We start from the raw sequence: 72,089 nt of genomic DNA, 5'->3' as shown, positions 1-72,089 counted from the left end.
AGAATTATCCGATATGTTAGAAACACCATTGGTTATGGTTTATCATATACCTTTGATACTAGCACTGAACTTACTGCTTATTCTGATGCAAATTGGGCAGGATGTGTGAAAGAAAAAAAAAGTACATTAGGAGGATTCTTTATCTTGGGACTAAATCTTGTGGCTTGGCATACCAATAAACAAAACTCACAATCCTTGTTAACATGTGAAGCCGAATACATTACTACAGGTTCGTGTTATACTCAACTCTTGTAGATGAAACAAATGCTTACAGACTATGGAATAGATACTGGAACCATGAAAATCTTTTGTGATAACTCAAGTGCGATTCGAAATACAGAGAATGCCGTTGGGCATTCAAGAACAAAGAATATTGAAATAATATATCATTTTATAAGAGATTTATTTGAGAACTGTATTTTCAAAATTGAGTTTGTGACTCTGAATGACAATTGGATGACATCTTCACCAAATTTTTAGATACTTGAACGTTTCAAGAACTTTGGAGAGCTATTGGTATTGTTCTAGTTCATTAATCCAAGATGGCATCTTTTGCTATTGATTTTATTTATATGTTTTGGGAAACAATGCTTGTGTACCAGTAAATAAATTATTTTTCTTATCTTCATCATCTGAAATTGTGATCCATGATTATGTACTTCATTCTACCAGTGTTTCTATGAAACACGTAGTTATGATAATCTTCCTCCCAGTACACATGCTTAATAAACTAGTGTTTATTAAAGGATTATTTTGTGAGACTTGGTCTTTGCTATTGATAAGTTCATAATTCATATGATTTTAGTGTCCATTCCATACTTGTTTTAGCTATTATTCTTGCATATTTTCGTATATTACTCTTGTTTTCTCTTATTTGCCTCTATTAGGTGAATCATCCAAAAAGGAGCTACAGAGTGCTGAAAAGAGCTATGAAGAGAATTATTCCAAGTATCCAAGTGCCAAAGTCCAAGAGAAGTGGAAGAAGTACGACGAAAAGGAGCAAAACGCTCAAAATCAAGAGAAGGGACAAAAACTGATATTAACTCTTCAAATTAATGATTTCTCATCATAATCTTGAAGGGAATTGAAAGATAAAAAGAATTCAAAAAGAATTAGGTCATTCCGAGTTCGGATGAAGAAGTTGTGGCCAAAACAAGCTTTTACTGAATACCGAAGACAATAAAGTTCGCGGACGGTTTCATACTATAATTCCGAAAATATCTGCTGGAATTTGAAGTTTACGGACAGGGTTCGCGAACTTAGCTAGTGTAAAACGTGTAATAATACCTTGGAAAGCCTAAGGGCACGTTTGGATTCGTTATGTCGTATTTTCGAGTCGGGTTCTTAAACCAAACTAAATACGTAAAAACCAAGAAATGTAAACCTATAAAAATGTATTAGGTTATGTGAAATATAATCAGCTCATTAGGTCACGAAATTGTAAGCTTGGAGAGAAGAAACATCAAAAACTAGGGTTTCGGAGCGGTTCCTCAATCGTAACGACATCTCTAAACTTTTCTTATATGTATATCATGGATGCTTCTACATCCATGAGTAGCTAAACACCTATTGATTGAGGATGAATTCTAAGTTGTAAACTTGATTTGATTTAATATATGAATCTATTTTAATTTCTTCATATGATTATCGTTTGTGTTTACTATTAAAATACTTATGCTTGATTGATAGATTGTTTAGGTGGCCAACAAAATATATTTGTTAGTCTAACCTATTGCTAGTAAGGGTTAGGATATCTGTAATTGTTGAATAATTCCTTACACAAGTAGAGAACGCGAGACCTTGCAGAGGGATTCTGTAAAGCAATCGTGTGTAAACACAAACCTAACAAGTAGATCGAGCGTACCGAGTCTAACTACTAGGATCAAACCTAAATTCACAAAACCTAAAGCATTCGGTTGAGTTTTTCCTTGTAAGCGTACCTCAGGGCGGCTCAGTTGAATAGAATCTGGTAACTAAGCGTACATGTTATCCAGTTATTTAAGGAATTTTGGGAATAACTAAGCGTACCTTTTATTCTACGGTTGGTGATAATCTATGATTAATGACGAATAAATGAATATATTAACTCACTGACAGTTTATTAACAAAGAAGGATTCCTCGATCATATCGCTCTATTGATTATAATACAATTTGATTTGATTTGATTATTTATTTTTTTCACAATCTAAAACAACCCCCCCCCCCCTTTTGTGACACTTTGACAACTGAAACTCACTGCTCTTCGTCGGAACGATCCTTACTTCCATTATATTACCAGTTAATTGTGTGGAAATAAGATTATTAATTTGTTGAGCCTACGACACCCATCAAATTTTGGCGCCGCTGCCGGGGAGCAGTCAGTAGCTTTAGTTGTTATTTATTTTAGTTTTATTATTTATTTTAGATTTTTTTTTTAGTTTTTAATTTCATTTTCTAGATTTTTGTTTTCAGGTACTTAATATCTGGCACCGAAAGACTGGGAGTACAAGAGGTGCAATATTCAAACCCGTAAAGGAACAGTACTTCAAGCACGTCAGAAAACGCAACAAGAAGAACCTTCTACATCAACAATGGTGAACGACGGTGAAAATCCTCCACCACCCCCACCTTCGGAGAGGAAGACGTTGAGAGATCTAACATCACCATGTTTAGAATCTCAACCACTGTGTATTACTCTAACTAACACAGTGGAACTTAAATCAAGTCTTCTTCATTAGGTTCCAAATTTCAAGGGACTACCGGGTGAAGATCTTAATCGACACCTGCAGCAGTTTTAGAATACAGTAAGAAGTATGAAGAAGAGTGATGATGACGATGATACAACTTTTCTACAAGCTTTTCCATTCTCACTAGCGGACCAAGCAGAATCATGGTTATATAATCTTTCTTCTGGAAGTATTACCACATGGACCGGAATGAAAAAGCTATTTTTAGAGAAGTATTTCCCTGCTTCAAAATCTGCAACTATTCATAAGGAAATCAGTGGAATTGTGCAGATTACTGGAGAATCTTTGTACGAATACTGGGAGAGGTACAAGAGATTATTGGCGAGCTGTCCACACCATCAAATACCACCGCAACTCATTATCACACACTTTTATGAGGGTTTACTACCACATGAGAGACACTTGATTGAAGCAGCTAGTAGTGGTGCATTGGGTAATAAAACTATTGAGGAAGCTACTAGTTTGATTGAGAGTATGGCCGCAAACACTCAAAAATTTTACACTCGAGATTCCTCAACAATTAAAAGAGTTAGTGAGATAGGAGATTCTTCACACATGGAGCAAAGGATGAGTAATATGGAAAAATGGTCTAACGAATATCATCTGCAGTTGTTCCTTCATATGAAGAGGATGCCGAGGTAAATGCTATATTTCCTAATCAGAGGCTAAGGTATGATCCCTACTCTAATAATTATAATCCAGGTTGGAAAGATCATCCTAATTTCAGTTATGCTAACAAACAAGTAGCAGCTCCCAATCCTTATATGAGACAAAACGGGGTTCAACAACATTTTCAGCAAGATACACATCAACATTCCATCTATTGAGGCCATCAGAACCGTACCCAGGTATGCCAAGGTTTTGAAGGATTTGTGTACAAGGAAGGATAGGTTGATTGCTAATGAGATTACTCAGGTACGCGAAAGTGCTACGGCAATGTTACTGAAGAATATGCCTACAAAGTGTGAAGATCCTGGTGGTTTCACGGTACCCGTTACTATTGGTAACCGACGATTCGAGCATGCTTTGCTTGATTTGGGAGCATCCATAAATGTTATGTCAGCCGATGTTTATGATACTTTGAATCTTGGACCTTTGAAAGAAGCAATGATTATTATTCAATTGGCTAACAAGTCCAATATATATCCTAAGGGAGTCGTGGAGGACGTGTTAGTTCAAGTGAATCAGTTAATCTTTCCGGTTGATTTTTATATTGTGGATATGCACAATGGAGATAATAGTTCATCTACTTCGTTACTTCTTGAGAGACCGTTTATGAAAACTGCAAAGACGAAGATTGATGTTGATAGTGGTGCACTTACTATGGAATTTGATAAGGAGGTCATACGGTTCAATATTTTTGAAAACCATGCAATATCCTAGTGATGTTCACTCTGATTTCTCCATTGTTGTTACTGGTTCGTTAGCATAACAAATTTTTGAGCTAAATAATGAAGATGAACTTGGAGTTGTGCTATGGAATAACATTGATTTGGACGTTCATGGACAGCCGAACTTGGACGTTGAATTAGCCAAAGGACTGGTCGAGATGTGTGGTGCCTTAACATCACTACAAGAAGCTAAACCGGGTAATATTTCTTATATTTCTTTACCCAAAACTGATGAGGTTCCTTTACCTTCTATTGTGCAGGCACCGAAACTTGAATTGAAGCAGCTTCTAGACCACCTAAAGTACGCATACTTGGGTGATAAAGAAGAACTTCCGGTGATTATTGCAAAGAACCTCACCCCAATACAAGAAGAACGTCTTCTTAGGGTTCTGAAAGAGCACAAAACGGCTATTGGTTGGACAATTGCTGACATTAAAGGCATTAGTCCATCTATGTGCATGCATAGAATCCTAATGGAAGATGATTTTAAGCCATTACGTGATGCTCAGCGTAGGCTTAACCCCCCAATAATGGAGGTCGCGAAGAAAGAGATCCTCAAATTACTAAGTGTGGGGGTGATTTACCCAATTTCTGACAGCAAATGGATTAGTCCGGTACAGGTGGTACCTAAGAAAGAAGATGTCACTGTTGTTAGAAAATCAAGATGATGAACTCGTTCCTACAAGAGTTCAAATAGCACGGAGAGTGTGCATAGACTACAGAAAGCTTAATGCCGCAACCCGAAAGGATCACTTTCCTTTGCCTTTCATTGATCAGATGTTAGAGAGGTTAGCGGGACATTCACATTATTGATTTTTGGACGGTCATTCGGGCTACAATCAGATTGTTATTGCACCAGAGGATCAATAAAAGACTACCTTTACTTGTCCTTTTGGTACGTTTTCCTATAGACGGATGCCGTTTGGTCTTTGCAATGCGCCTGCCACTTTTCAGAGGTGTATGGTTAGTATATTTTCTGACTATGTGGAACGCATGATTGAGGTATTTATGGATAATTTTAGTGTTTATGGTGATTCATTTGATTTTTGTTTACAAAGTCTTGAACTTGTGCTTAAAAGATGCATATTTGTTCTTAATTGGGAGAAATGTCACTTTATGGTAAACCATGGAATAGTGCTGGTCATATTGTGCCCTCTCGAGGGATCGAAGTTGACAAAGCAAAGATAGACTTAATAAGGAACTTACAATATCCCACTTCGGTGAGGAAAATTCTTTATTTTCTTGGTCATGCAGGTTTTTACAGGCGATTTATCAAGGATTTCTCCAAAATATCAATGCCGATGTGAAAATTATTGCAAAAAGAGGTTATTTTTGACTTCATCAAGGAGTGCAAGGACGCCTTTGATAAATTGAAAGAATTTTTGACAACTGCGCCAATTATCAAGTCACCGGATTGGAGTTTGCCGTTTGAATTAATGTGTGATGCAAGTGACTATGCAGTTGGAGCCGTTTTGGGTTAAAGAGTAGACAAGCTGTCTCATGTGATTTATTATGCATCTAGGACCCTAAACGATGCACAAATTAACTATTCTACCATTGAGACAGAATTTTTGGCTATAGTGTTTGCACTAGAAAAATTTAGATCCTATTTAGTGGGTTCAAAAGTGGTTGTATATTCCGATCACGCAGCCCTTACGTACCTACCAAAGAAGAAAGAAGATAAGCCAAGACTTATACGGTGGATTCTACTGTTGCAAGAATTTCATTATGAAATAAAGGATAAAATAGGTGTTGAAAATACTGTTGCTTATCACCTTAGTAGACTTGTTGTTTCCGAAGAAGAACTTCCTTTACAAGATCGTTTTCCGGACGAGCAACTTTTCTCAATTGAATATTCAACACCTTGGTACGCGGATATAGTGAATTACTTGGTTACAAGACAAGTACCTAGTACAACGTCTAATTTTCAAAAGCTTAAGCTTAATAAAATAGCCAAGCAGTATGTGTGGGATGAGCCCTACTGGTAGAAATAAGGTTCTGATCAAATCATCCGCAGGTGCGTACCTAATTCTGAATTTCAGTCTATTCTTACTTTTTGTCAAACATATGCATGTGGTGGTCACTTTGGTTCAAAACGTACCGCTTTCAAAGTACTTGAAAGTGGATTTTATTGTCCTACCCTATTTGAGGATGCATATATTTTTTGCAAATCTTGTGATAGATGTCAAAGAACGGGAAATCTAGGTGCTCGAAATCAAATGCCACTCACACCAATTCTTGTTGTTGAAGTATTTGATGTGTGGGGAATTGATTTTATGGGTTTTTTTTATCAATTCTAATGGAAAATTTTATATACTTCTTGTTGTGGATTATGTGTCTAAATGGGTGGAAGCTAAAGCCACCCCTACTAATGATTCTCAAGTTGTTTGTGAGTTTGTGAAGGAATATATTTTTTCTATAAATGGTACACCAAGAGTGGTTATCAGTGATGGAGGTTCCCATTTTCAGAAATCCTTCCAGGCTCTACTCAAGAAGTACAACATAACACACAAGGTTGGTACGCCGTATCACCCACAAACTAGTGGGCAAGCCGAAATCTCGAACCGTGAGATTAAATCCATTCTTGAGAAAACCGTAATCACTACACGGAAAGATTGGAGTTATAGGCTTAATGATGCATTATGGGCATATAGAACGACGTATAAAACACCGATTGGTATGTCTCCATGTCGGTTGGTCTATGGAAAAGCTTGTCATCTTCCGTTTGAACTTGAACACAAGGCATATTGGGCGATAAAGATGTGCAACATGTATTATGACAATGCGGGGAAACAAAGGAAGTTACAACTTAATGAGATAGAGGAGATACGTAATGATGCTTACGAGAGTTCTCGTATTTACAAGGAAAAGCCAAAAAAAAATTCATGACAAGTTGATTTCTCGAAAGAATTTTGTTGTGGGTCAAAAAGTTCTTTTATTTAATACTCGTCTTCGATTATTTCCTGGGAAGCTAAGGTCCAGATGGATAGGACTGTATGTTGTTACTAATGTTTTTCCTAATGGTGCAGTTAAGATTACTAATACGAAAACTGGAACAACTTTCAAAGTCAATGGCCATAGATTGAAGCCTTATTATGAAAACTTCTCTAAGGATAATGTAGAAGTAATGAGACTTGAAGATTTACTCCCTCTGGAGGGGTAGCATCACTGGAATGCCAAGTCGGGCTGAGGACATTAAACTAAGCGCTAAATGGGAGAAAACCCGTCGGTTTTGTATCTTTATCCCTTTTGTTTTTAATTTTCTTAGTTTTGCGTATCATATCTTGCATTCCCATCTTATATTTTACAAGTCCTATATCTATAATGAAAGTTTTGACGAATTCTCGTCAGAAAATTCTGACTGCGCACTTGTCACAAAAATAGCTCTCGAGACTTCATATAGAGTCCGATTTGAGTGGTTGACCCCAAATTTTAAAGAGGACAGACATACCTTTCTTTTACAAAAAGAAAATCTGAATTCGGAGTCTGTTAAGTTGGATCTATAGGCCTGGACATTTGAGTTTCGGTATTTTTACAGAACTTTTTCATATTACATGTCAGTCAATCCGGAGGCCATAAAAGTCAGACCATTTATCGAAACAATGTTCCCTTTTGACACGTTATAGAAAAGACGTAGGTGAACAAATTTCGTTTAGGATGGTATTCCTAGTTCCCTACCAATTGGTACAATTTTCGAGTTTTTCAAGGCTGTTATGTCAGAAATCATAATTTTCGGTTTTGAACATTGAGGACAATGTTGAGTTTAAGTGTGTGGGAGCATTTAGTATCATACTATTTGCATATACACATAATAAATAATACTCTTTGATTTCTTTCATTCTTGAGACTTCATCTTTTGGAGTTAATTATGAGCTATTTAGGATGACACACTAAACCTTTTAAGGTTGAAACAGTTCTTACAACTATAGTTTGAGTTCCACTTAATAGTTCTAAAATCCTTAAATATATACGTTCATAATTGAATGCGAAACTCAGCTATGGTAGTCATTTGAAAGAGTCTTCCTCGTAATTAATTATTACTGAATCACTTTATTTTTATTTTTGCAGTTATATGTTTCTCTAAAGTGATTTGGTGGGATCCTGATACTGCCGTGGATGTTGTAGCAAGGTAATCATTGGTTGAATTTATATAAAAGCCCCATAAGACAATTGTATTACACTCATAAAGAGTGAGCCGAAAAGAAAAGAAAAATAATAATAATAGAAAATGAAAATAAAAGAAAAGAAAAGAAAAATGTTTATATATATATATATATATAAGGCTTCTCTTCATTTCTCGACACTTGGATAGCAATACGTGTGAAACGTTGTCCCTGTCTTCGTCGCCTAAGCAAGCGTGGAACGCAGGATCCAAGGAAACTATCACATATTTTCTAAAAAGGAACATGCTCTTAGAGCATCTAATCATGCAGCCGATGAAAATAAAAAACCTATCATCATTATATAGCAAGTCAAAAAGACTGTTTATGAGGTTCTTGACACTAGGGTGGCAGTATGCGTGAAAAGTTGTCCCTGTCTCCGTCGCCTAAGAAAGCGTGGAATGCAGGATCCAAGGCAACTATCGCATACTTGTTGAAAAGGAAACATGCGCTTAGATTATCTAATCATGTGGTCAAGTTAAATGGGTGCTTCTCTCAACTATTGCGCTATAAATAAGAGTCCTTTGACGACATTCATACAGGTATTGTGGGTAACATCTTTCACTTTAGTCAACATTTGCACACTTCACTCTTCTATTTCCATTTTCTTATCTATCCATGTGATATTAGTATGCGAGTGTTGTGACAAAACGTTGCAACAAGTACGATGACTATCTTAGTAGAGTTTTGCAATCAGGTTGAATGACATACGTAAGTCATTACTTATGTGTGATGATTGGAATGTATGTGGGATGTTTGAAGCTAAAGAACTTATGCAAGCTAATTATTTGGATTTTTACTTTGTGTCTATCCTTAGTAATTCTTCCAAGGCGAGAAATTGGAGTAGGTTTTGTGGGTATACCTCTTGTAAGCTCTCACGAGACTATAACTCGTCCACTAGGGACACCTAGGGGTTTAAAGGCTTGTTATACATGCTAAGTGTAACCATTTTCTCAATGAGATGGATTTTTTGTATTTAGTATTAGTTTTATTTAGTTTGCTCGAGGACTACCAAAATCTAAGTGTGGGAGAATTTGATAAGTGCATAATTCATATGAGTTTAGTGTCCATTCCATACTTGTTTTAGCTATTATTCTTGCATATTTTCGTATATTACTCTTGTTTTATCTTATTTGACTCTATTAGGTGAATCATCCGTAAAGGAGCTAAAAAGTGCTGAAAAGAGCTATGAAGAGAAGTATTCCAAGTATCCAAGTGCCAAAGTCCAAGAGAAGTGGAAGAAGTGCGACGAAAAGGAGCAAAACGCTCAAAATCAAGAGAAGGGACAAAAACCGATCTTAACTCTTCAAATTAAGGATTTCTCATCATAATATTGAAGGGAATTGAAAGATAAAAAGAATTCAAAAAGAATTAGGTCATTCCGAGTTCGGATGAAGAAGTTGTGGCCAAAACAAGCTTTTATTGAATACCGAAGACAATAAAGTTCGCGGACGGGTTTCATACTTTAATTCCGAAAATATCTGCTGGAATTTGAAGTTTACGGACAGGGTTCGCGAACTTAGCAAGTGGAAAACGTGTAATAATACCTTGGAAAGCCTAAGGGCACGTTTGGATTCGTTATGTCGTATTTTCGGGTCGGGTTCTTAAACCAAACTAAATACGTAAATACCAAGAAATGTAAACCTATAAAAAGGTATTAGGTTATGTGAAATATCATCAAATCATTAGGTCACGAAATTGTAAGCTTGGAGAGAAGAAACATCAAAAACTAGGGTTTCGGAGCGGTTCCTCAATCGTAACGATATCCCTAAACTTTTCTTATATGTATATCATGGATGTTTCTACATCCATGAGTAGCTAAACACCTATTGATTGAGGATGAATTCTAAGTTGTAAACTTGATTTGATTTAATATATGAATCTATTTTGATTTCTTCCATATGATTATCGTTTGTGTTTACTATTAAAATACTTATGATTGATTGATAGATTGTTTAGGTGGCCAACTAAATATATTTGTTAGTCTAATCTATTTCTAGTAAGGGTTAGGACATCCGTAATTGTTGAATAATTCCTTACACAAGTAGAGAACGCGAGACCTTGCAGAGGGATTCTGTAAAGCAATCGTGTGTAAACACAACCCTAGCAAGTAGACCGAGCGTACTGAGTCTAACTACTAGGATCAAACCTAAATTCACAAAACCTAAAGCATTCGGTTGAGTTATACCTTGTAAGCGTATGTCAGGTCGGCTCAGTTGAATAGAATCTGGTAACTAAGCGTACCTGTTATCCGGTGATTTAAGGAATTTCGGTAATAGCTAAGCGTACATGTTATTCTATGGTTGGGGATAATATATGATTAATGGCGAATAGATGAATATATTAACTCATTGACAGTTTATTAACGAAGAAGGATTTCTCGATCATATCTCTCTCTATTAATTACAATACAATTTTATTTGCTTTGATTATTTATTTTGTTCACAATCTAAAACAAAACCCCCCCTTTGTGACACTTTGACAACTAAAACTCACCGCTCTTCGTCGGAACGATCCTTACTTCCATTATATTACCAGTTAATTAAGTGGAAATAAGATTATTAATTTGTTGAGCCTACGACACCCATCAGCTATCATCTTTCTGGTCATTAGAACATATATCTAAAATTTTCTCATAGGTTAAGATGTTAACTCTTGAAAAAGAGGAATAAACTATTTTGAGAGTTACAATATTGATTTCTCCATGATCATACTTTTGTGAATATACTGCTACAGGATTTGTTAAGATGTTCTCTAGGAATCTATTTTCCTCCTTGATTGCATAACCGCTATTGAATAAGTGGTGAACTTTAATCTCTACATCCGCACATGCTAAAGGAATATATAATTCTTATGTTGAGTAATATCTTATTAATTGCTCTCTTTGTCCGTAACTGGCCTAGAGAATAGTTTTTGTCGATGATAATTTTTTGCATCTTAGTGTATCTAACTTAATATCGCTATTTTTAACTTCTTTGTTCTTAACTGGCGATCATAGAGAAAAATATCGGGGTACAAATCTACTTTGTTCATAACTGGCGAGTAAATTTGTTAATGTCCAAGAAAGTCCTTCTCTTGTTATTATAGTAAAGGTCGCTCATGTTTTTCTTCCGGGAATGACATCAAATGGGTGAGAGTTCTTTTGAAATTATGCTTAATCGTAATATCTTTGTGGGGTGAGAGGATGTGTAATTGTAGGAGATTCTTGTACCTATATATCTCCTTGATGAAAACACCGAGTTTTTTTTTGGGTGAAATTGTTTTAAATTAAAAGATGGTATGTGTTCTCTAGTCTTGACCTTTTTTTTTAATTCATTATGATCCCTGTTTTTCACCTTTGCCAATTATGTTGACAAAAAAAGGGAGAATTATTAAGTAGTATCTTACTACAACATATGGCTTCTTCGGAGCATTATATAAGGGGTAGTGGATTATGTTATATAGGTTTTTTTTACCTATTTTCTAAAATATGTAAGTATTGACTAAGGGGGAGACATACCACCGCAGTATTTCTTCGAAGTTGTAATGCAATTGAACTTTGAGGAATATAACAATATTATATTTATGTATAATAACTAGTAAGTAGAGTGATTTCTCATTCTATCAAAGTTATTCTTGAATATTCTCATAAGTTGTTATCGCTATGGATCTTCAACAATAAATGTGTTGAACAAACACATGTAAAACCATAGAAAAACTCGAAATACGTAGAATTAAAGACGTTATTTAAGAACCAAGGAAATCAAGCATAATGGATTTTGAGTTGAAAGTTATTTTATTTTGAATCCATATGTAATGAATTGTTTTTTCACCAAAATTGACAAAGAGGGAGATTGTTAGAGAAATGCTGGGTTGAACCCACAAGTTTTGCTATCTCAAGCTTGTTATCAATGTTAGTTAATCAAGCTATATCTTGATTTCTAATCTACTAAGTCAAGTCTCGGACTAGGTTGGAACTTGGTAGTTTAGTATCAGGCATCACCCTCTAAGAATGAAGATCGACGAAGACATTTGGATAACTTCATTAATCAGGCATGTGACGACTTAACCATTCTATTTTACTCAATATCTTACTATTCAATCATTTGAGAATATGCCGTATGACTTATAGTAGATTTATCTCTAAGAAGAAATTTAGAGTCAAGCTTGTCTTGTTAAACATATCGAAATATGATTCAAGCATAGATGTTCAAAGATCCTTAACTATATTAGTTCAAAACAATTTATTGTTCAAGGATTAATTTGTGGATCAATTAAAAATTGCCCATACAAATAATTTTATTATTTGGGAATGTTTTAAACATCATAAGAGTGAAATTCAGAACTTCTGATACTCAGGGTAGGTTGGCGAACCAGTTTGCAAACCATAGATATCTGAGTTTCAGAAATACAAGGAAGGTTGGCAAACCCAATTCTCAAACCTTAAGTTATGTTGGGGACAGTTCACGAACCGTGGTGAACCCAGTTCATGAACCGCAACCATATGAGTTCTCGAGCCAAGTAGGGTTGGCGAACCCAGTTCACAAACCATAGCACCCTAACTCGTGAACTATTGGCCTTGCGGTTCACGAACCGTTTCAATAAGGGTTCCAATAAAATTTAGCAGATGCTCAAAGATTTATTTAAAAAAAAAATATGTTTAGCATTTTCATGACTCTCATAAACACTTCTAAGAAATCATTGATCACTAAAATTACTATGTATGTGCATCATGATTAAATTCTTAAGTTTTTAAATGAACATCAAATTGTTTATAGTTTATAAGGCATATTTACCAAAGAATGATCGTTGTACACGGTTCCGTACCGGACCATTGTGTATATTCTTCTAATGTGATTTCAAGATAATTTCTCACATGCTTAATTAAAACACTAATTAGAGAAAGTGTTTGCTTGATTCTCAAGGTATCTTAGCTTGAATTAAGAAACTGGAAAATTCAATCCCTGACACTTTGTGTCCTAGTTGATTGCTAGAGTCGCCCTATATTGACCTAGGTTTCCTCTGAGAAAGATAATTAGATCTACGACTAAAAGAATTATCTTTGGGGATTCGTGAAGCCAGGTCCGATGGTAGGCTTAGAAACCTACAATAAATATACTGCAAGTGCACAATGTCTAACTAGTAGACAGAGGCAAGTACAGGTCGTTCCCATGAGGAGTGTGAAAATACCACTACTAATTAATACCAAAAACTAACCAATCAAATTCAATATTTCAGAAATTTAAGAATTGGTAAACAAGATTACGAAACTAAAAAAGTAAAATATTAAAAGATGTAACCAAGATGTGAGAGTCGGTAACCAGAGTTTCATGATATCCACTACTACTTCTATTCAATTACTGAAATGAAACATAATTATGAATATGTATTTATCTTTCGTTCTATTGACATCACCTATTATAAGGATAGTATCGCAAATGCCACTAGCATACTAAAAGCATAGCACATCAAAAGGTTAAACCCAACCATGCACTATCAAATTGTATTAGCGAGAAAACCATACGAAACTAATATATTGATTTACAAATTGTATCTGACTCTTATAAGTGTAACTCATCAACGGATTCAACCAAATCATGGACTATCAAATAACGAGACCAAAACTATTTGTAAAACTATCCAATTTCGCACAAAGGTTTATAAAACCGGTAACGCAACAACTCATACTTCAATTAATCGATAAACAATAATAAAAAATTAATCAATTCAAAATCATAATGGTTTATTGCTTCATAATTCAATTCAACTAAAAGTAGCCTAAAACCCCAAGTAGCTTCAATCACAAACCCTAGTTATTACAAATATCTAGTGAAACATGGTTTTCTCAAAAGCCACAAATAAATATATTAGAGATTCACTAGCTAATTGAAATGGAATTGGAAAAACGAAAGAACGCAAACTCGAACGCAAACCCTTGTATGTCTCTCCTCCATGGCTCTGTAGCCGCCTCCCTTCTGTTCGTCTCCCAAAACCGGCCTCCCTTCTTTCTGTTCTCTGTTCGGAAAATATATGACATGCTGCGAATAGTTCAACTGAGACCTAACAGAATTGCCAAGGCCCAGTCCATAGACAACCACCGCTATCCACTTAAGACCCATCTCCACTTTCTAAATCCAACCTCAGTGAGACAGAATCAACTCTGACCACCACCATCGACTTGAGCTCGCCCATTCACTAATCTTCCAGTAAACATCTTCTCTGATCTCGTCATCAGAAATTCCATTCGACCACTTGCTCAACTCACACACCAACTACAATCCGCTGCTGCTTTATGATTTTACCCCAGTTCAGACTACCCCATTCGTTGTTCATCTCGAACTTGGTCACTACAAAAACTTCATCTAAGAACCTTCCTCCACTGAATGCAGCACTGCCCATTACTGTCAACAGCTGATTGAAGCTATGTCTTCAAAATTTCTACCAACTCTTTGTGTTCAATCACATGACCAGCACCGCCAGTTCGATCCAGAGCTTCATTCCAAGTAACACCAACTGCCATCTCTTTGTCTTGCTGCGATGGCAGCAACAACATCTCTTTCGCCGACTGCAGATGCTTCTCGATCACGACTTAGCTGTCTGCAGTTTGCATCTAAATTCCATGCTTCCTCCCTGTATACACGGCCACCACAAACACCACCGTCGCCTGCAATTCAATGCATCAGCAATACTTCATTGATCTCGCACTATGATTCAAGTCTCAATTTCCGCCAAAATAGATGACTGTAAATCAACGGAAATAACAACATGTGCTTAGAGAAGTGAAATGCTCGAACTTCTTTCCCTATGGTCACCACCTCCGTTTGCAGACCAACTCAGCACACCCATCAACTCCTTCTCTTTCCGTTGTATTCCCATCGTCATTCCTATGTGAATTCAATCTCCCAACCATGAAGTAGAAGACGCAGCAGCTTGGACCCTTTCTGTGATGAGAACTCCACTTCTAAGAAATGAGATGAAAGTTTCATTTTGTTTTGATAAAAGATAGTGCCTGAATAATATAAACAATATGTGCTGGAAACCACGTCCATTAATAGTTTAGGTATCACATGCTTGATTAGACAAAGAAAATTCATTGTCTTCTCTTGACTTCTTGGCCATGATGTGGGTTTGGTGGTTCCACCAACTTAATCAGGTATCATGGCAAACCACCACTGATCATGCCATGTCTCTTCGGTACTTTCTCGCCATAGACGCCATTTTAGCTTCTTTAATCGTCAATTTCACCCGGAATGGAATTCACCTGTACTTTCTACAAAACCACTAAAACAGTGTTGTTAGCCAAAAATACGAGTCCTAGCTAATATAATTATGGGTATAAAATGTAGCACTTACGTGCTTATCATCCGACTATCTTTATCTTGATAGTTCATGTATCCCCATCTTCCTTTTCTGTTATCGAGGTTCACGTGATCTCTTTCAGGCAAGATAGATAGTAATCGCAAAGTTTTCTCCGTCTCAGAATTTATTGATCCCTTAAGATAGATATTTGAAGACTAATCTTAATTGATAAGTTGAAGATTGTTCTTGAAAGGTGGTAAAGAATCCAGGATTCTCATCTAAGTGAGTGTAAGTGTTCCGGTTGGCTAGCTTTGTCTATTCCAAACAGATTTTCAATCCTCGATCTTTGATCTAAAAGGAAATCAAATAGGCTTATCTGTTAGAGGCAACTCTTAGGCGTAAAGGACGTTATCTAAGAGAATCAATTGTGTAGATCCTTTCAAGGTTCAAGAGACGAAGGAGCCCGACTGCAACTTAATCTCTTGGAAGGTGGATTTAGTCTCAATTACATTCCGGTCCGAAGTCTTATAGTAGGCTAGTGTCTGTAGCGGCTTAATACAGTTTGGTGTTCAAATCTGGATGAGGTCCCGGGGTATTTCTACTCCCGCGGTTTCCTCGTTAACAAAACCTTTGGTGTCTTGTGTTTATCCTTTTCCTCATTATATTGTTTATATTTATAGTATGAGTTATACAAGTAGTACATAGTCAATCTTAGTAGATACGTCCATATAATTAACATTGTTAGAGCATTGCTCGGTCGAACTCGCATGCGTTTCTATCTCAAGCATATTTGTCAATGTTAGTGATCAAAATTATAAGTCTTGATTTCTGGTCTATTATAGCTAAGTCTCGAACTAGGAAAGAAAGTATAGTTGAGATCAAGGACTTCATGGCGATTCATCATACAAGAAGAAGAACTACTCAAGGAACCGGTGGAACTTCTCGACAAAAAGGTATGTGAAGACTTGAACTTATCTGTCACTCAAAAGTCTATCTACTCTATCTCCTACTCTTTGAGACAAGAAGTCGTATGCTATATACATAGACTTGGATTATACACATTTGGTATTTCCAGCCGAGTATACTCGCCTATCTATATCTCGAAATATGTGTTGATAAGCTTTTGGCTTCGATCAAGTTTATCTTTACCATGTGACGAAAGTCATGATATGTTTCAATCATCTTGAAAATTGCTTTGACGAGAAATGGTGTAACAACTATATAACGTCCTCTAAGAATGTTTCAATGATTGGAATGAGAGTTTAGATTACATAACCAATGGTGGACATAAGCATTATTGTGGAAACACATTTATGTATAAGTCCTATTCCTTGAAACAGAGTTTGCGAACTTTGTTGATCAAGAGAAACGGAAGAATGGCGTGAGACAAGTCCGCGAACTCGGTCTGCGAACTGCCGAAGTTCTCAACCCCGAGAATTTCTGCTGGAGTGGACAAACTACTTGCGTGAAGCTAATTCCGCGAACTCAGACTGCGAACCGGCGAAGTTCTCATACCCGAGAATTTCTGCTGGAGTTTGTAAACTCTGCCCGGTAACTTAAGTCCGCGAACCTAGTCTTCGAACTTGAGAAGGTTATATATCTGAAGATGATTTCTGAACTTAAACTTAAAAAGACTAAGGAATGCAGTTTGCAAACCGTGGCTATAAAAGTTCATGAACCGACTCAAGTGAATCAAATCATCTTTGCTTCAATTGTGTCTTGTGTAGTACATGAGATTTCCTTGCAATTGAACAACTCTCTAACTAGTTCATTTGAAGTCATTTGAACTAGTTATGGTGAAGAAGAACATGGTTGATATGAAATGCTCATATGGCTAACCATTTGATTAACTGTTGTTGAACCAACAAATGCATACGTTTGGGTACGATTAACAAACCTAGAAGCATGCATTGTCAAGTGTGTATAACAAGCTATGTTTTTGATCTAACGGTTGAGAAATATTAGCTTGAATCTAAATTAGGTTTTCATCTAACGGTGAATATTTAATGCTTTGTTACTAAGCTAACATTGATTGCAAACCCTGATTTGAAAGACTATATAAAGGAGACATTTAGTATTGTGCAAAACTAATCCCCACACCTTACGTGTGATACTAGTTTGCGTGCTAGAGTCGTTTCTCCTTTAACCTTTGGTTTTCTTCTTCTTCTAAAACCAGGTTAACGACTTAAAAACTTCATTGGGATTGTGAATCCAGACCGATACTACTTTATCATAGTTGTGTGATCTGATCTTGCATCTTCTATCGTACGAGTACAATCTGATTGATTGGCTTGAGAATTATATCTCTGATAGGAAAGATATAAAAAGTAATCACAAACATCTTCGTTTCATTTTTTGTGATTCCGCAACATCTTGTTTCGCTACCATACGATTAAGATTATTGTGAGGTGATTGATAACTCTAGGCTGTTCTTCGGAAATATAAGACCGGATTATCAATTGGTTCCTGTTCACCTTGATTATTATCAACACACGGAAAAAAACTTTTAGGGTTTATCTGTGAGAGACAGATTGATCCTTTGATAGACTTGTCTATGAAAGACATATTTGTTTATTGTCAAAGCATGCGATTTTGGGTCGTAGAAACTCTTAGTTGTGGGTGAGATCAGCTGAGGGAATCAAGTGCGCAGTATCCTACTGGGATCAAAGGCGTAGGGAGTACAACTGTACCTTGGATCAATGGGAGACTGATTGGGGTTCAACTACAGTCCAGTCTGAAGTTAGCTTGGAGTAGGCTAGTGTCTATAGCGGCATAATACAGTGTGTGTTCAATCTGGACTAAGTCCCGGGGTTTTTCTGCATTTGCGGTTTCCTCGTTAACATAATTTCTGGTGTCTGTGTTATTTAAATTTCCGCATTATATTGTTTTATCTTTATAATTGAAATGATACAAGTTGTCCAACCGGCAACGGGATAAGTTTTAGCTAAAATGCGTTAGATCATCAATTAGAGTAATCCAACCTTTGGTTGTTGATTGTCATTGATTGATCCTTGGATATTGGTATTTGGTACCGTCCAAGTTATTCCTTGTGTTTGATTAAAGACTCGCTGATTTCTGTTAGCTCGAGTAAATCAAAACAAGAGAGAGATATTAACTCCTTGAGATACTTTTACCTAGATTGAGTCTGACTGTCTAGTTGATTCTCTAGAAAGTACTTCGGAGTTAGTACATACAGATTGGTAAGCGAAATATTGGGTGGTGTTGTTAGACCCCCGCTTATTCAAACATCATTTACGAGACTAGTTTCTTGTAGAATTCGTATCTTGAAAGATAGATAACAAATTTCATACTTGGAAAAATTAGGATTTGAATATTTGGATACTCATATATTGATCTTGGATATTGATTTTTGAGATTGTCCAAGTACTCTTCTTATCAATCAGGTTCAGGGACTTCATAATCTATAAGTTCTGATTGAGAAGAGATATAGATAAAAACTCTACATACATATTGTTAAGGATTATTAATTTGGTCTACTTGCGTTTGTATTAGATTTGGTCCATACAGGTTGCCAAATTGGTGGTGTACTTGGTACCTTCTCATTTTCAGGTTTAGTATCGGAGGGGTACCACTCAGCTATGTTATCTGGCGCTGTAATACTATATCACCTAAAGGGTTTATCTTCAAGAAGTCTATAAGTATGACACCTAAGTATGACACTTATCCTTCTAGTTAAGTGTTCATGGCTGAGAGCCTCTATTAATCTTCTTTTCTATGTCTCTTCACGTGTGTTTTAGCTTGATAATGAGTTTATCTCTATTTGGATGTAGTGGTTAGCTTTTAAGCAACTACACTGACCTCAAAAAAAACTAGTAGGACCCCATTAACAATAATTGATATTCTTGCAGAAGAAAGTAACTCCTTTAACCCTTGAATACACTTCTCAAACAAGCCAAACCTTCTATGCACCTCAAACATAAACTCACAACAAATAAGATCACAAGCTTGAGAAATATCTAATTTGATCCTAACATCCCTACCTAATATTTTCTTGCATGGTCTTTCCTTTAGCAAAGGCACGTTGGTGAGGACTTACGCATCAACGTACTCTTTTTTTGTTTTCCACTTAAGAGTACGTAAAAGTGAAAATATTCCAGAGAAAAAAAGAAAAAAAGAACACAGAGAGAAACCAAAAGCAAAAGCCAAACAACCAAGAATGTTGTCATGTTATTATAATGGGAACAAACTCCCTATTGTGAGCATCAGACAGCAGTCTTGTATAGGCATTAAATAAACTAGCAACAGACACAGACTCACCATTGTGAGATACAAACATTGAACAAGTAGAAGCATTGAATAACCTAGTAGCCTGACTACTTTCATTTCTACTACTATTAATATCATCTACCAAAAGAATCTTACTTATAAAGTTTGACATCTTGTCATTCCAAGTACTGAATATAGAAGATTTCTTTGCCTCTTTTGCCAGTTTGTCAGCCACCTTTAAAATAAATTTGAAACCCAAAAAGCTTTGAATTCCTTTAAAATACAAATTGCCTCCTTAAGGCCGGTTTTTATGGGTGTGCCAAATCAATAGATTTGCCATTTTTACACCCACTATGGAGTTGGCAAACTAGCAAACTCACATGGAAAAGTGGTATTTCTGCCACTTTGCTAGGTGAGATCGAATAGTTACCGGGCAATCAATACTCGACTACTCGGTTGAGATTTTCTCTCCCGATTTTGTCTCCATCGCTCCCGATTTAATCTCGATCGCTAATTAATTGTTTAGTTTATTTTTTTTTCTTTCCTACTTTTTAGTTATTATAAAAGATTTTTATTATAAAAAGGTCCCACAAAATATTATATAGTCCCTAAAATTTAATAAACACCCACCAAATCCAAACAAATAGATTTTTTTATTGATGAGGACCCCACAAAACACAATAAAATATAGTAATTTATTAGAATTTTCCAGTTTTACCATAGTGGGGAAACTAAACATGGAATGGAAAAACAACTTTTATATCAGCTCCCATAGGAACCGACCAAACTATACTCTGATTCTGCCAAGCTCATTAAATCATTTCCTTCTGTCAACATACTAATCCTTGAAGTGATGACACTAGATATCAGCAAGACGTACCATTTCACGCCTATTTATATATTTTTGTTTATGTGATCGATAGAAAACTCTCTCTCCAATGTACGACTTGCTCTCTCTCCTCCCTACCTGATCTTCTCCCCATCGACCTCTTTTTCTTTCCGTTGTGTTGTCATGTTGCGTCTCAACGGCTAGTTTTGATCGGAAATTCTACCGGAAATTCTTCTCCAACCTCTGTTTCTTCAGCTCCTGCCTCTCATGAAGGCTCAATAATCTCACATGTTATTTTTCCAGTCACTTATTCTCGTCCTTCCTGAGATGGCAGGCATCCACACAATCACTGTTACTCCAGTTAGCACCAAAATCACTACAATCACACAAATCACTGAGAAGACAAACATGGAAGCAGGAATCTGTTCAGGCCACAACCATCAAAAAATCGCTGCTTATGTAACTGCCTCAACAGCAAAGCTAAGACTCAAATTCTCAACTATGGAACAAACCACACTCATTCTACATACTACCCCCACAAAATCAAAAACCCAGAATCCAAATTGCAAACCCATCTCAAAATCTAACACCTCATCCTGCAATTTTCTCTTACAGTTCTCATAAGAAGAGAAATCACAGTTACAAATCTAAACTGACTAGGAATCCCAACTTCAAGGGTAACACATCTATCCCAAAAAACCTTGATAAAGCTACTAATAAAGCTAATATACCATTCTATCTCATCAGGATGAGGACTGATGATGATTTAAGGCTCTCTCAGGTATCTCTAAACCATGTTCCTTTGTTATTCTATCTAACCTGCTCTGTAAAATTACATTGTTTTATCTCTTTTCATAATTCCTGTACACTTACTAGTACTAGATACATTATAAACTTCTTTTTATGTACTAGAATCTTACCTCTCGGTGAATTAGATATAACCATGGACATTCAGAAATTTCATACCCATTATTTTGTTTTAAACTTGAATTCTAACATCCATAAACCATACATTATCCATCACACACCAAAATAAAATTAAGATCCAAACATGTGGTTTTTCCCAAAAAGATTCAGATTCAAAATTTTAAATCTCATACCCCTCAGTTTTTAGTTGTTTCTCTTACCTGCATAGACGAATGAAGCCTGTTAGATCCGTAATTGCGCATTATCTGTCGATCCCGACTGGCTTGCCTACTGGCTGGAAGCATAGGAGGGTAGTCTCTTCCTCTTCTTTCTCTTGCAAGTGCAGGTGCTACTGTGTTAGAGGTAGGTGCAGTCCCCTATGGTGCTGGCGCTGGTTCTCCTGTTGGCTCAGGTACGAGATTCATGGGGGTGGATTCACTACTCCATATCCTACATTTATAGCCACTTCAGCCGCAATTCGACCCACCACTGGACAAAGCATGTCCAACTGAGAAAAGACGACTACTTGAGGAGGAATGGGAATTGTAGCATTCCTAAGAATCTCTGCCCTAACATGTGCTGGCATCACATTAGCAAAGCACTCTTGTCGAACACCCCTATAAAAATGTAGCGATCTCTAACAAGCACAACACCCTCATTTACCACAATCTGGCCAATCCGAGGATATGTAGCATAAACAACCCACCCTCCATCTACATGCCATGCATGCCCTTGGTTCTCAGCAGATATGGGTACTGGTATAGGCCCATCTCCTTGGTTCTCAGCAGGATTGGCTTCATTCTCACTATTACTGGTCCCACTACCACTTCCAACCTCATGCACACTGTTCTGAAACAACCCCCCTCCACTAGTACCACCACCACCACCACTACTACTTCCCCCTCTTCATAAATGCTATCCTGAAACATCCTTCGTGCTGGGACGCTGGCTCCTGCATGATGCTACAAAAATCCACAATACATCATTTAAACTTTAATACCATCAATGATTTTCAAATATTATTATCTCAGCCAAGATATTCAACTTACTTGAGTTGGATCTGGGATGTTGGATCTTTGCTGCACAATCATATTTACTTGTCCTGGTGGAATCTGATCAAACAACTGCTCCATCTTTACTCTCTGATTATACCGCAAATTCTCCCAGTGCTAGTTGAAATTGCGGGTATAATTGATTGTCTCTCGGCCAATTGGGAAAGCAATCTCATAAGGCAAACTGGAAATGGGATAATTGGGATTATACCAACTCAATGTATGATCCTCCAAGATCCCTGGTGTCTCCTCAACAATGTCTCCCTCACTGTAAAAACTCGATGCATGGTTACTTGATCTCTTTGGTTGAAACAAAGTTTGCTCTCTGGTTTTTCTTTTTCTCTCAAAGAAAGGAAATAAGAAACTGAAGAGTTGGTTCTACGAAATGAATTTTATATTCATTGGTAGAACAACGGTCTCCAAATATCTACCGTCAAAAGTAACCGCACCTCGTTAGTCTTGCACCTTCCTCTATATTCGGCACAATAAACAGATGCAACCCCTCTCAGTCAAGTCTTTAAACTGCAAATACCATCATTATGCCTATAAACCATGTTTAAAGGCCCACATCAAGCAATTGGAAACATTTGTCATTCACGAGCCATGCAACTACTATTTTTCTTATTATAATCATGGCATTGGCATAAGCCCAGTTAGGCTTCTCACTTTGGCAAACCATCCACATGGACTTATGAAAACGGGTTATCCGTTAAACCACCTACATGGGTTTATGAAAACGGGTTACCCGTTAAACCCGAAACCTGGAAGCAGTCAACAACAAAAACATCTCAAGTCGACGTTCAAGGCTGCCACTGCCACCAGATCTTGTAACCAGGTAACCTCCCTGGAAACTAACTCTCATTGCAAAATACTTGACAACACTGCTTGTAGTTTTTCCTTTTCATGCAGGTTTCTATCTAGGGTATCGTTAGCCGCCAAAAGACAATACCATTGCACCAAAGACAATCCCCTTGGGTACTTGTTTCCACATCCCTTCACACATCACATATATTGGTATAATATAATCATAAGAACCAAGACTTGTGATAGCTACCCCGAGTACAACAAACATCAGCATACACCCGTGACACTATTTCAAATTAAAGCCTACATCATTTTCCTCTCTCTTGGAAATATTTCCATTACTTCTTATTTCAGTGAACATCGCTCTCTTCTCTACTACTTACTCACATATCTCTACTACTTACTCATGGCTTCATCTTCTAACCCCAACCCAACCAATATTAATAATTTGGTAAACAAAATGAATTCAGCCCTTACTATCCCTGAAGATTTGTTCCCAAAGGTCTTTCGTAACCCTGCTAATGTCAAAACCAAGCAACCTCTAGACTAGAAATTGTGTTTTATTGGAAAACTATGCAACAATATTTGTTTACAAACCACTAGAGTTAGCAACTTCATCAATGCTAACTGGGAACTACAAAGTAGAGTTGAAGTGGATGTATGGAATAGAAGAAGAAATTATTATACTCTCAGGCTTACTCATGAAGAAGACTATTCCACTCTGAGAAAATGAGGCACTAGAGGAGTTTTTGACAAACTCATGGTTTTGGTGGGTGTTTCTGCTGGTGGCCCTGAGCTGATTTATGAATAACTCTTATCAAAGGTCATGATATGGTTACTCATTAAAAGAGTCCCAACACACATCATTCCTGATATCATAGGCATAGTCAAGCCAGTTGGAGTATACCAAGAAGCTAAAAAGCCTTATATGGAAGAGATAGATATGAGAAAAACTTGGAAGTAAAGCTCACCATAAATGTCACTAGACCACTCAAGTTTGGTATTGAAGGTTTTGAAACCCCTACTCTCTCTCACTGGCTAGAATTTGCTTATGCTCTTAATGACGTATAATTCTGCAAAGTCTGCAGAATTCTTGATCACCCAAACCCCATGTGTGTTATCCCACCAAATCACATTCATCCACAACTCTCATCTCCCAACCCCCCAACCAACCCCCTCCCCATCCCCTCACCCCCACCAAGAACTCAACAATAAAAAAATGTTCAAGCTGGAAAATATGTATTCTACAGACCTTACTCGGATGCGGATGCTGTAACTAAATTTGAAGCTAGAATGAAGAATGCTAAGAGGTTGGAACTAGAAAAAGACATAGCAAACATTGCTTCCTCTTATAACAGTCTAGTCACCTTTGGAGCCTAACAAACATCTATTGAAGCATCAAAGTCTCCCCACTCTGATGTCCTGACTTGTCAAATTAGAAACATGAGGTTAGATATGACCAAGAAAATTTTGGGTTCTTATAAGAAAAAAATTAATACTCATTCTCAAATATTTGATGTTGATACTATATTTCCTGTCTCTCCACCTCCAAAAGATTTCCCATTTAATACCCTCCCCACCCTTTCCCAAATTAAGACTGTAATAGAGGCAGAAATCGCTCTGAAAAGGAAAGAGGCCTGGAAGGAAAAGAAAAAATCTCATAGCTTTGATGATCTAAGTGATAACTCCTTGATGCTCACCATGCTTGACACCAAAATAAAGAAACAAACTCAAAATGATGATGATAAGACCTCCAATTTCACTGACACTGAAAAACTCAAACGATTCAAGGACTTGGATGAAACTATAAAAGAGAAGAATGGCACTATCCCTCTCTTATTGACTAATGGTACCTTGGGAAGCTTTACTTATGAAATTATGGTACACTCTTTTACTTCTCTCTACTTTAATATTTTAGTTTATATCAACCTGTGCTTAATAATTCAGATATCTATAACAAAATGTTATGATAGTATCACTAGAAGACTAACATCCAAGTATCCTAATGTGTCCTACTTCTGGAATTTTTTTACTGCTTTGGCCTGGAATTGTCAAGGGTTGGGCAATAGAGATGCTAAGAAATACCTCAATGACATGCTCAACAAACTGAATCCTGATATTATCTTTCTCTCTGAAACTAAGCAAAAACAAGAAAATCTTAAGAAAATTATGCATGAAATTAGTGTCAACAACTTCTGGTTTGTCAATCCAGGGGGGGAAAGTGGCACTAGTGGAGGTTTAGCCTTGATATGGAAAAGTAATCTCTCTATTGACATCACTGATTTCTCCTTAAACGATATCAATGCTATTGTCATCCCTGCAATTGTCCCTCCTTGGATTTTCATTGGCTATTATGGTAGTCCCTATTATACCTCTAGTAAAGATGAATCTTGGAAAATGTTGGATAAAACTGCATCCACCAACCAACTTCCTTGATTGATTATTGGTGACTTCAATTTCATCCTACATGACACTGAAAAATTCAGTATTCGTCCCATATTGACTCTACTGAAGCTACATTATTCAATAACAAAATTCTTGATCTTGATCTAGTTGATCTTGGTTTTATTGGTTGTCCCTTTAATTTTTCAAACAAAAGAAGTGGCCATGCCCTCACTGAGAAAAGATTAGATAGATGTTTGACAACTGAAGGTAGGCTACTTCTCTATCCAAACACCACCATCTCTAGTATGCTGGCTATTGGGTCAGACTACCACCCCATTCTGCTTAATTACAATCTCAATTGGAAAAATGGAAGTATTCCCTTCAAGTTATTTGGTCCCTGGTTGGAACATGAGGATTGCAAGAAAACAATAGCTAAATGTTGGAGCAAAACCTTATCTGGATCCAGTGCTTTCATCATTGCCAGAAGACTAAAAGATATCAAGCTTCAAATCAGAGTACGAAACAAGGATGTCTATGGCAACATCAAAACTAACACAGAAGAATGCATGCAACATCTAAATTGGTTACACAAAAACTACTTTATACTGGATAGAGGTCAGTCTCTAGCTGATGCAAGACAAAAACTCAAGGACTGGCAAAACATTGAAGAGAAATTTTGGAAGACCAAGAGTACAGATCAACTAATTAAACTGGGAGATCAAAATACCAGCTATTTCCACAGAGTCACAAAAAGTAGAACCAGGAGAAACAAGATTGATACAACCCAAGATGACAAAGGGGAATGGATAACAGATTACCAATAAGTGAAAAACTGCTTCACAAATCATTTCTCAAAAATGGCCACTGCTGAAACCACCAACATAAAACCAGAAATTATCAATCTTATACCCAATAATATAACCACAAATGACAACAATATGCTGAATAGAATTCCTGATAATAATGAGGTTAAGTCCATCCTATTCAGTATGGCTAATGATAAATCTCCAGGACCTGATGGCGTTCCTCCTAACTTCTTTCAAGCAAACTGAGAACTTATAGTAAATGACATTGTCAAAATGGTTCAACACTTCTTCACATCTGGCCACATACTCAAAGAAATGAACTCCACCTTCATCTCTCTCATTCCTAAAGTTGACAACCCTTCTTCTCCAAGTCAGTTTAGACCTATCAGCCTTTGCAATACAACTTACAAAATCATTTCCAAGATCATAGCCCAGAGAATGAAACTTTACCTCAACAAAATCATATCGCCATACCAATATGCATTCATACCTGGCAGACAAATCTCTGACAACATAGCCATAGCTCATGAGATCATACACACTATGAGGTCCAAGAGAGGTAAAAAAGGTGAAAATGGAAGCATGGGTATCAAAATTGACATGGCAAAAGCTTTTGACAGCCTTTCTAATAACAATCATGAATAAGATTGGTTTCAATGATCAGTGGTGCAAAAAAATTCTACAGTGCATTTCCACCTAAACCTCTGCTGTCCTTATTAATGACTCTCCAGATATATTCTGCAAGCCTTCTGAGGCCCTGAGACATGGTGATCCCTTATGTTAGAGCACTGCTCGGTCGAACTCACAAGCGTTGCTATCTCAAGATTGTTTGTTAAGTTTAGTTACCAAAACTATAAGTGTTGATTTCTAGTCTACTTATAGCGAAGTCTCGGATTAGGATAGTAAGTGTAGTTGATCTTTATACTCCACAACATTCATCGAATGCAGACGAAGAACTACTCAAATGAACTTGTGGAACTTCATCAACAAAAGGTATGTGGAGACTTGAACTCATCTATCACTCAAAAGTCTATCTACTTTATCTCATATTTGAGAAAAAAAGTCGTACTGCTATATATACTTCAATTATACAAATTTGGTGTTTTGAGCCGAGTTTATCTCGCTTATCTATTTCTCGAAATGTGTGTTGGTAAGCTTTCGCTTTAAACAATTTCATCTTTTATTCTTGACGAAAGTCAAAAGATGATCATGTGAAAATCGCCTTGTAACATCTTACATGATTTGTGTGAGACCGTCATTTGATGTAGACTCGGAATATTTCTTATTGATCATTCGATCATTTGAAAATTGCTTTGAAGATAATAGTTTGTGTGAGACAGCTATTGTCGTCTTCCAAGAATGTTTCAATGATTGAAATGACGGTTTAGAACATGTAACCATGTTTGGATATAAACATAGTGCGTATTCACATTTCTGTAAAGTCCAAAATCGAGAACCATGGTATGCGTACCTGTACGCGTACTGGCTGGTTCTTGGAAGTACGACAACTAAGTATGCGTACCCTGTATATATAATCATGTCTGGTATATATACACCTTTGATTCTACTTCAACAGATCAACTTCCTCAAGACATAACATAGTGAAAAAAATATTATCATAATCTGCAATATCATACTGTGAATGATCATTTTCAAACCCATCCAGATTTCCAGTATTTTGATATTCAACCTCCATCTCAAAGATATTAGAGCAATTTGGAAAATTCTGATCCCTTAGAATAAAATTAAAATCACCCATGCATGTTCCGAAATACATAATATTCTCATACTTGCACTTCATTTCAGCAATACTGTTTATCAATTCAAGCAATTTTTCAAAAAGAAAACACCAGAAAAATGAAATTTTGTAGAATATCTCCACAGTCTCCAAGAACTTGATTCCGAGGAATAATCTCTATCTTATAATCTATCGTATTCACTCTCTCAATCCTCCAAATGCAGAAAATTTTATAGCCAAGTGATCTAAGTGGATCAAATGCTGAACTAACACAAGAAACGAAACCGGTACCGAATCCAAACATTGAATTCCCCAAAATAGAATATTTCACAATTTCTGTTGGATAAATGGGTAACCCATGAAAGCTTGGGTTTCAAAAGGGGCATTGTTAAAATTACCATTATTGACATCAATGATGAAAAAAAAGCATATTTTGGATCCAAAACTGAGGGTGACGATGATGATGATGACCAGTCCAAATTTAATCCAGATGCATTTGGAGGATTATTTTATACAGTGATTTGGGATGAAATGTGAATCAAAGATTAATGATAACCATTGTTTTGATAAGGGAGAGATTTGACTGGTAAATACAACCGAATATGAACTAAGAGGATGAAGATGATAAGTTATCAAATGTTACCTGAGGCTGAATTCTTATGGACTTTGAAATCATCCTGGAATAACCAAAGCTTTTGTTGAAGAAAATAATTTGAGAGAAGAGAATTTTTCTTTCTGAGATTTATTACGAAACTCCGTCTCAGTGACGAGTCAATAGTCAAAGTCTGTCTGAAGTAATTCAATCTATTTAGGCTCGTGCCCTTATCATAATTTGCACTTGAACCATCAGGTACCACCAGAGGGGCGAGCATGGGCCGGTCTCTTCGGCATCCAATGCAATTCATTACGGATTTTAAATTTAGCATCTGCATCCAATCAATCATCCAACGGATTTACATCTAATGGATACACGGATTGGATGAAAATAATCTGATGGATTCGTTTTATAATTAATATTTATACTAGTAGAGAAATAAAAGCAACAAAAATGATTATATCAATCTAGACCTGTAAAACAAGAACACCTACCTCATTTCAATACAAAGAATTAACCAATCTATATGCCTAGATACCACAACATCATGTCAATATTCTGTCACAAGCAATATAGTCGATCTCGGCCATTCTCGCCGAGAATTTCGTTTTCGGAGTTGAAGCGAAAAAAATGCTCGATATCACCGATACGAAATATGACCAGAAATATTTCCTGAGTCAGCCAACATGAAGCCGAGATGAATCAGCTGAAATAAGGGCAGTTTGGAAAATTTAATTGAAATAAATCCCTAGGGATTGGTCCTATGGTGCTTCAAGATTCAACTTTCAACATGGTTCCACGTCATTATGAATCATCTCCCACCCCTTGCGGTGGTTCAACATTCTTCATTGAAGCTCCAAACATAAAGATATTGAGCGACCAACAGTTTGGCGCTTCCTCCTGAGCACCAACTCATTAGTCGCTTGACCTAGTTAACTTGGTTAAAGCGCCAAATCGTTGGTAGCTCCTGGATTACCCCTGAAACTGACAGCAAACTCGATCTCAATCACTTCTTTTCTCCATTTTTTTTTATTCTAAATACAAAACCTAGATTATGCATGTTCAATTGGTGGGGGTTACTGAAGTTAAGAATAACTAATTTACTGTTGCATGTGTTCCTAAATTTCGAACGTTGTACTCTCTTGTGTTCAATTTATAATCCATGAAATTACTTATCAATTCTAGCTAAACTCTAAGGAGTTGAGTGTCTCCTCGCCGAACCTTCATTTCCAACCAGAATAAGAATTATCAATAAGAATATGAATTACGTTGTATGAGTGTAAATGGAGTGTAGCTTGAAAAAAGGTCAAAAAAATATTTAACGGGAGTGACCGATGGTTTGGCGCTCAGATGGGATGCATAATGCTTAGTCGCTCGGCGTCGTACCGTTAGCTGCTCACAAGCATATTCGAGGAGAATATCCCATGGAGCGGAAAATCATTGGTCGATAAAGCAAGTTTTTGAGCGTCAAACCATTGGTCGTTCTTGTATTCAATCAATATTGTGTTTATGTTGATTCAACGCTTTGGTCACACTTTTGTAACAACTCCAATGTTGAATTTTGAAGGTCCATAGGGGAAATCCTAAAAGGCTAATAACTCAGTTAGTTCTTCACTTTTTCTTCTTCTGAGTCTCATATTCACTTCAAAAGCCGATAAAATCACCTCTATCTCGGATCCATCATTAATTCATCATGTGTATTTGATGAACTTCAATCTTCAATCCCTATTTTACTGTAGTCGGGGTACTCTTTCGCTAAGGTCCATCAACGTTTCTCTCGGTTTACATATAATCTGCTTCGTATGTGATTTCTTTTCTTTCTTAATTAATCCTTCGTCTGCAAATCACTATCTCTCTTCGATTTAAGGTTTAGGGTCGTTTTTTATTTTCTTATAATGTTTATGAAAATTTAAGAAAATCATGCTTGATTAACTTTTGATAAGTTCAACTTTGGTGATACAGTTTTACTCATGGATAATAACTTCAATCGACAGTCTTGACCCTGTTACACCTTTTAAGGAGTCGTCTTAGAGTAGTAATGAAAAGGTGACTTTTGATTATTATAATGAATTAATTAGATAGTTCATCTAACAGTTTTCTTACAACTGTTAGACTGTTGCTTGGTTGATCCCACCAAGCGTTGATATGTCAAGGTTGGTTGTCATATTTTAGTTCCAAAACTCAAGGTCGCTTAGTTAGATTACTAGATTCAACTTCGTTAGGTTAGACTAGGAAGTATAGAAATGCTTGTATTACTCTGAAGACCTGGACAATCTGAAGACGCATCGACAACAACGGACACGTCATCCTTCTGCTCGAAGTTAGTAATACAAGACTTGACTTATTTCCACTTATATCTATGTTACTTTCAAGTCGTTTAGATTGAAAACATAACATGTGAAGTTATATATATGAAACTTTAGTGTTACGGACTTGATCATTTTATTATGATCAAAGTTTCTAAGAGTAATATATAAGTTGTTTCACAAACTATGTATATTGAACTATGAAGTATAATGCTTATCTTTTCAACTTCTCAATCTCGACATCGACGTTGTCTTTGTAAGTTTTTACTAGACTGTGTAATGAACTGAGGATTCATTTCATACCTAGAAAACGATTTTTAGTTACATGAGTCTAAGGAAATAGACTTACGGAAATTGTTTCTTAGTTGAAAGGAATTAAGGGAATTGGTGGTCCAGTTCTTCTTGGGGATCTATACCAGAACCAATCGATACCTATTTGGAATGTATAGCATGACCGATCCCTATTGGGGATCTCTAACAGAACCGATCCCCATATAAAATCAAATTTCCGGTATCACGTACTTTTTGGTATTGTTGATGGTGGATTTTAGTTGAGGGCTAAAATTGTAAAACCATATTTAGTGTGCCGACATCCTGCAAAGGGTAAGGCTATTTGACAAACGATGAGCGCAGAAATCCTCTCGTTTTATTTATTTGAAGCAATTCAATAAATATACAAAATTCACTCAGAATAGTGCATGTAGCAACAATCCCAAATATTCTGTGTATTTAAAGCATTATTAATTAATGAATGAGTTGCCTTGTATTTCCTGTGTTGTTCTCAGCAGGACTCTCATTATTGGTGCGGCATGACGAATGAGTGTTTACTCTCAGCAGAGTAACACGAATCTCCAAGTGTCAATAGTGAGGTATGCATGAAATACCCGTACATGCCATATCATTCTCTAACCAAGAGAACCCTGTGTCGGTGCACTTATATTAACCCGATCGAGCATGTTTAATTCCCTAAGGGAAATATGGACTGTCCATGTCGGTCTCAGAAACGATCACGTCCATGCAAGTTGGCCGCATAATTTAACTAGCCTAGACGAACCCTAATAGGAGCAGGCAATCACCGTGATGTTCACAAGCGGGCCCGCTTATGCCCTAGCCAGTTGAACACCACGTAATAACCCTAATGCCTGTCTAACACCGGCCCCAAAGAGGGATGGCGGCGTTGCTTTGGGGAAGGCTCAAACGAGCAAGACCGCTCAAAGCAGTCTTAAAATCATCATGACCTTCATACTTCACCAGCCTGGTTGGACGGATTAGATCATCCCACGATTGATCAGTGAAGCGCTAATGCACACATTAGCGGGCCCACTCCTCACCCACCTGATCGGTTTCTCATGACCTATCCCTAGAGCAATGAACGCTTGTTCGAAGTATGGCTGACGTGATGCTTAAAGGGTTGCGGAAATTCCACTAGCGTCTTAAATCGATCACAACCATCCAACTTCGTCAGCATGTTTGTATGGCTTAGATCGCGCCTAGGATCATCAGACAGATACACATATGTTCACCATCGGCCCAACATGGACCCCACACGGTCGGTCTCCCCAAAGGAGGAGCACAGCCTGCCAAACCGTTTGGCCAAAGTTGCGCACGCCTGACTGATCCAAAACCCTAATTAGGGTTTGCGGCATTACATATATGTCACAGTTTGATCACGACCATCCATCTTCGCCACCTCGGATGGAGGGTGTAAATATAGACTAAGGAGGTCCAGAGAGCATCAACATGATCATCGTGAGCCCACCTGTGCATGTAACCGGTCCGCCAAGGTGGACCATGGCCAGGCGCCTCGAAACGCGCTCCCAAAGGTGGCATGCCGTGGCCCCCTAAAATCCTTTGCGGCAAAGGATTTCTGTCGCGAATCGATCACGACCACTCATCTTTTCCTGACAAATTGAGTGGTCTAGATCGCACCTCCGCGAGATAGAGTGGCATGTACTTGTACACCGGCAAGCCGTCTACACGCATGCCCGGTCGGTCCCACCAAAAACTTTGTCCATGCTTGATTTAGGTCAAGATAAAGAGTGATGGTTACGCACCTCTTTGAAACCCTAAAATCCATCAATGGTCACCAACATGTGCCGCAGATCATCTCGTCCGTCCAACTTTGCCAGCTTGGTTGGACAGCCTAGGCTAAGAGTTAAACGACCAATGAGGCACCTTGGTGATCACCTCCCGTCACTCTACCACAAGGAGTGATCAGCCAAGGGATGGCCCGCCCATGTGGCCTGCAAACGATCACTCGAAGATGGTTGGGCATGCAGCTATTTTAAGACGCTTAATCCGCAACTTACTCCGTTAAGCTTTAAAAAACCGATGCTTCATACATATTGATTGTATTCAATGCATTACATGCATAGAGTATACACGATATTTCATGAATATCAATTTCCTAAATAACTCAGTTATTTAACCTAACACCGTATGCTACTTCCCGTGGGTCCCACGATCCACTCATACGAGACATCGAGCATGTCAAAAACTGGGGGATACTTACTGGGATATTGGTCTGGCGGTTTACAGCGAGCAGCGTGCAACGCGTCATCCCAAGAACGTGTCAGGAGGCATGGACGGTTAACGATGATGGAAAAAGTGGGCAAAGACGTGATCGTGTGACAATCACTTGCACAACCTCACTACTCCATCATCCGACTTCCTCCACTTCCTACGAGATGAGGTTTGCGCTCAATGACTTGTATAAATAGGTCCTTCACCTATTTCCAACACAACACAGAAAAAACCAAGTGTTGTCATCATATCCAGAAAACACTAGAGCTGATTGCTTACATTATTGCAATCCATTTCATCATTATGATACAAGTCATAAACATCCAACACATTTACAATCTCAACACCTTCTTCGTTTCCCTCCCTAAGATCAACCCCATCTCCTTTACTTTGTGACCGAAGCAAGTCTGGCACGACCATTTCTTGGTTTATGCTAGAATTGTATAGATTGATCTCTCGAATCAGAAAGCACTCCCGTGCAGTGCATTTGTTTAGGGTTTAGATTCATTTCTCATCCACACACACCTAAAATTACCAAAACCAGTAGAAATAGTTTTCACCCATAAACAATTGGCGACCACAGTGGGAGATTAATCTCTCGGTTGTGAAGTCAATTTCTTCAATACCCAATTACATTTGGATGATTTCAAAATGGTTGGTCTTAAGGATGCCCCAACAACTTCAAATCCCGGTCGGAGTTCCTCCAACGAAGATGCTCCTCTTTCCAACAGTATGTCTGACGGCGCGGCTGGAAGAATCCCAACATTGATCGAGTTGGCAAGAGTGCAAGGGATTCACACAAAGAACATGGACATGATCAAAGAAGCAATAAACGGCATACTCGATCTCCTCACCAAGATGACGTCAGATATGAGCGGTTTTCCTGTGACCGATATTTGTACACTGGGGACTGATCCTCACATCGATCCTCCTCAAGTCAGTAGCTTCACTACGAACCAAAGGCCGGTGGATCAGGAAGCGACTTCTCTAGTGGAAAGTTTATGCGAACTTTTGCACCTCTGGAAGAATCAACGGGCGGAGACATTTGCTGCAATCAACCAGATAACCCTGGATGTGCACTTAACTCCTTTGCGTCCAGAAGTCTCGAAAACGCCAGAGATGTCTGTGAATAATGCCACATTTACAGAAGAAGACATGATGGCGGAGGAAGGTCACAACCGGGCCCTAGATGTGACTAAACGCATCAAGGATTCAGAGTTCAAGAGGGCCCTCATCGACACGGGATCGTCTTCGAATGTGATTACTCTCAAGACTCTCGGGACAACCAAGGTTCACCCAGGCAAGATCGTACGGAAGCCTACCACGATGACAAACTTCGAAGAAAAGCAGACCAACACGAACGGGTATGTCAATCTGAATTTATCAGTAGGGCTCGTCGAATCAAAGGTGAAATTCGAAGTCATAGAAAAGGAGCCAGACTACCATATGATACTGGGAGACCATGGCTTCATGAAAATAGGATTGTCCCTTCGGCGTATCACCAGTGCCTGAAGACTATGCTGAATATGGAAGTCATTTGTATCCTTGTATCGTTGTCTCCTTATGCACCGATATGTGGAGTGGAATTGTTTGAACCAAGAGAAGCTCCGCGGGAAGAATCAGACAAAGTTCATTGCATCCCACTCCCCACGTGGGAATCAATTCAGGAGGAGGACCAACTCGCATCATTGAGGGCTAAGACCCACGATGCATCTTGGTAGACAATGAGTTCTTCTTCATCCGGTAAAGCCGCGACCCACGTTCACACTAAGAGGGAGCGAACCTTTGTGGCAAGTCGTGATAAGAAAGGGAAAACTGTCTACCGACGCCGTTGTTAGAAATTAGCAGGGGAGACTGTTACCCAGTCTCTCTGCCAATGGAATGCTACAACAAAGACGAGCCACAGGAAGATGTGCTGGATGCTCCACGAAAACTGCAGGACGACACCAACTCCACGACCGATGAGCTCGAAATCGTTAATATCGGGAATGAAGAATCTCTCAGGCCTATCTCCATCAGCTCAACCTTGTCCACGGATGAACGCACGGAGCTCGTGCAACTTCTCAAAGAATACCAGGACATATTCACTTGGACGTATGAAATTCCCGGTCTAGATAAAAAATTGGTCACCCATCATCTACATGTCATACCTGTATTCAAGCCGATCAAGCAATCTCCGAGGAAATTCAGGCACGAGGTAGAAGAGAAAATCAAGACTGAGATTCAGAAGCTGCTAGCTGCTGGCTTCATTAAGCCCATCCATCATCCGACCTGGTTGGCTAATGCAGTTCCGGTGAAAAAAAAACGGACAGATCAGGTGTTGCGTAGATTTCAGAGATTTGAACAGATGCTGCCCAAAAGACGATATTCCTCTACCTAACATTGACATGTTAGTAGATGCCACCAGGGGACACGCCATGTTCTCTTTCATGGATGGATATAATGGGTACAATCAGATAAGGATATACGAGCATGACGCAAGTAAGACATCTTTTCGAACTCCTCCCGGAAATTTTTATTATATTGTAATTCCATTTGGTTTGAAGAATGCCGGTGCAACGTATCAATGTGCTATGACGGCAATCTTCCGCGACATGATGCATAAGCAAGTCGAAGACTATGTGTATGCTATAATAGTCAAATCGAAAGCTCGGTCACATCACACAGGATTCCTACGACAATTGTTCGAAAGGTGACGTGAATATAAATTGTAGATGAATCTTTTGAAATGCGCTTTCGGCGTTTCTTCAGGAAAGTTTCTGGGATTCCAGGTAACTGCTGAGGGGATCAAGATGGACCCATCCAAGACTCAAGCTATCCTCACGATGCCGCCACCGCAGACTGTGAAGGAGCTCCAAAGCTTCATGGGAAAGGTGAACTACATTCTACGTTTTATACTTGGTTTGGCCCAGCTTGTTTCTCCGTTCACTCCATTGTGAAGAAAGGAGCAAGCTTCGTGTGGACCACACTACAACAGGAAGCGTTTCTGAAGATTCAACGAATATTGTCATCTCCAAATCATCATAAAGAGTTCTCCTATTATGTCTGCCCGGACGAGAGCGACCCCGGGACATCTCCAGATCTACTGGAGCCGACACCTCAAGGGAGCAGCCTCAAGAAGATAGCGATGTCCGCATCATCATGTCGAGAAAGAATCCGCAGCTTGGGTGAATCACTCTGTCAGACTTAAGAGGAATGCTTCAGCGAAACAGCGAACATCCAAATGGTTATGTCAAGAGGTACCGAATTCAAGCACTGATGGGTCACGATCCAAATGTGACTGAACAACAAGTGGTGTAATTGTGCATCAATAGAATGGTACCTGTCAATCGTGCTTTGTCGAAGAACCTGCGCTTTCAGACATCCTTTGAACTCCGTGAAGCTGCTAAACGCTCAAGTTGCGACAACACCTGCCCTGCTAGAAAGAACAAGCCTGCCAATAATGAAGAGCCTCATGATGTTCGTGGAAGCATACATCTCACCAACAGGCAATGCAAGCTTCAGCCTCCTGTAAGCAGTTTCGCTGAAGCATCAAGAGGAAAACCACCGAGATACAACATCCTGCGCGTCCAAAATCGCCAACTCCAACTCAAGTACCATATGCACGACTTCCACAATGATGAAACAACGTCCAAGATATTCCATATCTGGATCGACGATAACTACATCAATGAGAGACGCTTTCAGAATTTCGTCTCCCGTAGAAGAAGTAGTTGCGTTACCAAAGGAGATTGCACATGGAACTCAAGAGGAACTTCCCTACTCCTCAAAGACACGATCCAAAGATGATAATGGCAAGGGAGTATGACTGGGGACAACTTAGCATTGCCCATCTCAAAGATGGTGAATTTAGAGAGATGCAAGCATGCTATCATTATGATTCCAAGATGTCCAAACACGAGGATATACTCAAGAGAGCAGACGTAAAGACGACCTCATGAACCTAGCGTGACAACATCCATCAAGTCGAAATCTCAGTGGATACTCGTGGGAAGGGGACTGTCTCCCTCTTCTCTATTCCATGAATAAACATCAAGAAAGCCATCGGTTTCAGCTTCTCCATTTAATAACGAGACGATCTCTACCATTGTATGAAGAGTGCCAAGTTCGTGCAAGTTTCCACCACGCCTCTCCCTGCCAGTATATTCTGATCACAACTGCTACCAAGGTAATCCAAACTTCTGCATATTTTTACCCATGGAGAAGTAATATGATTACTAGTACGAAGGATGGATGGCGATACCTTTATTATGGTAGACCCATCGGGCATACAAGACAGAGCCACGTAGACCACGCTTTGGGACTGAGGCTCAACATAAAAATCCTTCTCCGTCAGTCAAGAACTTCTTCAACACAAGAGAGATGGTCAAGAAGCATGTAATTCGCAAGGGGATATCAAACTGAAGAAGAAGCTGCTTCAACGCTCTCTCCAACAGAAGCTGATTCAACACTCTCTCCAACAGAAGTTTCTTCAACGCTCTCTCGAATAAAATATGCTTCAACGCTCTCTCCAATAGAAGCCGCTTCAACGCTCTCTCCAGAAGAAGGGTTTCATCTCTCTCTCTCCAGAAGAAGGGTTTCATCTCTCTCTCCAGAAGAAGGCATTTCAGCTCGCTCTCCATAGGAAGCTGCTTCAACGCTCTCTTGAGACCCGCTTCGACGCACGCTCTAGAAGCTCTTCAACGCTCTCTCCAGGATCCGCCTCGACGTTCTCTTCAGAAGCTTCTTCAACACGCTTTCCAGAAGCTACATCAACGTTCTCTTTGGGAGCTGCTTCAACATATTTTTCAGAAATTGCTTCAGCATCCTTGTAAGGATATTCCTCATGATAGGGCTCGTCCACATCAGAGTCGAGGATTATGAGATCGTCATGAATAATTTGAGATCCCAACCAACCGCATGCCTAATCTACTTAGGGACAACCGACATCATGCTAGGAGAACACTCACCTGGATGCCTCTTGAACGTGACATGTTCCAAATACAGGCCGACCTATCTCTCCTGGTAACATCAAACTTTGTCTCATAAGTTTTATCTTTATTTGTCACCATCTCATGCCCACCCCACAATAATGCAACCATTATGTGCTAGGCAGGGGACTTAATGTTGATGGTGGATTTTAGTTCAGGGCTAAAATTGTAAAACCAGATTTAGTGTGCCGACATCCTGCAAAGGGTAAGGCCATTTGACAAACTATGAGCGCAGAAATCCTCTTGTTTTATTTATTTGAAGCAATTCAATAAATATAAAAAATTCACTCAGAATGGTGCATGTAGCAACAATCCCAAATATTCTGTGTATTTATAGCATTATTAATTAATGCATGAGTTGCCTTGTATTTCCTGTGTTGTTCTCAGCAGGACTCTCATTGTTGGTGTGGCATGACGACTGAGTGTTTAATCTCAGCAGAGTAACACGAATCTCCAAGTGTAAATAGTGAGGTATGCACGAAATACCCGTACAGGCCATAAAATTATCTAACCAAGAGAACCCTGTGTCGGTGCGCTTATATTAGCCCGATCGAGCATGTTTAATTCCCTAAGGGAAATCTGGACTATCCATGTCAGTCTCAGAAACGATCATGGCCACGCAAGTTGGCCGCATAATTTAACTAGCCTAGACGAACCCTAATAGGAGCAGGAAATCACCCTGATGTTCACTGGCGGGCCCGCCTATGCCCTAGCCAGTCGAACGCCACGCTTAACCCTAATGCCTGTCAAACGCCGGACCCAAAGAGGGATAGCCGCGTTTCTTTGAGGAAGGATCAAACGAGCAAGACCGCTCAAAGTAGTCTTAAAATCATCATGACCTTCCAACTTCACTAGCCTGGTTGGACGGATTAGATCATCCCACGATTGATCAGTGAAGCGCTAATGCACACATTGGCGGGCCCACTCCTCACCCACCATATCGGTTTTCTCATGACCTAACCCCAGAGCAATGAACGCTTGCTTGAAGTGCGGATGACGTGATGCTTAAAGGGCCGCGGAAATTCCACTAGCGTCTTAAATCGATCACAACCATCCAACTTCGCCATCATGTTTGGATAGCTTAGATCGCGCCTAGGACCATCGGACAGGTACGCATTTGTTCACCGTCGACCTAACGTGGGCCCCACACAGTCGGTTTCCCCAAAGGAGGAACATAGCCTGCCAAACCGTTTGGCCAAAGTTGGGCACGCGTGACTGATCCAAAACCCTAATTAGGATTTGCGGCATTACATATATGTCGCAGTTTGATCACGACCATCCATCTTCGCCAGCTCAGATGGAGGGTGTAGATATAGATAAGGAGGTCCAGAGAGCATCAACATGATCACCGTGGGCCCATCTGCACATGTAACCGATCGGCCAAGGTGGACCATGGCAGGCGCCTCGAAACGCGCGCCCAAAGGTGGCATGCCGTGGCCCCCTAAAATCCTTTGTGGCAAAGGATTTATGTCGCAAATCGGTCACGATCACTCATCTTTCCTGACAAATTGAGTGGCCTAGATCGCACCTCCGCGAGACATAGTGGCATGGACTTGTACACCGGCAAGCCGTCTACACGCATGCCCGGTCGGTCCCACCAAAAACTTTGTCCATGATTGATTTCGGTCAAGCTAAAGAGTGATGCTTGCACACCTCTTTGAAACCCTAAAATCCATCAACGGTCGCCAACATATTCCGCAGATCATCTCGTCCGTCCAACTTTGCCAGCTTGGTCGGACAGCCTAGGCTAGAGTTAACCGGCCAATGAGGCACCTTGGTGATCACCGCCCATCACTCTACCACAAGGAGTGATCGTCCAAGAGATGGCCCGCCCATGTGGCCTCTAAACGATCACTCGAAGATGGTTGGGAATGCAGCTATTTTAAGACGCTTAATCCGCAACTTACTCCGTTAAGCTTTAAAACAGCGATGCTTCATTCATATTGATTGTATTCGATGCATTACATGCATAGAGTATACATGATATTTCATGAATATCGATTTCCTAAATAACTCAGTTATTTAACCTAGCACTGTATGCTACTTCCTGTGGGTCCCACCATCAACTCATTCGAGACGTCAAGCATGTCACAAACTAGGGATACTTACTGGGGTATTGGTCTGGCGGTTTACAGCGAGCAGCATGCAACGCGCCATCACAAGAACGTGTCAGGAGGCATGGACGGTTAACGATGATGGGAAAAGTGGGCAAAGACGTGATCGTGTGACAATCACTTGCACGACCCCACTACTCCATCATTCCACTTCCTCCACTTCCTACGATATGAGGTTTGCGCTCAATGACTTGTATAAATAGGTCATTCACCTATTTCCAACACAACACAAGAAAAAACAAGTGTTATCATCGTATCCAGAAAACACCAGAGTTGATTGCTTACATTATTGAAAGCCAGTTCATCATTATGATACAAGTCATAAACAGCCAACACCTTCACAATCTCAACACCTTCTTCGCTTCCCTCCCTAAGAGAAACCCTATCTCCTTCACCTTGTGACCGAAGCAAGTTTGGAACGACCATTTCTTGGTTTAGGCCAGAATTGTATAGATTGATCTCTCGAATCAGAAAGAACTCCCGTGCAGTGCATTTGTTTAGGGTTTAGATTCATTTCTCATCCACACACACCCAAAATTACCAAAACCAGTAGAAATAGTTTTCACCCATAAACAGGTACGTCACACGTACTATTGATCCAGTCTGTTTTGTTAGTTACCTCCGTTGTATTAGGTTCATCTCCAATCATGCCCGTTTTATCCAATTATAAAGAAAACATTACTTCCTCCCTGAACGCCCTCTCACTCTCTTCTCTAATAGCTAAAATCTCACAAGAATCTTCAACTGAGTTTTGAACGGTTAATGGAGGAGATCAGATATTGAGTAGATTGTTTTTCTTTTTTTCGTTTAGGTATGTACATGTCCTCATATCAAAATTGTTTTCTACTGTAATTTTAGAATTCTATCGATTTTCATCTTCTTCGTTAGGTATATAATTCCAAACTCTTAATCATTTGACTTTTATTTGAATTGGGGGTTTCCCCTGAATTAGGTTAGGGAAACAAAAATTAAAATCCCAGTTATTTGATTGTTACTTCAGCTATTCAAAATTAGGGCTTTTTCTCAATTAGGTTTAAATTTTTTTGACATTAACTTATAGTGTTGAACGTGTTTGTTTATTAAGTTGGTAACTTGGTTCGGAATCATGAACCTTTTTTAAGGTATTAAATTTCATACCATGGAAAAATGAGACCCACCCTAACATTTTTTGTTGTTTTTTTTTCATTTGGTAGACATAGAAAAATAACTTTCTTTTTTCTTGTGGTATATTTTTTAGTATGAGATAAATCTCTTATTAATATTAGATTTATTTCTTGGATCTATAATAATACTTCTTGCAGATTGGTTTGATTGTTCTGAAGTAAGTTCGGTTAGTAAGCATCTCTAAATCAACCAGAAGTCAAAATTCTTAATTGGTTTGATTGATTTGAATCACTTGGTGACGAGGTTGTAAAGTTGTAGCCTGATGATCAAAATGAAATTATTAGTAGTTTAAGCTTGATATAGTTAAAGACAATGTACATGCTTGAATTTTACAACAGACCTGCCGCTGGACCTATTGATCTTGTCTCAAGAATCCAGTCCAAATGCTTACTTAAGGAAATAGTCCAAGAAATGGGAAAGCCCGAGTTATTAAAATACAGAAAAAAGAGAAAGGTCGTAATGTTTGAGAAAATAATAAAACATCAACAAAAGTGTATGCATAAATTAAACCTTGCTCAACCTGTTCAAGCCACCACATACACGCTTGAGTATGCAGAAATATTTAGCCGAGATTAGTATGTTACAATGATTTTTATTTCAGAGCATCGTAGTTTTGCGGAAACGGAAAATACAAACAAAAAACTTATGATTTGCTGACGTGCAAAGCATGTGTACTCCACTTATGGAATATAATATAATTTGTTGTTTATTTATACCGATAGTTCAAAATGTACCACGGAATTATCCTAAGATAACATGGCGTAAAATAAGAAAAGACCGTAGCTCCACCTTCAAACAAATCCCCATTTTCTTTGCGGTGGGAGCCCAAAAAAGCTACCAAACAAACCGCATTCTCTCAAATTTTTTTGGTATGGTCCAGGTTGGCTACGCGGAGATCAGAGGATCGAGATTTTGTGAGAGCTTTTGGCTTGGATTTTTTTTTTGGCGGTTTCTTTGGCGGTCCGTGAATCATTTTTGTTGATGAAACATGTAAAATCACCCTACTCCGAATGATTGTTGATTCAAATTAAGCAAACAATTTTTGTTACGTGCTCAAAAGTAAAAAATAATCATTTGTGGTGCTTACCCGATCAGTCATAAAAGAAAACAAAAAGGTAGGCCCGCTTTCGAGACCCATCCCGCCGGACCTGCCTTCGTCGGGTGCAGGCGTGCATCCAACTCTTCCTTTCTGTTTCCGAAAATAAAGAAAACGTTGCACTCCGGAACGCAAACACACCGGCTTATACAAATTTAGAAACCTAAACAAGAACTTATTTCCTAAAATATAAACTTTTGAAAACCAATTTTAAAACGACCGATTTATATTCAGATTTGGAAAATATATGGAAACCAAGTGTTTCGTTAACAATAGATATTGCTGCAAAATCCCTTAGATTTAGATTTAGGAATATCCCTTCGATTTAGTATCAAGTCTTTTATCCATCTCTCTATAAATAGAGGTAGCTATTAGAGGTATCATCATCACGATCAAAGTAATACGCTTAAATAATCGCACTTGCAATACGCCAATATTCTTTCTTGTCTGCCACTTTATAATTATTTTCTTTCACGGAAGTTACAGCAAGCTTTTTGAAGAATCATGGGGAGAAAGAAGATAGAAATAGAAACGATCAATGACCCAAAGAAGAGAATAGTAACTTTTTCGAAAAGAAGAGGCGGTATCGAGAGCAAAGCTGCTGAACTATGCAAGTTATTTCCAGATATCATTGTCGGCATAATCGTATTCTCTCCTGGTGGAAAGGCTTTCACCTTTAGCAATTCTCCTCTAGGTGTCTGTAATATGGTTGAACGGTTCCTGAAAGAAGAAACCAAAGATAAGAAACAAGAAGATGGGAATGCCCACGAAGCTAAGAATTCAACTTATGTTCAGGAATGCACAAACAAGGCTGGTGCTGGAAGCCGGAGTGATAGATATTGGTGGGATAATATAGACATGGAAGAACTCGATTCTGTGGAAAAGTTAAAGTCTCTCGGAGAATCTTTGGAAAATTTGAAACAAAATCTGTCTGCAAGAAAAGAGAAACTTACTGCAGCAGCATTGTCAACATCGTCTTCAACAATTGAAGACACAATCATAGAAGACAGAATTGTGGAAGATGCCGCAACAAGTATTACTGAGAAGCATGAGGCTGGGAAGATATATTGCAAAGAGCATCCTAATCTTGATCTTAGTCTTAATCTTGGGTGGTAGCTTCATGAGTTGGCAACTCCCCCCTCTCACAGAATTGACATTGTAATATTATTGTTTTAAAAGTTTTCAGTTGAATTTGCATCATGCAAATATAGAAGCAACTACAATTGGTAGACAATTTTTTCTTTTTCTTTATTAGTTAATGATCTTCAATTCTTCATACAATCTGTAAATTCAATTTCAATAGAAAAAGAATCATCATTGTAAAATCAATGTGCACCGCTAAAATCTAATATAACTAAGCAAGTATTGTTAAAATAGATCCTCATCACCTGAATAACCTTGGCTTTTGATCTTTCTAACATCCGGTCAGTGCTTCCTTTGTAAGTTGGTTTTTGATGAGAGCTAAGTCCATAATTACACATAAGTGACCTGGGTTCTGCTTTAAAATTTGGAAACTCTTCCTTGCAAAGCCTGTCATAATGCAAAGCATGGCAGTGGCAGACTTCTGCAACAAAATTTGAAATATGTATCTGCTAGCAGGTCCACTGATGATCGGGTTGCCCTCTTCAGCATCTCTTCTTGGGCCTCAACCTTACCATCCTTAAGTAACAACGCACATGAAATACGAATCAGAATGATAGTTGCAAACATGGTAGACTACAAAAAACACATTAAAAAACATCCAAACCTCTTTTAAAAGTCAATTTAGAAAGATAAAACAATAATCTCCCTTATATTAGCTTAGACTCGTCTTGATTTAGATTATGAACCAGACATATGGCAGTAAACTATTATCGGAAGTTTTATCCTACTGCCAATAATCGCATCCGCAAAGAACACGATAGACTGCATTGTTGAATATGGTGATTCTAGGAAGCATCAGAAGCCACCATATATAGGTTACTTCATCAAGTATAATTTACAATTTGCACCAAGACCCAAAAGAGAACATTAGACAAGAAAAGCACTTACAGAGTATACAAACAGGATAACGAATAACTTGGAGAAAAATTCCAACTAAACAACACACGGATATGGTAATAGACAAAACAGCCCACGTATCCAGTCAATCGAGTAGGTGTTGGTTAATCTTCAATATAGAAATCACTAACAAGTTGGTTAGGATAAGAATAGGAAATACATGAAGTTCTAAGAATTAGAAGCTAGCTAAGTTTTAAGAAAAGGAAAGACATGTAATAAGGTAATAGGACTAGGAAAAGGAATTCATAGTTCTATATATATATATGTTCACCAAAGTTGTGGTTGATCATATGAGCAAGATTAGAGCTTGTGTTTAGTTTTGAGAGATTTTCTAAACATCAATAAAGAGAGTTGTCTTTATATAAGCTAAGTTTCATCTTGCAGTTGCCATTGATTGGTATCAGAGCTTGTTTCTGAGCCATGGAAAACGAAACCACCATTGTGGGTGCAAAACAGTTCACGCCACCATCAATACAAGTTCCAATCCTAAACGCCACAAACTACACAGTATGGGCCATGAGAATGAAGGTACTGATGAAAATCTACAAAGTTTGGGAAACAATTGATCCTGGTACATTGGACCCAGACAAAAACAATGTTGCCATTGGATTACTCTTTCAAGCAATACCAGAATGTCTTGTTCTACAAGTTGGTGAACATGAAACTTCAAAGAAAATTTGGGATGCAATAAAGGCACGTAATCTCGGAGCTGATCGAGTTAAAGAAGCCCGTCTGCAAACCTTAATGTCTGAATTTGAAAGAGTGAAGATAAAAGACACTGATACTATTGATATCTTTGCAGGAAAGCTATCAGAGATAGCCTCAAAAGCTGCGTCACTTGGACAATCCATTGATGAAGATAAACTGGTAAAGAAGTTTCTCAATAGTTTACCAAGATCCAAGAATATTCATATCATAGCTTCTCTCGAACAAGTCTTAGATTTAAAGAAGACTAGCTATGAAGATATAATTGGAAGATTGAAAGCGTATGAAGAGAGAATCCTTGATGAAGAAAACAATGGAGAAACTCAAGGAAAACTCTTGTACACAAAATCTTACCAACAAAACTCTGCGACAAGAGGAAGAGGTCGTGGAAGAGGTGGAAGAGGAAACAGAGGCCGAGAAAGGGGAGGAAGGTTTAACTCACAAGATAGAACAACAAGTCAGAATGATCAAAACCAAGGGAAAGAAAAGAAGGATAGATCAAACATTATTTGTTACAGATGTGATAAACCAGGACACTTCTCCTCTGTATGCCCTGAAAGAATACAAAAGATGGAAGAAACAAACAAGAATGAAACAAGGGAAGAAGATACAACTCTTTTCATGCACGAAGTTGTATTCTTAAACGAAGGGAAACTAATACCAAAGAACTACGAATCAAAGGATGGAGAAGAAGGAATCTGGTATTTAGATAATGGAGCCAGCAATCACATGACTGGTAAGAGACACTACTTTTATGAACTCAATGAGAAAATCAAAGGACAAGTGAAATTTGGTGATGGATCCTCTGTAGAAATTGAAGGGAAAGGATCAATTCTATTTCAGAGCAAGACCGGAGAACAGAAGCTTGTCACAAACATCTACTTCATCCCAAACTTACAAAGCAACATTCTAAGTTTAGGACAAGCTACAGAAGTTGGATGTGATGTTAGAATGCGACAAGATTATCTAACAGTTCATGACCCAAGTGGAAGACTTTTAGTTAGAGTCTCACGCTCACAGAATAGACTCTAAAAGATAAGTCTCATGATTGGAAGGCCATTATGTCTGAATATGAGACTGGAAGATCAGACATGGAAGGGCACGCAAAGTTAGGACACATAAGCTTTAGAACTTTAAAGGCAATGTCTCAGAACAAGATGGTTCGAGGGATACCACAGATAAACGATGAATCAAGGATCTGTGAATCATGTTTAGTTGGGAAACAAACGCGTCAAGGTTTTCCAAAAGCAACAACATTCAGATCCTCAAAGCCATTAGAGCTTCTTCATGCTGATTTATGTGGTCCTATTACACCACAAACCCTTGCAAATAAAAAATACATATTTGTTATTATAGATGACTTCTCAAGATATATGTGGTCTATTCTTATGAAAGAAAAGAGTGAAGCATTTGACAGATTCAAAGCTTACAGATTATTCAATCCAACAACGAAAAGAGTAATAGTGAGTCGAGATGTGGTATTCGATGAAAAAACAAACTGGAACTGGAAAGAAACTAATGATGGACCAAGTAGGGATCCAGGAATGTTTCACATGAGATGGGTTCAAGTAATTGATGAAGGCGAAGGACCCATAATCATCAATACCAATGGAAACAATGATGTTAATCAAGAAGAAGAAGAGAATAATGAAAACACTGAGAATAACGAAGAAGTAGAAGAAGAAGAAGAAGAGATCGATGAAATAACTCAACCCATTCCACTGCGAAAATCAACAAGACGGATACAAAAGCCACAGTATCTGGAGGATTATGTTCTTCAAGCTGCAGAAGAATGTGAGATTATGCTACTTTCTGTTAATGATGAACCAAGGAATTTTCAGGAAGCAAAGGTCTCGACTAAATGGACACAAGCATGTAAAGAAGAAATTATTTCAATCAACAGAAACAAGACTTGGTTTCTAGTTGATAAGCCAGGTGGGGTAAAAGTGATTGGTCTTAAGTGGATCTTCAAAATAAAACGGAATGCTGATGGTACTGTCAACAAATATAAGGCAAGACTTGTAGCTAAGGGATACGTTCAAGAATCAGGCATAGACTTTGATGAAGTTTTTGCACCAGTTGCTAGACTAGAGACAATTCGTCTCTTAATAGCAGAAGCAGCATCAAACTCATGGGAAATTCACCACTTAGACGTTAAGACAACATTCTTACATGGTGAATTGCGAGAAGATGTGTATGTTGAACAACCAGAAGGTTTTGAAGTAAAAGGACAAGAGCATAAGGTTTATAAGTTATCAAAAGCTCTATATGGTCTAAGACAAGATCCTCGAGCCTGGAATACAAAGTTAGATCAAATCTTAAGAGAAATCAGATTTTTTAAGTGCTCTAAAGAAACATCAGTATACATAAGAGAAGAAAAGGGAACGCTTCTTGTGATTGCAGTCTATGTAGATGATCTATTTTTGACTGGAAACTCCCTTAAGGTGATCAATGAGTTCAAGAGAGAAATGTCATCAAAGTTTGAGATGTCAGACCTCGGAAAACTCACTTATTACCTTGGCATAGAAGTCCATCAAGGAGTAGATGGGATTCAGATTAAACAAGAAGCTTATGCAAGGATAATTATGAAAGAAGCAGGACTTGAAACTTGTAATCCAACAAGAATTCCAATGAAATTTGGACTGGAAATTTCAAAAGCACAAGAGGAGCCTGAGATTGATCCAACAAGTTATAGAATAAATGTTGGATGCCTAAGATACTTATTACATACAAGACCAGATTTGGCTTTCTCTGTGGGAGTAGCAAGACGTTATATGCAGAGTCCACGCAAGTCTCATGGTGATGTAATAAAGCAGATATTGAGATATCTAAGAGGAACAATCAGCCGTGGATTGAAGTATGGTCGAGGAGGATCAAAAGGAATTGTTGGGTATAGTGACAGCAGTCATAATATTGACCAAGATGATGGAAAAGGTACAACTGGTCATATATTTTATCTAGGAGAAGCACCTATTACATGGTGTTCACAGAAGCAAGACACTGTAGCCCTCTCATCCTGTGAAGCTGAATTCATGGCCGCAACAGAAGCAGCTAAACAATCAATATGGCTTCAAGAACTGTTGGGTGAAATAAAAGGAAGAGAACCTGAAAAAGTTCTCATCAAGATTGATAATAAGTCTGCAATTGCACTCACTAAAAATCCAGTGTTTCATGGGAAGACGAAACACATTCACAAAAGGTATCATTTCATACGAGAATGCATCGAGAAAGAGGTCATTAACGTAGAACACATACCTGGAACTGAGCAGAAAGAAGATATAATGACAAAGGCATTAGCTCGGATCAAGTTTGAAGAAATGAGCCAACTGATTGGAGTACAAGATATGTCACGGGTAAGGTTGAAGCTTAACGGGGAGAATGTTGGTTAATCTTTAATATAAAAATCACTAACAAGTTGGTTAGGATAACAATAGGAAATACATGAATTTCTAAGAATTAGGAGCTAGCTAAGTTCTAAGAAAAGGAAAGACATGTAATAAGGTAATAGGACTAGGAAAAGGAATTCATAGTTCTATATATATATACTCACCAAAGTTGTGGTTGATCATATGAGCAAGATTAGAGCTTGTGTTTAGTTTTGAGAGATTTTCTAAACATCAATAAAGAGAGTTGTCTTTATATAATCTAAGTTTCATCTTGCAGCTGCCATTAGTAGACTCTAGTCAGAAAGGGGAGGATGCTCCGGCATCGTACTCACCACCTGAGAAGTCTCTAACTGTAGAATCTTAGTACTCTGGCTCAAATTAGTGAAGGGTGACTGGATCCTTGGAAAGGCATCTTAGACATGACTTATGGGAATAGACCAAACCTAACCAACCATATTACTGGTGGCTCATGATGAATATACAACTACAAGAACCAGTAAAAGGAAAAGATACTAATACATAGCAAAGAGCAAGAAACAGATCTATAAGTCTAGAGAACCTATTTCACAAAGACTAAACTGCACAACTATCTCAACTTCATAACAACAGAAGTTCACAATAGATCGATGCATAGATAAGCATTAAACGAATTTTAACCTTACTGGTAAGTCATAAGTGGTAACATGTTATATGCTTCTCAAAGTTCATAATAGAGACCAATTTCATGTCCCTCTTATTGAACCAATAAGATGTAAGAGAAATAAAGAGAGAACCTGGTTGCACCTGGTCCAACAGTGGAGGCTCTAACCCTCCACAAGAACAGCATGTATAGAAACAAAAGAACAAACCTTGATGTGGGCTTCAGATAACAAATTAGCAATTAAGAACCCTCCACAAATAGAGAGACCGAAGAAGATTTGAAACATCAATTGTTAATCAATTGGGATAATCAAACATTAGCAAGAGATACGATATAATGATGAGCATGCTATCATGTTCTTGAATAGAAATCATTCCAGCCATCGAACGCATAATCTCACACATCTGTGAAGATCTTTTTCCTTAGATAAATACTAAGATATAATCATGTCTGGTATATATACACCTTCGACTCTACTTCATCACCATCAACAGATCAACTTCCTCATACATAAGACAGTGCATAAAAGATTATCATAATCTGCAATATCATACTGCGAATGATCATTTTCAAACCCATCTAGATTTACCCAGTATTTTGATATTCAACCTCCATCTCAAAGATATTAGAGCAATTTGTCAAATTGCTATCCCTTAGAATAAAATTAAAATCACCCCTGCACATTCCGAAATACAGAATATTCTCATACTTACACTTCATTTCAGCATCACTGTTTATCAGGCAAAAAATGGCAAACATTTTAGTTCTTCCGCATCAATTCAAGCAATTTTTCAAAAAGAAAACACCAGAAAAATGGAATGCAATACTCGTAGTAGAATATCTCCACAGTCTCCAAGAACTTGATTCCGAGGAATAAATCTCAATCTTATAATCTTATCACATTCACTCTCTCAATTCTCCAAATGCAGACAATTTTATAGCCAAGTGATCTAAGTGGATCAAATGCTAAACTAACACAAGAAACGAAACCGATACAGAATCCAAACATTCAAGGCTTGGGTTTCAAAAGGGGCATTGTTAAAACTACCATTATTGACATCAATGATGAAAAAAAACATATTTTGGATCTAAAACTGAGGGTGATGATGATGATGATGATGATGACCGGTAAAAAATCAATCCAGATACATTTGGAGGATTATTGAATACAGTGATATTGGATGAAATGATAATCAGAGATGAGTGATAACCATTGTTTTGATAAGGGAGAGATTTTTCGAATCTGAACTAAGAGGATGAAGATGATAAGTCATCAAATGTTACCTGAGGCTGAATTCTTATGGACTTTGAAACCATCCTGGAATAACCAAAGCTTCTGCTGAAGAAAATAATTTGAGAAAATAGAACTTTGCTTTCTAAAATTTGTTAGGAAACTCCGTCTCAGTGATGAGTCAATAGTCAAAGTCTATCTGAAGTAAGTCAATGTATTTAGGCTCGTGCTAAGCTCATAGTTTGCACTTGCAGTATGGGTTACCACCCGAGGGGCGAGCATGGGCCGGTATGCGAAGGTTTCCATCTCTTCCGCATCAAATGCAATTCATTCGGGATTAAATTTAGCATCGGCATCCAATCAATCATCTAACGGATTTACATCAAATACGGACTGGATGCAAATAATCTGATAGATTCGTTTTATAATTAATATTTTTAGTAGAGAAAAATAAAGACAAAGAAAATGACTATGTCAATTTAGACCTGTAAAACAAGAACACCTACCTCATTTCAGTACGGAGAATTAACCAATATAGATGCTTAGACACCACAACATCATGTCAATGTTCTGTCACAAGCAATGTTATCGATCTCGGCCATTCTCGCAGAGAATTTCGTTTTCGGTGCTGAAGCGAACAAGATGCTCGATATCACCGAGACGAAATATGACCAGAAACTTTTCCTGAGTCGGCCGACATGAAGCCGAGACGAATCAGCTGAAAAAGGGAAGTTTGGAAAATTTAGTTGAAATAAATCCCTAGGGATTAGTCCTGTGGTGCTTCAAGATTCAACTTTCAACATGGTGCCACATCATTATGAATCATCTCCCACCCCTTGCAGTGGTTCAACATTCTCCGTAGAAGCTCCAAACATAAAGACACTGAGTGACCAACAATTTGGCGCTTCCTCCTGAGCACCAACTGATTAGTCGCCTGACCTAGTCAACTTGGTTAAAGCCCTGAATCATTGGTCGCTCCTGGATTACCCCTGAAACCGACAACAAACTCGATCTCAATCACTTCTTTTCTCCATTTTTTTATTCTAAATACAAAACCTAGATTATGCATGTTCAATTCGTGGGGGTCACTGAAGTTAAGAATAACTAATTTACTATTGCATGTGTTGCCAAATTTCAAATGTCGTACTATCTTGTGTTCAATTTATAACCCATGAAATTTATTTATCACTTCTAGCTAACTCTATGGAGTTGAGTATCTGCTCGCCGAACCTTCATTTCCAACCAGAATAAGAATTATCAATAAGAATATGAATTACGTCGTATGAGTGTAAATGGAGTGTAGCTTAAAAAAGATCAAAAAAATATTTAACGAGAGTGACTGATGGTTTGGCGCTCAGATGGGCCGCAGAATGCTTAGTCGCTCGGCGCCGTACCGTTAGCCACTCACAAGCATATTCGAAGATAATATCCCATGAGGCGCCAAACCATTGGTCAATAAAGCAAGTTTTTGAGTGTCAAACCATTGATCGCTCTTATGTTCAATCAAGATTGCGTTTATGTTGATTAAATGCTTTGGTCACACTTTTGTAACGGTTCCAATGTTGAATTTTGAAGGTCTATAAGGGAAAGCCTAAAAGGCTAATAACTCGATTAGTTCTTCACTTTTTCTTCTTCTGAGTCTCAGATTCACTCCAAAAGCCGATAAAATCACCTCTATCTCGGATGCATCATCAATTCATCGTGTGTATTTGATGAGCTTAAAGCTTCAATTCCTATTTTACTGTAGTCGAGGTACTATTTCGCTATCAACGTTTCTCTCGGTTTACATATAATCTTCTTCGTATGTGATTTCTTTTCTTTCTTAATTAATCATTTGTCTGCAAATCACTATCTCTGTTCGATTTAAGGTTTAGGGTCGGTTTTGTTTTCTTATAATGTTTATGAAAATTTAAGAAAATCATGCTTAATTAACTTTTGATAAGTTCAACTTTGGTGATACAATTTTCCTCATGGATAATAACTTCAATCAATAGTCTTGACCCTGTTACAACTAATAAGGAGTAGTCTAAGAGTAGTAATGAAAAGGTGACTTTTGATTAAATTAGCTAGTTCAGCGAACAATTTTCTTACAACCGTTAGAGCGTTGCCCGGTTGATCACACCAAGTGTTGGTTTTGTAACGCCCCAACCTAATCACCATTTAGCTAATAGGATTACAACCTAATTGAAACATCAAATCTAGATTATCGATTTTAAGAATCATAATAACATAAAATACCAATAACAAAACCCCAAACTCTATCATTGGAAGCCTTTTATATCTTATAATTACTAGACCTGATATTACTTTTAGTGTTGGTTGTTGTGCTAGATTTTAGGCTAATCCAAAGGAATCTCATCTTGCAGCTGCAAAGAGGATCATACGATATATTCAACATACTAGCGGGTATGGTCTATCATATACTTTTGATACTAACACTGATCTTACTGCCTATTCAGATGCAGATTGGGAAGGATGTGTTGAAGACAAAAAAAGTACTTCGGGGGGATTTTACTATGTTGGGTTAAATCTTGTGGCTTAGCATAGCAAGAAACAAAACTCACGATCCATGTCTACATGCGAAAAAAGAATACATTGTTGCAGGTTCGTGTTGTACTCAACTTCTATGGATGAAACAAATGCTTGATGATTATGGAATTGACTCTGGTATAATGAAGATCTTTTGTGACAACTCAAGTGCGATTCACATCAATGAGAATCTTGTTGAGCACACAAGAACTAAGCACATTGATATAAGGTATCATTTTATTAGAGATCTCTATGAAAATGGTATCATCAATATGGAATTTGTGCCTTCAGAACAACAATTGGCTGATATCCTCACCAAACTTTTAGACACTGCTACGTTCCAACACTTACGGCAGTCTATAAGTGTTGTTTTGGTTCATTAGTTCTCTATCCTTTTCCCCTGGACTCATTCATATCTTTTGGGAAATCAAGGCTTAGAACGCCATTGTATTGTTGTTTCAATTTCGTATTTTTTCTACATAGATAACAATTCTGTTCAGTATCAAAGTATTCTTTTAAGTCATTCTTTTCTTGTGAAAGTAAGGCCGCTCTTGTTATTCCTTTGGGAGTGACATTTTATGGGAGAGAGTTCTTATTTGAACTTGTGCTTAATTGCCATATCTTTGTAGGGAGTGCGGCTGTGGAATATTATAGAGGTTATCTTGTATCTTTATAAACTCCTTGATGAATGCATTTAGCTTTGGCTATATGATAGCATCTAAACAAGTTGATATGTTTTTCTCTTTTTTTCATGAAGTATCTCTATGGAAATTTCATTAGGATCCCACTAGTTTTCGTACCTTTGCCAATTTATATTGACAAAATGTGGGAGAATTAATGTGTAGTTCACACTACAAATACATATGGTTTACGGATCATTATGTAAGGGGGGGGGGGGGGGGGGTGGTTTTCATATGAGATGAAGTATTGACTAAGGGGGAGTGATACATATCATCATAGTATTATTGCCAAAGTTGTGATACAATTGAACTTTAATGTTGTGTAATAATACTATGACACTGTATAACAATGATTAAGAGTTATTATTTTCTCATTGTTATAGCTACGAATCTTCAACAACGATGATGCTGAGTTGAACACATTTAGAATCATTGGAGTACTTGGAAGTGACGAATATTTCGAGCAATGTTGGAGAACCAAGGAGATCAAGCATTTGGATGAGAAGCTACAAAGTTTATTTATTTTGTAATCCATATGTATTGATAGTTTTGTCACTAAAATTGACAAAGAGGGAGATTGTTAGAGCATTGCTCGGTCAAACTCGCAAGCATTGATATCTCAAGCTTGTTTGTCAAGTTTAGTTGCCAAAACTATAAGTCTTGATTTCTAGTCTACTTACAGCTAAGTCTCGGATTAGGATAGTAAGTGTAGTTGAGCTTCAGACTCCACGACGTTCATCGAATGAAGACGAAGAACTACTCAAGGGAACTTGTGGAGCTTCATCAACAAAAGGTATGTGGAGACCTGAACTCATTGATCACTCAAAAGTCTATATACTATATCTCCTATTGGAGACAAAAAGTCATATTGCTATATAGACTTCAATTATAAATATTTGGTATATCGAGTTGAGTTTATCTCGCTTATCTATTTCTCGAAATGTGTGTTGGTAAGCTTTCGCTTTAACAAAGTTTATCTTTTATTCTTGACAAAAGTCAAAAGATGATCATGTGAAAATTGCCTTGTAACATCTTACATGATTTGTGTGAGACAGTCATTTGATGTAGACTCAAAATGTTTCGTATTAATCATTCGACCACTTGAAAATTTCTTTGAAGATAATAGTTTGTGTGAGACAGTTATTTTCGTATTCCAAGAATGTTTCAATGATTGGAATGAGGGTTTAGTACATGTAACCATGTTTGGATATAAACATAGTGTGTATTCACATTTGTGTAAAGTCCAAAACCGAGAACCATGGTATGCATACCTGTACGCGTACTGGCTGGTTGTTGGAAGTCCGGGAACTATGTATGCGTACACGTACGCGTACTGGCGTAACCAAACTCAGTCCGACTAATTAGGTATGCGTACCTATTTGCATACTTAAGTAGGTTATGTTCTAAAATCGGTTTGTTCATGAACTAATACATTTATATAATAAGGAACGCATTTTTTTGCAAACCGTGGCTATAATGTTCATGAAATGATTCGAGTGAGTCAAAATCGATTTTGCTGCAATTGTGTCTTGTATACTTCTATGAGAATATAAACAATTGAAAAACTCTCTAACTAGTTTCATTTGAGTCATTTGAACTAGTTATGATAAAGATGAATAAGGTTGATATGAAAGTGCCTCATATGGATAATCATTGGTTAACAATTGTTGAACCAACTAAGTATACAAGTTTAGGTATGGTTACCCTTATCTAAATGACGGTACATTTCATTTGTGTATAACAACCTAAGTTCGATCTAACGGTTGAAATATATTAGCTTGAATATAATCAGGTTTTCATCTAACGGTGAATATTGATTGCAAACCCTGATTCGGAGACTATATAAAGGAGAACTCTAGCAACTGGGAAACCTAATCCCCACACCTCCTGTGTAAAATTAGTTGCGAATAGAGTCGATTCTCCTTTAACCTTATGTTTTTCACGAAACCCTGTAGGTTAACGACTTAAAGACTTCATTGGGATTGTGAAGCCAGACCCAACCATTTCTCTGTAGTTGCGCGTTCTGATCTTGTTGTTTTCCATCGTGATTGAATACTATATTCTTTAAGATTTGCTCGAGATTTATTCTCTGATAGGCAAGATTGAAAAGTAGTCACAAACATCTTCGTCTCATCGTTTGTGATTCCAAAATATCGTGTTTCGTTAATCGATTAAGACTATTGTGAGGTGATTGATATTTATAGGCTATTCTTCGGGAATATAAGTCTGGTATATCAATTGGTTCATGTTCACCTTGATTTATCAAAAGACGGAACAAAACTCATAGATATATCTGTGGGAGACAGATTTCTCTATTCAATAGACTTTTCTGTATGAGATAGATTTGTTTATCAAATCTTCGACTTTGGGTCGTAGCAAATCTTAATTGTGGGTGAGATCAGCTAAGGGAATCAAGTGCGCAAAATTCGGCGTGGTTCAAGAGGCATAAGGAACACAACTGTACCTTGATCAATGTGATATTGATTAGGTCTCAACTACATTCCAATCCGAAGTTATCTTGGTAATAGGCTAGTGTCTGGAGCGGCTTAATACAGTGTGGTGTTTAAATCTGGACTAGGTCCCGGGGGTTTTCTGCACTTGCGGTTTCCTCGTTAACAGAACTTCCGGTGACTGTGTTATTTCTTTTCCGCATTATATTTTGTTATATGATTGAAATATCACATGTTGTGCGTTGAATCGATCAATTGGTGAATACAACCTTTGGTTGTTGATTGAAATTGGTTGATCCTTGAACATTGGTCTTTGGTATCGTTCAAGTTGTTTTACATAATAATCAGGCTCACGGATTTCTATCTATTTGATTTGTTGATTACATTGTGAAACAGAGATACGAACTCTTGGATATACTTTTCTCGAGATTGAGTCTGACTGTCTAGTTGGTTCTCTCGAAAGTATATTGGAGTTTGTCCACACAGATTGCTAAGATAAATATTGGCTGTGGTTGTTTGACCCCCTCTTTCTCAATTGGTATCAGAGCAGGAAAACACGTTTAAGACCTCATAAGTAGTGTTTATAGCGATCTGACTATATGGACAACAAAGTATCTATAAACGCACCAGGATTTAACTCTAATCTTAGAGAAAGTTCTGATGAGCTTGTTATTCTCTGGAAAAAGTTAGATGAACAAATCCGGATCAATTCTGATCTTGTTGCAGAAATTGCAATGTAAAAGGATTTGAAGTCTGTCAAAGTTCCTTCAATGGATTTGAATAACTTCTCTATTTCTTCCCTGAAGAATGGTCACAAGTCAAGTGACAAACGAGGTTTAGGCTTTGTGAAACCTGATGGGACTCAGAACTACTCAAACAAGATTAAAGATGTTGGTCCATGTATGTTCTGTGACTCTCACAATCACTTTCAACATACTTGTACATCTTTCCGGAAAAGTTTAAAGGTTGCAAGTAATCTTCATAAGAAAGTTGGACAACTATTTACTTCTCTAAAAAGGTGTACAAAACTAACAAGAGATTCTAAACGGGATAGTAGTGTTAGTATGGGAGCTTTTTCTCTAAAATCAACATCGCTCTTTCAATGGTTTCTTGACAGTGGATGTATCCGACACATGACTGGTGATCTCTCGTGGTTAGTCAATTCAAGCGACTTTTAAAGAGGTCCTGTAACTTTCTGAGATGAGAGTTGTTTCTACATAAGCAAGAAGGGGACGATCAAACTTCCCGGCGTTCCTGAAATCCATGATGTAGTATACGTTAAAGGTATGAATGCAAACCTTCTTTCCATTAGTCAAATTTGTGACAAAGGACATAGAATTGTCTTCAATGCAAATGGATGTGACATTGTGGACAAAACTGGAAAAGTAATTTTTCAGGGAACTCGTGGTAAAAATAATTGTTATCTTCTTGATACTCAGTTCAGTAACTATTGCAATTTGACTAAGGTGGAATCTACACATCTTTGGCATGAGAGTTTTGGTCACATCAATTATCGCCTTCTAACTAAGATAATTAATAAACAACTTTTTAGAGGCGTTCCCAAAATCAATGCAAAGATTGATGGTGTCCGTGGTGCTTGTCAAAAGGGTAAACAAATGAAAGTTCATCATATATAAATCATCTCGAGATATTCTCACTAAAGATCTACTTGATTTAATTCATATGGATCTCTTCAAACCAATTCAACGACCTACTGTTGCTGGTAAGAAGTATGCTTTAGTTATGGTAGATGATTACACCAGATTCACTTGGATGGATTTTTTAGCTCATAAGAATTAAACCCTTGATGAATTCAAGATTATTGTTAATAGAATCCAAAATGAACAAGGTCGCAAACTAAAGAAAATTAGAAGCGACTGTGGAACTGAATTAAAAGACACTAAGGTGTTTGGATTTTGTGACAAACTGGGGATTATTCAATAATACTCACCACCTATTACTCATTCAAGCTAATGGAGTTGCAGAAATAAAGAATAGGAACATTCCGGAAATGGCCAGGGTAATGTTCCATAACAAAAACTTACCTGTAAGATTTTGGGGAGAAGCTGTTTTCACAGCATGCTATTTGATCAACCGTGTCTACCTACGGTCGAAAACCCTAAACACTCCTTATGAGTTGTGGTACGGTAGGAAACCCAACTTACATTATCTCAGAGTGTTCGGAAGTAAGTGTTACATTCTGAAAGATCGAGAACAGAGAGGGAAATTTGATACTAAAAGTGATGAAGGTATCTTTCTTGGCTATGCTTCTGATAGTCGTGGTTTTCGAGATTCTAATCTCAGAACCCAAGTCATGATGGAATCTTCCAACGTCATCATTGATGATCTAAGTAACTTTCATCATGATGATCCTCCTGCTGAATTGCCTCCAACTAAGACAATTGAGAAAGTCAAAGAAATCACAGGATCAGTTGAAGTTGTCCCAACGGTTACTGATCCTGATATTTCTAGTGACGAGGAGAAAAGCATTGATCAGGCTACTGCTGTTGAACAAGAACGTGTCCCTCCAAGACATCTCTGGGTTCAAAGGAATCATGGTTCCCAACAGTATTATTGGAGGAAGCGATTCTACTGCAAAGACAAGAGGACAACTTCAAAATATTTGCAATTTTGGTTGTTATCTTTCACAAGTAGAACCGAGAAATATTGATGAAGCTCTTAGCGATCCCTTTTGGGTGAATGCAACGTATGAAGAGTTAAATCAATTTCAAAGACAAGATGTATGGGAGATAGTACCTTGTCCTTCCAATATCAATATTGTTGGTACCAAATGGATATTCAAGAACAAGTCTGATGAATTTGGTACAATTGTCAGAAATTAAGCTAGACTTGCCGCTCAAGGATATTCACAGACTGAAGGTTCGACTTTGAAGAAACCTTTGCTCTTGTGGCACGCCTTGAGTCCATTCGGTTGTTATTAGACCATGCTTGTTTTCTTAAGGTTAAGCTGTTTCAAATGGACATAAAATCCGCGTTTCTAAGCGGAAATTTAAAGGAAGAGGTCTATGTCGCTCAACCTAAGGATTTTGAAAATCCTGATTTCCCAGATCATGTCCTTAAGCTCAAAAAGGCATTATATGGGTTAAAACAAGCACCTCGTGCCTGGTTCGAACAACTAACTACTTCCCTTCTTATGAAAGGTTTTTCGAGAGGAGGAGCTGATAAAACCTTGTTTAACCAATGGAGTGGGAAAGATGTTGTCATTACTCAAGTATATGTAGATGATATCATCTATGGATCAACTTCTGAGAAACTTGTAAAAGAAATTTAAGTCTCTCTTGGCAAGGAATTTGAAATGAGCAATGTTGGTGAATTAAAGTTCTTTTGAGGATTACAAATTCAACAACATAAGGATGGAATTTACTTATCTTAAGAAAAATATGCCAAGGATCTTGTATCAAGGTTCATTCTTGATAAGTCAATTACAAAACTGACGCCTATCCCCACTACTGGTAAATTACATCGAGATGAGAAAGGAGTAAATGTGGATCAAAAACTTTATCGATCTATCATTGGAATCCTTTTATATCTTAAAGATACTAGACCTGATATTGCCTTTAGTGTTGGTTGTTGTGCTAGATTTCAGGCTAATCCAAAGGAATCTCATTTTGGAGATGCAAAGAGGATCATACGATATATTCAACATACTAGCGGGTATGGTCTATCCTATACTTTTGATACTAACACTGATCTTACTGCCTATTCAGATGCAGATTGGGAAGGATGTGTGGAAGACGGAAAAAGTACTTCAAGGGGATTTTACTATATTGGGTTAAATCTTGTGGCTTGGAAGAGCAAGAAACAAAACTCACAATCCATTTTTACATGCGAAGCAAAATACATTTTTGCAGGTTCGTGTTGTACTCAAATTCTATGGATGAAACAAATGCTTCATGATTATGGAATTGACTCTGGTATAATGAAGATCTTTTGTGACAACTCAAGTGCGACTCACATCACTGATAATCCTATTGAGCACTCAAGAACTAATCACATTGATATAAGGTATCATTTTGTTAGAGATCTCTATCTAATGCGAGTGACTCCTCAACCCTTTCTTTGTATCATCAATATGGAATTTTTGCCTTCAGAACAACAATTGGCGGATATCCTCACTAAACCTTTTGATACTGCTACGTTTCAACACTTACAACAGTCTATAAGTGTTGTTTTGGTTCATTATTTCTCTATCCTTTTTCCCTGGACTCATTCATATCTTTTGGGAAATCAAGGCTTAGAACGCCAGTGTAGTGTTGTTTCAATTTCGTATATTTTTCTACATAGATAACAATTCTGTTCAATATCAAAGTATTCTTTTAAATCCTTCTTTTCTTGTGAAAGTAAGGTCGCTCTTGTTATTCCTTTGGGAATAACATTTTATGGGGAAAAGTTCTTATTTGAACTTGTGCCTAATTTCCATATCTTTGTGGGGAGTGTGACTGTGGAATATTATATGGGTTATCTTGTATCTTTATAAAATCCTTGATGAATGCATTTATCTTCGGTTATATAATTGCATCTAAACAAGTTGATATGTTGTTCTCTTTTTGTCATGAAGTATCTCTATGAAAATTTCATTAGGATCCCACTAGTTTTCATAGCTTTGCCAATTTATATTGACAAAAAGGGGGAGAATTAATGTGTAGTTCACACTACAAATACATATGGTTTACGGATCATTATGTAAGGGGGGGTGGTTTTCATGTGAGATGAAGTATTGACTTAGGGGAAGTGATACATATCACCGTAGTATTGTTTTCAAAGTTGTGATACAATTGAACTTTGATGTTGTGTAATAATACCATGACACTGTATAACAATGATTAAGAGCTATTGTTTTCTCATTGTTATAGCTACGAATATTTAACAACGATGATGCTGAGTTAAATAAATTTAGAATCATTTGAGTACTTGGAAGTGACGAAGATTTCGATTAATGTTGAAGAACCAAGGATATCAAGCATTTGGATGAGAAGCTACAAAGTCTATTTATTTTGTAATTCATATGTATTGATAGTTTTGTCACTAAAATTGACAAAGGGGGAGATTGTTAGAGCACTGCTTGGTCGAACTTGCAAGCGCTGCTATCTCAAGCGTGTTTGTCAAGTTTAGTTTCCAAAACTATATAAGTCTTGATTTCTATTCTATTTATAGCTAAGTTTCGGATTAGGATACTAAGTGTAGTTGAGCTTTAAACTCCACGACATTTATCGAATGAAGACGAAGAACTACTCAAGGGAACTTATGGAACATCATCAACAAAAGGTATGTGGAAACCTGAACTCATCTATCACTCAAAAGTCTATCTACTATATCTCCTATTTGAGATAAAAAGCCGTAGTGCTATATAGACTTCAATTATGCATATTTGGTATTTCGAGCCAAGTTTATCTCGCTTATCTATTTCTCGAAATTTGTGTTGGTAAGCTTTCGCTTTAACAAAGTTCATCTTTTATTAATCATGTGAAAATCGCGTTGTAACATCTTACATGATTTGTGTGAGACAGTCATTTGATATATACTCAGAATATTTCGTATTGATCATTCGATCACTTGAAAATTGCTTTGAAGCTAATAGTTTGTGTGACACATCTATTGTCGTCTTCCAAGAATGTTTCAATGATTGAAATGAGGGTTCTACTGTAACCATGTTTGGATATAAACATAGTTTGTATTCACATTTGTGTAAAGTCCAAAACCGAGAACCATGGTATACGTACTTGTACGCGTACTGGCTGGTTGTTGGAGGTCAGGGAACTAAGTATGCGTACCCATACGAGTACTGGCGGAAGTTCAAGTTCCATGAATTTCTGCTGGAGTTTGGAAGTGTGAAATGGTGTGCGTACCCGTACGCATACTAGCGTAACCAAACTCAGTCCGGCTACTTAGGTATGCGTACCTGTTTGCATACTTAAGTAGGTTATTTTCTAAAATCTGTTTGTTCATGAACTAATACATTTATATAATAAGGAATGCAATCTTTTACAAACCGTGGCTATAATGTCCATGAAATGATTCGAGTGAATCAAAATCAATTTTGCTTCAATTGGGTCTTGTATACTTCTATGATAATATGAACAATTGAACAACTTTCTAACTAGTTTCATTTGAGTCATTTGAACTAGTTGTGATAAAGATGAATAAGGTTGATATGAAAGTGCTCATATGGCTAACCATTGGTTAACTATTGTTGAACCAACTAAGTGTACACGTTTAGGTACGGTTATCTTTATCTAAATGACGGTAATTTTCATTTGTGTATAACAATCTAAGTTCGATCTAACGGTTGAAATATATTAGCTTGAATCTAATCAAGTTTTCATCTAACGGTGAATATTTAACGCTTTGTTACCAAGGTAACATTGATTGCAAACCCTGATTTGGAGACTATATAAAGGAGAACTCTAGCAACTGGGAAACCTAATCCCCACACCTCCTATGTGAAATTTGTTGCGGCTGGAGTCGATTCTCCTTTAACCTTAGGTTTTTCACGAAACCTTGTAGGTTAACGACTTAAAGACTTCATTGGGATTGTGAACCAGACCCAACTGTTTCTCTGTAGTTGTGTTCTGATCTTGCTGTTTTCTATCGTGATTGAGTACTATCTTCTTCAAGATTTTCTCGAGATTTATTCTCCGGTAGGAAAGATTGAAAAGTATTCACAAACATCTTCCTCTCATCGTTTGTGATTCCACAATATTTTGTTTGGTTAATCGATTAAGATTATTGTGAGGTGGTTTATATTTCTAGGCTGTTCTTAAGGGATATAAGTCCGGTATATCAATTGGTTCCTGTTCACCTTGATTTAATAAAAGATGAAACAGAACTCATAGGTATATCTGTGGGAGACAGATTTATCTATTCAATAAACTGTTCTGTGAGAGACAGATTTGTTATCAAGTCTTAGACTTTGGGTCGTAGCAATTCTTTGTTGTGGGTGAGATCGGCTAAGAGAATCAAGTGCGCAGAATCCGACTTGGTTCAAGAGGCGTAAGGAACGCAACTGTACCTTGATCAGTGTGAGATTGATTAGCGATCAACTGCATTCCAGTCTGAAGTTAGCTTAGTAGTAGGCTAGTGTCTGTAGCGACTTAATACAGTTTGTTTTTCAAATCGGGACTAGGTCCCCAGGTTTTGCAGCATTTGTGGTTTCCTCGTTAACAAAACTTCTGGTGTCTGTGTTATTTCTTTACCGCATTATATTTTGTTATATAATTGAAATATCACAGGTTGTGCGTCGAATCGATCAATTGGTAAATCCAACCTTTGGTTTTTGATTGAAATTGATTGATCCTTGAACATTGGTCTTTGATACCGTTCCAGTTGTTTCACATAATAATTAGGCTCACAGATTTCTATTTGTTTGATTTGCTTATTACATTGTGAAACAAAGATACAAACTCTTGGATATACTTTTCTTGAGATTGAGTCTGATTATCTAGTTGATTCTCTCGAAAGTATATTGGAGTTTTTCCATACAGATTGCTAAGAGAAATATTGGGTGTGGTTGTCAGACCCCTGCTTTTTCACCTTATCTCCCTATATTTTCCTTTTCTGCATGGAAACTCTTTCTGGAACTCTCATTCATGCTGAGGAATTGGGTCTTATCATTGGAATCAAGATCTGCAAGACTGCACCCTCCATCAACCATATTCCTTTTCTTGATGACTATATGTTCTTTTGCAAAGCCAACAAGATTGAAGCCCAGAACATTATAGATATCCTAAATATTTATGGAGAAACCTCTGGCCAGCTCATCAACTTCAACAAATCTGGAGTCTTTTTCAGTAAATACGCTAACCCAAATCTTATCCTTACCATCATCAACATTATGGGTATTCAAGTGCTTCAGCTAGATGAAAATTATTTAGGCTCCCTTCTATTTACTCACAAAAGCAAAATCAACTCTTTCAAGCCTGGTGTTGACAAGCTAAAGATAAGACTCTCCAGCTTGAAAAATGTCCCCTTAAATCCTGTTGGGAGGGAAGTCCTCATCATATCTGTCACTTATACAAATATTATTTACCATATGAACTTCTTCAGGATTCCAAAACAAACCTGCCAGGACCTCAACAAACTTCAAAGGGATTTCTTCTGGGGAAAAATCTTGGAAAACCCCAAAGGTTACTACCCAAAATCCTGGACTGCAGTTTGCAAACCCAAAGAACTGGGAGGATTAGGCTTCATGATATGTAACTCTTCAATAGCTCTATGATCACCAAAATTGTCTGGAGACTAGAGAAGGATAAAGATTCTCTTTGGTACCAACTAATGGATGCAAAGTATCTAATTGGCAGAAATGTGCTTATTATGGACATCAAACCAAAAGATTGAGACTCCTGGATATGGAAAGGCATCTTAGAAGTCATTAGCAACATTCAACAACATTGTGCCTGGAGAATTGGTAATGGTAGGAAGATCAAAATTTGGGATGATATCTGGATTCCAAATATCCCATCAAGACTCAACAAACCTACAAATTGCCCACATTTCATTGAGACAGTTGAAAATCTTCTTTTACCTAATGGAAATTGGGATGATATTCTGGTACAAACCTCTTTCAATCCCCATACTGCTCAGGACATTCTAGCCCTGGATACTCACCTAGGGGAGGAAGACAAGATTCAGTAAACCTAAATGACACAGGAAAGTTCTCTGTCAAATCCCTCTACAAGGCCAAGATGGATAATCTCTACAGAAATAATACTACAACAAGAAATTGCGGAGCAATCTGGAATATGGATATTGCTCAAGTTATTAAGATTTTTATTTGGAAATGTGCACATGAAATCCTACCCACCAATGCTAAAACAGCTAGCATTCTGCACTACATTGATCCTTTAGGCCAAATATGCAAAAATGGGGAGAAAACAATGACACACATGTTCCTAAACTGTCATGCTGCCACTTCTGTATGACAGGAAATCATTGGTCCCTCTCATGATCAGTTTGATAACACTACAAACTTCATGGACTGGTTGAAATCCTGGTATCTGCCTGGGGCTGCCAGTAAAAACTGCAATACTTATGCTACCGCATGCTGGTTCATATGGAATGCTATGTGTGACCTGGTTTTCAGTCATATTCAACCAAATGCCAGGCAAGCCTCCAACTGTATAAGGAAACACTTATGCAATCATAACATAATTCATCATTTACCAGACCATATTATGATTACTTTCTCTCCAAATACTGGAGAGCCTGAAACAACTGTGAAAGATAACAGTGCTCCTTACTCTCTGAACCAGTATCCTAGAGTGGATTATGGCATAATCATAAAGATATGCACGCACAAGGACCCTGAGGGTTTGATATATTTTTCTTCTCTAACTATTATTGGATTTTGCAGGAAACCCCATTGGTATCAGAGGACATCCAGGATACTCTGGAGTTTGGGGAGCAACAGGATGAGCAGACTTATCTTTTGAATGAGACAAAGAAATGCAACACACTAATGTAGAAATACAGGATGAATCCATGGAAATCCTGGTCCGTTTTAAGTTACTGTATCACAAAGTTGTCAAAAGAAGATTTCACCTGAGCTATCATGAAAAAATAAGCTCTGAAGAAGAAGACAATGCCACCAGAATCAACTCGGTTACTTTTATTTTTAATTAGTCTCAAAGTTACCTATAAATTTCAGAATTTAGATATACTCTTAATATTGCACTATCTTGTAAGAACAATGTTGGCAGGACTAGTGGCACAGCACCCCCAACAGTATGTATATAATGTATTGGCCTTGGGCTCTTTTTTCGCCCGAGTTTTTCTATATATAAAAAAAGTGACGACACTGAAGTACTGAACCTCCAGGACGAAGACAAGGTGTATGTGGTGGGGTCTACGGGGCCAAAATTCGTACTATCATCTCCGGCAGCAAGCCCATGCCCTCAAAAGAAAAGGAAAAAAACTCGTTCTTTTTCATACTGCAACTTTTGTGTTCCCAGCTAATGTTTTTAGAAATTTATCTTCTGATTTCAGTTTTCCATGCTTTCCTGTCCTTCAACACTTCGATTACTTCAATACAAATTATTATGGCCTTCTTCTTCATCATCATTATCAAAATACCACAACCCTTTCTTCATCTTCATATCCTCCTTCTCTTCCCAACCACCGCTGCCACCACAAACAGAATTAACTCAAAGTGAAACTTCTATCACAACAATCTGCAATCTAGTAAATCAATCTTACAGTTCATATCAATCTGACTCATCATCAACAATGCCCAAGCTTTTGAATCTTCAAATTGATCCATCTGTTTTAACCCCAGAACAAGCAATTACAGTCATTGCTTCTCTAATCAATAATTCAGGTCCTATGGTAGCTTTGAGTTTCTTTTATTGGGCAATTAGAATTCCTCAATACCGCCATTTTATGCGTTTTTATATCACTACTGCTTCTTCATTTATCCAGTCTGGTCATCCTGATAAAGCTCATGAAGTTTTAAGATATATGGTTGCCAGTTTTTATGAGATTGGTAAATTGGATTATGCTATTAACATGGTTTTTGAGATTCATAACCTGGGTTTACCTCCAAATGTTCATACATTGAATTGTATACTGAGGTTTGTTGTTGAATCTAGTTTAATGAAGTTAGCAGAGAATGTGTTTGTTGAAATGTCTGATAGAGGTGCTTCTCCTAATGCTTGCACTTATAGGACTATGATAATTGGTCATTGTAGAGAGGGTATTAGTATTTCAGTAGTTGAAAAGTGGGTTAATGAAATGATGGAGAAGGGGTTTGTATTGGATAATGTTGCATGTACTGCAATGGTAGATTTGTTTTGTAAGAAAGGATCAGTAGATAGAGTTTTCAGGGTTTTTGAGAGAATGTGTGAGATGGGTTCTCCTCCAAATGTGATAAATTACAGTGCTTTGGTTAACCAGTTATGTAAACGAGGAAGTATTAAACAAGCTTTTGAAGTTTTAGAAGAAATGGGGAAAAGAGGTTGGAAACCAAATGTTTATACACATACAGCTTTGATTGATGGTTTATGCAAGAAAGGTTGGACAGAGAAAGCATATAAGTTGTTTTTGAAGCTCGTTAGAAGTGAGAATTACAAGCGGAATGTTCATACTTTTACAGCAATGATCAGTGGCTATTGCAAAGAGAAGAAACTAGATAGAGCTGAAATGTTATTTAGGAGAATGCAGGAACAAGAATTGGCCCCAAATACTAATACTTATACTACTCTCATTGACGGGCACGCTAAAGTAGGCAATTTTTTTAGAGTGAATGAGTTGATGGAACAAATGGTGGAAGAAGGTTGTAACCCCAATATATGTACTTACAATTCACTCGTTAATGGTCTATGCAAAAAGGGTGATTTACAGGAGGCTTATAGGATGCTTGAAATTGCATTTGAAAGAGGACTTCGAGCTGATCACATCACATACACCATACTAATTTCTGAGCATTGTCGAAGATCTGACACTACGAAAGCCATGGAGGTTTTCAGTAAAATGATCACTGCAGGCTGTTGTCCTGACATTCATACTTACAATTCCTTAATCGGAGCATTTTGCAGGCAAAGAGATGTGAAAGAGGGAGAAAGGTTCTTAAAGGAAGCCCTTAATCAGGGTATGGTTCCAACGAAACAATCTTATACGTCATTGGTATGTGGGTATTGTAGAGATGGAAATTCTGGTTTAGCATTGGACATCTTTCAAAGAATGTCAAAGAAGGGCCCTGCAGCTGATTCACTTACATATGGGGCTTTAATAAGCGGTCTTTGTAAGGAATCAAAGCTGAAAGAGGCGCGAATTCTTTATGATTCCATGGTAGACAAAGGATTATCTCCTTGTGAAGTTACTCCAATAACAGTAGCTTACGAGTATTGTAAGCTAGAAGATTCGGTTACAGCAATGGCTGTTTTGGATAAGTTAGATACGAGGTTGTGGATTAGAACAGGAAAAACATTGGTAAGGAAACTTTGTTGTGAAGGGAAAGTTGAAATGGCTGCTGAATTCTATCATAAACTATTGGATAAAGATCGGAATGCCGATCCTGTTATTTACGCAGCATTCAAGACTGCCTGCTACGAAAGTAATAAGTATTCGATTGCTTCAGGAATTTCAGAAAGGATCTCTAAAGAAGGTTTTTCTGTTGCAGTTGTTCCTCACAGTGTGGAGAGACCCCCAAGAGAATCTCTACCGTTTGTTAAAGCTAGCTGAAGGTAAAACATGATGTTAAAAGTAGTCCTAACATATACATACTGTATTTGAGCTGCATTTTAAACTCATTGTTTTGACTGGAGTTAGATGCAAAATTTATTTACTACATAAAAATTGATTTATTTACTGTTATATATATTCAAAATATGAATTTGTACAAGAAAGACAAACTAAAATCAAGAAATCACTACAGAAACAATCATATCCATTAAGGATCAAGAAAAAATAGTCCTAGTGTTTTTGGGTTCTCTTATTGTATTTTTCTTTGAGCCACTGAAACCCGAAAGTTGCACCTTCTTTAACTTTCTTAGCACTTGTTATCGCCACTTCTTTAGTCTTTTCCAAACCATCTCCAACTTTTTTCCCATATTTGTTAGTTCCATCACCACCACCACCAAGGGTCAGAAATTTCCTGTTCTTCTTCTTGTTTTCATATACAGGATCCGGGTTGTTGTAATCCCATTGATCAGCCCATGATGCACTATACGAGTTGTTTCTTTCCATACCTTTTTAGACACCGAAATCCTGGCGATGATCACTTTTAGCTACAGAAAAAATAAGGTTTACTGAAGAGGAAGTGAGGCTAGTTGTTTTTTAGAGTCCAGAAAAATATAAAAGTTCTGATTATGGAGTTAGAGTAGTTTGTTGAATGAGCCTTAAAAGGTTATTTATATATTCAGGTGTTGGCTTGATTTTTCAGCTTTGACAATAAAATCAACTGCCGTGTTCAAATCGAACTCTTGTTTATATAGACTAAAAAAAACACTTCTAGAACACTGTCGAACGAAAAGCCTACCATTATACCATCCACCCCGATAATCTCATGCTCCATCCATGGGTTTTTTACTTTTCTACTTTTGCCTGAAAAAAGAAAGTATATACTGTATTTGGGGTGACGTACAAATGAGAACATTTTCGAAGCCAGGTGGGTGGGCTACTCGTTTCTCCACTCTGGTAAAGCCCAGATGGAACATTTTGAAAGTGATTTTTTTTTAGGGATCATGGTTTTTTTGAGGGGACCATGGTTTTATTAGGCCACCTTTCCTATAGTTATAAGAGGTGTCCTAAAGCGTTGAAATGACTAACCTATCCTTATTCTAATTTAATTTAAAACCAACCTAATAACCACCTATATGTATATAAATATAACCACCACCTCCTCCCACCACCACCACCACCTCCGATTATCACCACCACCAACCACCCATTACCACCACCACCTCTGATTACCACCACCACCAACCACCATCACCTCTATATATAGCTTAATTTAAAACATTAACAAAGATATTCTCACAAACCCATTACTTGTCATTCGTTTTTGGTTGAATAAATGAGAAGTAATCACCAAAATGAGTTGAAAATGGAAGTTGCAGAGAGGTTTAATGGAGGTTTTTTTTTCCAGAGAAAAGTTCGGTTACGTCGCAAAAAACAAGTCTCAGTCGAACTTTTAGTTCGGTTACGTCGCAAAACGTTCGGTTTCGTCACAAAAAGTTCGGTTATCACGAATTAATTTTTTCTTAACCGAACTCTCGAAAAAAATACTTTTAACCGAACTCCTTGTATTAGAACAACACAAGTCCATAAGTTCGGTTCCTTCGCAAAATAAGGATATCACTGAACTTTAAGTTCGGTTGGTAGAGCAATTTGATATGTAACCGAACACACAAGATGTACCCAAATAAATTGTTAAGTTCAAAGTTCGGTTACCTACCATTTTACACTAGGTAACCGAATATAGCATTGTAAATTTGTTTTTTTTTTTATCGGTGAGTTCGGTTAGATACGCTTTTGGATAAAAGTTTGCGAACCAACCGAACTTCTTACACTTGGAATAATTTTTTTTAGTGTAAAGTTCGGTTGGATAGTTGGTTGGTATGAAGTTTGCGGACCAACCGAACTATGTACAGTTGGTAAAATTTTATTTTCACGTAAAGTTCGGTTAGTTATTGTTTGCAAAGCAACCGAACTTCTAGACCCTAAAGTTCGGTTACACTGCGGTCAAACCGAACATTACACTGTACGACCAAAACCTCCATTAACAAGCGAGTTCGGTAACCTGCGTGTTTGGAAAACGTAACCGAACTACACTTTCAGGTGTGTTCGGTTACATGTTCTTGACATATGGTAACCGAACTGGCCCAAATCTACATAAAAATTTTCATTTTTTTGAAAGTTTGGAGCAATTAAACCAACATTATCTAAGTTTGAAGCATACCTAATGACCCAAATGCTCTTCCTCCGGTTGTGGTTGGTAAAATCCATCATTTTCATCTTGAGATTGAGTTTGGGGAAGAATACAATCACCATCTAAGAAATAACTCATATTTGAATCACTGTGAAGATTAACCAATACTCTAGGAGAGGAAGGAGATGAAGATTCAGATGTGTTATCATCAATTGAATCATCACTTGAATACTCAAGATTAGTGAACTCAATTTATTTATTTTTATTTCCCTTGTTTTTCCTTTTCATCTTCTCTAACTTTACTCTCTCAATAATTCTACTTCTTTAGCTTAATCATTTCATTAATGATTTCACTAATCATTACCCAAAATTAATCAGGAGGGTAGTTTAGGTATTAATATAAATATCTAGATAAGGGGTGACCTAGATTTACTTCTAAATGTCTTACTAAAAATAGAACCATGGTCCCTCCAAAAAAACCATGGTCCCCAAAAAATCGTTCTTTTCGAAGCCAGGTGTGTGGGCTAACTCGTTTCTCCACTCTGGTAAAGCCCAGATGGCGATAGAAGATTTGACGTGCGGCTGAACTTGCGCGACAGAACATCAGCTTCACTACCATACCTTTTCCGCCAACAACTACTTTGCTCAAGGACTATTTATTCTTCGATATAAATCGAATTACTCATCGTTCTCTTTTCTCAAATCACACCTTTTTTTATACAAATCAAGTTTTTCTTTGCAAGTACGGATCCCGATTCAGAGGAAATGCAAATGAAAATGAATTTGTACGATGAAGATTAAAAAAAAGTATGTTGAGGTACCAACCCAAACTCATCATAAACCCATGGGTAAAACTCAACTCGAAAATTGGTTAAACCGGTTGACTAGATGAGGGATCCCATTGACTTACAAACTACCTAATTAAGCCCTATTTACCAATGTGGGACTAAGGTCCTGACATCCCACCATGCTTC

General features: G+C 37.7%; 2 protein-coding genes across 2 annotated transcripts; both read left to right on the top strand.

Annotated features, from left to right (window-relative positions):
- The first annotated feature begins 43,575 nt into the window (after nucleotides 1-43,575).
- LOC113351576 (agamous-like MADS-box protein AGL29) lies at nucleotides 43,576-44,187 on the top strand. Its single transcript, XM_026595534.1, has one exon. It carries the CDS (start codon nucleotides 43,576-43,578, stop codon nucleotides 44,185-44,187), a length of 612 nt encoding a protein of 203 aa, XP_026451319.1.
- A 22,476-nt stretch (nucleotides 44,188-66,663) lies between these two features.
- Nucleotides 66,664-69,059, top strand: LOC113348327 (pentatricopeptide repeat-containing protein At4g19890-like). The gene has a single exon (XM_026592049.1). It carries the CDS (start codon nucleotides 66,741-66,743, stop codon nucleotides 68,925-68,927), a length of 2,187 nt encoding a protein of 728 aa, XP_026447834.1. The 5' UTR covers nucleotides 66,664-66,740; the 3' UTR covers nucleotides 68,928-69,059.
- The last annotated feature ends 3,030 nt before the right edge of the window (nucleotides 69,060-72,089 follow it).

Source organism: Papaver somniferum, chromosome 2 (genome assembly GCF_003573695.1).
Source record: "Papaver somniferum cultivar HN1 chromosome 2, ASM357369v1, whole genome shotgun sequence".
In the NCBI taxonomy this organism is placed as follows: Eukaryota; Viridiplantae; Streptophyta; class Magnoliopsida; order Ranunculales; family Papaveraceae; genus Papaver; species Papaver somniferum.
Note: the sequence above shows the minus strand (reverse complement) of the source record. Positions and strands in the feature narration are given on the sequence as shown.

What these genes read in the sequence shown, in the direction of transcription:
- LOC113351576 (XM_026595534.1), top strand. Translation starts at nt 43,576, where the DNA reads ATGGGGAGAAAGAAGATAGAAATAGAAACGATCAATGACCCAAAGAAG.
- LOC113348327 (XM_026592049.1), top strand. Translation starts at nt 66,741, where the DNA reads ATGCTTTCCTGTCCTTCAACACTTCGATTACTTCAATACAAATTATTA.